General features: G+C 48.2%; 3 protein-coding genes across 3 annotated transcripts in view; all 3 read left to right on the top strand.

Moving 5' to 3' along the window:
* Window positions 1-14637: 14637 nt before the first annotated feature.
* On the top strand, window positions 14638-18656 carry LOC309889490 (adenosine 5'-monophosphoramidase HINT1-like; the record flags this gene model as incomplete). The annotated part of the gene is made up of 4 exons (XM_082782342.1): window positions 14638-14783; window positions 16621-16726; window positions 17431-17565; window positions 18630-18656. The coding sequence occupies 4 exons, from the start codon at window positions 14638-14640 to the stop codon at window positions 18654-18656; spliced, it is 414 nt and encodes a 137-aa protein (XP_082638468.1).
* Window positions 18657-41630: 22974 nt separating this feature from the next.
* Window positions 41631-46020, top strand: LOC309889489 (adenosine 5'-monophosphoramidase HINT1-like; the record flags this gene model as incomplete). The annotated part of the gene is made up of 4 exons (XM_082782341.1): window positions 41631-41776; window positions 43987-44092; window positions 44797-44931; window positions 45994-46020. The coding sequence occupies 4 exons, from the start codon at window positions 41631-41633 to the stop codon at window positions 46018-46020; spliced, it is 414 nt and encodes a 137-aa protein (XP_082638467.1).
* A 22798-nt stretch (window positions 46021-68818) lies between these two features.
* LOC309889488 (adenosine 5'-monophosphoramidase HINT1-like) overlaps window positions 68819-71151 on the top strand; it is a gene marked incomplete at both ends in the record, with an annotated part of 4387 nt that continues 2054 nt past the window's right edge. The window contains one exon of the mRNA XM_082782340.1: window positions 68819-68964. Within this exon, the coding sequence (XP_082638466.1) occupies window positions 68819-68964 (146 nt within the window). The remainder of the gene's footprint in view (window positions 68965-71151) is intronic.

The following is a 71151-nucleotide window of genomic DNA, read 5'->3' as shown; positions in this document are numbered from 1 at the left end:
GTGGTAGCCCTTGCACGGGGAAGTGCTTGGCAGTACACCCCCATTTTCCAGAATCGGAACGTTAGTGTGAGGTACCCTGCAGGAGGGAAATTTCTGTAGCAGCACACTGACAAGGGCTAGGAAAAATGGGAAATATCCCTGGGGGAGTGCCTACCAACAGTTCTTCCTGAAGAATGATAAGAAATTGGAAACGTAATCCCAAAATTAGAGGAGATTGTAGAAGGGGAGAAAAAAAAATTAAATATTGTGTATCAGTCTGGACAAAAGAACCAATTAAGGAAACAGCAGTATTTTGGCCAAAATATGGGGCTGATGAAAATTCAGGCTTTACGTTTGTGTAAACAATAAGCTTCCTTTTTCGGAGAAGGAGCCAAGTTATGCTCCCTATAATCCTAATACTGTACCCGTGGCAGCAGCAGTCACTCCAGGAAGGGAGACAGGGACTGTAGTTAACACTGTCCCTAAAGAAGGATCGTACTCTAGGCTCTGTCAAGAATTAGAACAAGGTAGAAGATATATTGAGAATTTTGCCTTCCCTGGCAGTAACAGTACTAACACTAACGGTGTATCCTCTTAGGTGAACTACCCCCCCTCCTTAGCAGCAGAGAGGTTAGGACTTTTAAGAAGGAGAGGAAGTCTTTATTCGAGGACCCCAACAGCCTAGCTGAACAATTAGACCAGTTCCTAGGACCTGACTTATACTCTTGGGGGAGGGAATTATGCCTATAAGTATGTTGTTTACAGGGAAAGAGATGGGAATGATCAGGAGGAGAGCTGCTATACAAGAATGGGAAAGAGCTCATCCTCCGGGACCAGGGGTACTACCGGCAGAGCAGAAATACCCACTTGCCAATCCTGGCTGGAGTAAGGATAGTGTGCAACACAGAAATCATATGAGAGACTTGGGGTCAGAATGAGAAAGTACTCGGGGATGAGTCCCGAGGACCCGGTATCCCAAGGGCTCTTGAAAGTTCATTGTGTGATTAAAGCCTGGCAAGATATGCAGAAAATGCTCCAGAAGGTGGGGGGATGTAGTGAACAGTCACTGGGGGGCCCTCCTGCGGGAGGCCCTGGAGGTGTGTGTCCGGAGGGGAGATGAGAAGGAAAAGCAGAGAGCGAAACTAATGGTATTGACAGTGCAGCGGGTAGTGAGGCAGAGGGTTGGAGAAAGAGGAAGAAAATCTTCAGGGGGAGTCAGGGCCAGGATGGAAAGGAGAGGAAGAGAGATGAAGGAATGGCAGGCAAAGAAGGCTGCCTGTGTTGTGGCCTGAATCCTAGCAGGGGCAGGCTTTGATAAGATGTTTTAAGTGTGACCAAGGATTCCCAGGGGATGCAATGTATGATTACATTGTACCAAGAAAAGACTGCCTGGGGAAATGAGGCCTGTAAGTCTCTCTTTGCTGTTCCTTGTGTGATAGCAACATCGCGGTTCCCCCTGCATTCTCTACAGCTATAGGTAACCATACAGCTTGCCTCTCACGGCAGGGTGTGAGTGCTACCCAGCATCTGGGAGAATTTGCCTTGTGCTACCAAGGACTTGATGGGAAACTGCTCAAGACTTGAGATCCCCACCCAGGGCAGATCTCTGGTGGTACGGTGGAGGGAAGATCTTACGGTCCACCCTACCATATAACTGGGGAGGCACTTGTGCGCTTGTTCGTTTAGCTATACCCTTCACCCTGGCATTTGAAAGAGAAACATCACAAATACCCAGAAGAAGTTAAAGAAGCTTAGGAGTATCATTCGATGACAGAGTATACGTAGATTCTATTGGGGTGCCTAGAGGAGTTTCCGATGAACAGAAAGCCAGGAATCAAATTGCTGCAGGGTTTGAGTCACTGTTCTGGTGGGTAACGATCGATAAGAATGTGGATTGGATTAATTATATTTATTCTAATCAGCGGAGAGTCATAAATTATACAAGGGATGCGATGAGAGGAATTGCCGAACAACTAGATGGCACCAGCAAACTGGCTTGGGAAAACAGAACATCATTAGGTATGATGCTCGCGGAGGAAGGAGGTGGGGGGTGTGTGTGTGATACTGAGCAACCATTGTTGCACTCTTACACCCAGCAATACTGCCCCAGATGGCTCAGTAACTAGAGCATTGCAAGGGCTTACCACCCTTGCCAGTGAATTGGCAGAAAAAGTAGGCATATTTACATCCTTGATCGTAGTTGTAGGAGTTTTGACAGCCATTGGTTGCTGCATTATCCCCCGTGTAAGAGGACTAGTACAGTGGTTAACTGAAACCGCACTATTGAAACAAATGACCATGGAGCCACCACCTTACTCAGATAAGGTGATAATGAGGAGATGGAAAGCAAAGAAAGCGAAGGAGAAGACGAAATCTACCAAATTATACCTTAGAGAAAGGTCTTTCAAAAATCAACGGTTTATAAAAAAGAAAAGGGGGGAATTGTCATTTATAACAGTTGGGGGCTCGTCCGGGATGGCTTTGGTTCCTGGATTTTAATCTAGGAGAGGCGCCCCACCATTTGGTGGCTCCTGTCCGGAACCAATGCCATTTGAACCTGAATAAAGGTAAGCAAAGAATTTGATTTTGTTACGAGCTCCCTTGCCGGCTGCAGCACTGTATTTTGCCCGTAATTCTGCGCGCGAAGATCTGGACGAAGACGACAGAGTCGTAAGTGTTTAAGGCGTATACCGTTCGGTTGGGTGGGATTCGGTTGCCTGCGTGTGTGTAAGAGTGTGACTGAGACGGAACGTAGTTCCGAAGCGAGCGCGGAGGTCTTCTAACCGATAAGCAAATATTGGGACGTTTGCATGCACAAACACATTGGGGTACACAGGTGTTAAGTGACCATTTACTAAAACAATTTGGTTGCATTGTTGTTTTTTGTTTTTTGTTTTTTTGAAATAGCAAAGCCAATTACACCACGTTGCTTAACTTGTCAGAAGATAAATAAGAAAGTGTTTCGATAAGCAGCCACGGGAGGGAGAAAAACAGCTTATGGGCCTTCCGAGAGAGTACAAGTTGATTTCACTGAATTGCCCAAGGTAGGGAGGATAAAGTATGTATTGGTAATAGTAGATCATTTAATGCAATGGGTAGAAGCTTATCCCGTAGCACGAGCTACGGCACAAATGGTGGCAAAAATTTTATTAGAACACCTGATACCTAGATATGGGATAATACAGTACATTGGTTCTGATCAGGGCACACACTTTACTTCTAAAATAATAAGATTATTATGTCAATCATTAGGTATTCAGTGGGAATATTCTAAGTGGTATTGGAATATTCTAAGTGGTATTCTTTATCTGCTAGATTATTTCCTCTGGTGTGGTAATCTAATTAGGTATTCAGTGGGAAAATTCTAAGGAGAATCTCCATCCTTTACTGGATGCGGGGGGGGAAACCTTGTTACAAAAGATGAGGAAAAGGTGGAGGTGCTTATGCCTTCTTTGCCTCAGTCTTTAGCGGCAATACCGGTTGTTCTCTGGATACCCAGTACCCTGAGCTGGCAGAAGGGGATGGGGGGCTGAATGTGGCCCTCACTATCCACGAAGAAATGGTTGGTGACCTGGTACGGCACTTGGATGCGCGCAAGTCGATGTGGCCGGATGGGATCCACCCGAGGGTACTGAGAGAACTGGCAGAGGAGCTGGCCAAGGCGCTTACCATCATTTATCAACAGTCCTGGCTATCGGGGGAGGTCCTAGTTGACTGGCGGCTAGGAAATGTGACGCCCATCTACAAGAAGGGCCGTAGGGCAGACCCGGGCAACTATAGGCCTGTCAGTTTGACCTCAGTGCCAGGGAAGCTCATGGAGCAGATTATCTTGAGAGTCATCACGCGGCACTTGCAGGGCAAGCAGGCGATCAGGCCCAGTCAGCATGGGTTTCTGAAAGGCAGGTCCTGCTTGACGAGCCTGATCTCCTTCTATGACAAAGTGACGCGCTTGGTGGATGAGGGAAAGGCTGTGCATGTGGTCTACCTTGACTTCAGCAAGGCTTTTGACACCGTTTCCCACAGCATTCTCCTCGAGAAACTGGCTGCTCTTGGCTTGGACTGGCGCACGCTTCGTTGGGTTAGAAACTGGCTGGATAGCCGGGCCCAAAGAGTCGTGGTAAATGGAGTCAAATCCAGTTGGAGGCCGGTTACTAGTGGTGTTCCCCAGGGCTCGGTGCTGGGGCCAGTCCTCTTTAATATCTTCATCGATGATCTGGATGAGGGCATTGAGTGTACCCTCAGTAAGTTCGCAGATGACACCAAGCTAGGCGCGTGTGTCGATCTGCTCGAGGGTAGGAAGGCTCTGCAGGAGGATCTGGATAGGCTGGACCGATGGGCTGAGGTCAACTGCATGAAGTTCAACAAGGCCAAGTGCCGGGTCCTGCACCTGGGGCGCAATAACCCCAAGCAGAGCTACGGGCTGGGAGAGGAATGGTTGGAAAGCTGCCAGGCGGAGAAGGACCTGGGAGTATTGGTTGATAGTTGGCTGAATATGAGCCAGCAGTGTGCTCAGGTGGCCAAGAAGGCCAACGGCATCCTGGCTTGTATAAGAAGCAGTGTGGCCAGCAGGGCTAGGGAAGTGATCGTCCCCCTGTACTCGGCTCTGGTGAGGCCGCACCTCGAGTACTGTATTCAGTTTTGGGCCCCTCGCTACAAGAAGGACATCGAGGTGCTTGAGCAAGTCCAGAGAAGGGCGACGAAGCTGGTGAGGGGTCTGGAGAACAAGTCCTACGAGGAGCGGCTGAGGGAGCTGGGCTTGTTCAGCCTGGAGAAGAGGAGGCTCAGGGGCGACCTTATCGCTCTCTATAGGTACCTCAAGGGAGGCTGTAGCGAGGTGGGGGTTGGTCTGTTCTCCCATGTGCCTGGTGACAGGTCGAGGGGGAACGGGCTAAAGTTGCGCCAGGGGAGTTTTAGGTTGGATGTTAGGAAGAACTTCTTTACCGAAAGGGTTGTTAGACATTGGAACAGGCTGCCCAGGGAAGTGGTGGAGTCACCATCCCTGGAAGTCTTTAAAAGACGTTTAGATGTAGAGCTTAGGGATATGGTTTAGAGGGGACTGTTAGTGTTAGGTCAGAGGTTGGACGCGATGATCTTGAGGTCTCTTCCAACCTAGAAATTCTGTGATTCTGTGAATATCATACTCCGTGGCACCCACAAAGCTCAGGGAAAGTAGAAAGATTGAATCAAACAATAAAACAACAATTGGCTAAATCAATGATCGAGACACAAATGCCCTGGATGAAATGCTTACCATTGGCACTTCTAAACATAAGAACTAAACCACACAGTGAGACTGGATTATCGCCATATGAAATGTTATATGGTATGCCTTATTCTCAAGGGATGCCTCTAGGCAACAATGTAGTTGAGGGTCGTAGCATCCAGAAATGTATAATTACTATTGGAAGGAGATTACAAGAGCTAAGAGAAATTGGAGTGATGGCTCAAACACCACCTTTAGGATTTGCTATTCATAAGATAGAACCAGGAGACAAGGTCTTAATAAAAACCTGGAGGGAAGAATCATTGAACCCCCGATGGGAGGGACCGTACCTTGTTTTACTTACTACTGAAACAGCTGTGAGAACAGCAGAAAGGGGTTGGACCCGCACATCCAGAATAAAAGGACCAGTAACTACCGAAACTTGGAGGGTTGAGTCCGCTCCTGGGGAACTGAAATTAAAGCTAAAGAAGAACTAATGTTCTGGCAATAAGGCTCTGCATAAATTAAGGATGCCAGAAGAAGGGGACAAGCCTGAAGGGAAGAAAGGGAGAAGGCAAGACCAGGGCAGGACTCTCCACTGCGGTGTGTATGGTCTACCGAGGGAGGCAACCCCTACGGGTATTGACTGCCGAGTGAGAGGGCCTCGACCGGACTTCTCCCGCACTAAAGCCAGGTTGTCCCAGGAAAAAGAAAGAAACAAGCAAGCAAAGATATGTGTATATAATAAATAAGATTTTTTTTTTAACCTATTGTAATTAGTTTCCCAGGAGCTGGATCACCCTCAAAGGCTGAACAGTAACCCAAGCTCAAATAGATCCTGGAAGTGGGCCCAACCCCTTGATTGAAGGCGTTTCTCACACCCCCACGATACCCCCTGGACGACGCAGAAAGATGTTATACTTCCTGGTACTATTTTTACAAGGGCAATTAAGCCATGGGAATAACTTTTTCATTCTGGGGGAGGAAGTGGCCAAGGCTTTTATCCTTAGCAATTGCTGGGTTTGTGGGGGACTAGGGGGAGCTGAAAGTTGGCCCTGGGTAGCTGGCCCGGTTGAACCTAAGCGGTGGGTTAGTAATTTGAGTGAAGTTCATAATGGTACACAATTCTGGAAAGAGGAAGAAGGCCCGTGGCAATTGCACTCGTCAGAGAAAGGTATATACTGTTTAAACAGAACAGGAACAGTAAAGGTGGGAAAAAGCGTTTGTAAATGGGCTCATCCTGAATGTGGACCTATAAACTGTACAGCAAGTAAAGGAAATGGAATGCTAGGCATGTCCAGCTGAAAAACGGGACTTGGCTGAAATGCTCATATAAGAAAGTTTTTGGACCTGGATGTGAAGCCATGGCAAGAGCACAATCAAAGGGACAATTCGACGTTCAAATCCTGAGTTGTCAGCGTGATAACACCACTAGGGAGCAGCATGTGGTAAGAGTCTACCGCTGGAGGTGGCAAAATGAGCATGGGACACAAGTGTTCTTTAAACATTTCTGGTCAGCTCGTAATATGACAAGTCGTGAAGGAGAACTTAGTCGTCATTGTGAGTGGGAATCTAGTGCGGGAGCTTGGAGGTGTGTATATATATATGAGTACTAATGGGGCAAACATTGTAACAGGACCGCTTGGTAACGGAAACACTTTGTATTTTCACGCCCCAAGGAATAAAAGAGAATGGGACGGTCCTTTTCCAAATGGGACGTGGGCTCTAAAGGGACATTATTGGGTGTGTGGCAAACAGGCCTATAAAAGGCTACCAAAGGACTGGTCAGGAATATGCTATGTGGGGTACATAAGGCCCTTGTTCTTTTTATTGTCACAAATACAAGGAAATCACTTAGGAATAAAATTATATGATGATCTGAATAGAGAAAAACGATCTATTGATGCTTCCTTAGCCGGAGGTAGTGCTCAAAAATGGAGAGAAAACGAATGGCCCCCTGAAAGAATCATACAGTATTATGGACCAGCTACCTGGAACCCGAATGAGGTAATATCTGGAGCCCGAGAACCTATTTATAATTTGAATCGAATAATTAGGTTGCAAGCTGTCCTCGAAATAATAACCAATCAAACAGCGACAGCTTTGGATCTTTTAGCTGACCAGTCCACCCAGATGAGGAATGCTATTTTTCAACATAGAATGTTGTTCTGCTATTTGCTAGCAGAAGGGGGGGGTGGGGTGTGGAAAACTAAATGATTCTAATTGTTGCTTACAAATTGACGATAATGGGAAAGTGGTTAAACAGATAACAAAAGAAATTAGAAAATTGGCCCACGTCCCAGCACAAACTTGGAAGGGTATGGATTGGGATTTATTTTCATGGCTGCCTGGTGGACCATGGGTTAAAAGGATGTTATTTTTATTTTTATGTGCTGTAATGATGTTATTATTCATACCTTGTATGATACCTTGCTTTACATTATTGATGCGCCGGATGATAAATAGTACATTTGTAATGACTTCATTAAAAAAGGAAGGGGATATGTCAATTATGCTGCTTAAGAATTGGACCTTCCGAGAACGGACTGATGAAATCCAGTTATTAATGACAAAAGTTGAAAAAGAGACACGAATTGAGGATATTAAAAAGAAGATAAGGGATTGTGAGGAATGTTTTAACAATGCGTGTCAATAGAGAGCTTGAAGGAAAATGTATTCGTATGTTCTTTCCTTGAAGTCTCTGATACCTGGGGGTTTCAGAACAACTGCTAACTGTTCTGGCTTCTGAACGGGACACTATGCAAGCCCCTGATATCTGGCCAGGAGATTAAGGAGAAGGGAAAAGCTGAAGGACGGCTAAAAGACAAAGCTCACAGGGAACGCTGTGCAAGCTTTTGACATGCAGCCAAGGAGTACAAAGAAGAAGGACAAGAAAAAAAAAAGCCGGAGAGGAAGACTATGAGCCTTCATCATGGAAGACCCCCAGAGGGACCACCAGAGACTGATACGCATGCTCCAGTAGGAGGGTTCAGATTCCGGAACTAATTATAATAACTCCGTTGTGGTTTGGTTTTTTTTTAGAAATAGTAATGAATATGTATTGGTCTAGGAGCATAAAAAATCAGCATCTTGATGTAACGGGTGTGCGACTAGGTGGAGCGGAGACTCCCGGCGCACCCAGCGCTGTTTGCTTACCTCTATTCTTTTAATAAATTGTAAACTTTGATTATAGTCCTCTTTTGGGACTGAGCTACTTATAACATGATCCAGCTACGTGGGCAGAAGACGGATCCTGGGGCTATAGGACCCCAATATATATGCTTAATAGAATAATTAGGTTACAAGCTGTAATAGAAATAGTTGTAAATAAAACCGGAGATGCACTCGGATTAATTGCAAAGCAAAATACTAAGATGAGGGCTGCTTTGTATCAAAATCGCTTAGCTTTGCATTATTTGCACAAGAAGAAGTCTGTGGAAAATTTAACCTTAGTAATTGCTGTTTTATAGATTGGTGATGAAGGTGTTTCTTCCTAGTAGCTGGTAGAATGCTATGTTTTGGCTTAGGATGAGAAGAGTGCTGATAACATGCTGATGTTTTAATTGTTGCAGAGCAGTGCTTACACCAAGCCAAGGACGTTTCAGCTTCTCACTCTGTCCCCCCAGCGAGCAGGCTGGGGGTGCAACAAGAGCTGGGAGGAGGGCCAGACTGCCGGTAAGCAAGCTTTAATGGCAACTGGCATAGTGTTTGCAGCTGCTGAGGAATAATTCTAACTGGAATAATAACTGTACATTGTATATTGTATATATAAAAGCCCGGGCATTTTTGTTAAAGTATTCTTTTATTCATATGTTAATATGTAAATATAAGAACTGCCATTGAGGTGTATGTCTAAGGGAACAAAATTTGCCCAGGCATATCATCGGCTCATCAGGTTTAAATGTCCTCAGTGTAATTGTCAACAGGCAGTTAATTTACAGTGGTTTGATTTTATTTGTGTATCTATATATTGTGAATTTTGGAGGGATTGGGATTGACTAGTAAAGAGCTTCTAGGAAAACAGTGGAATATTAACCACTGTAGATTACAATAGGAAATGTTCAAAGCAAAGAAACCCCGAGGAAAAGCCCCCTAGGGTGTATACTAACACATTGGAGGGATATAGTGGGGTGAGAGGGTACAGAAAGTAAAAGAACTCTTATCAAATATTGTAATCAATGGTGGCCACTTTATAAACTAGAGGATGGAGCGGAGTGGCCCCTAAATGGAACTATTAATTATAACACCATATTACAGTTAATGTTGTTTTTGTGGAAAGAAGGAAAATGGGATGAAATATGGTATATTGATTGATATGTTGTTTCAGTATCTTGGAGGGAAAAGGTATGGAATTAAGTTGGACTCAGAATGAGCCTTTGGTGCTGGTATTAGAAAAGTACGGGCTGGAGAAAGATAAAGGAAGTGTTAAAAGGGTTGCTGAAGGTGTTAAAGGTGTGGCATGTAATATTTAACAGAGCTGTTTGAAATTGAATGAGCAGGGAAAGGTGATGTAGGCATTATCTAAGTAACGGTCTAGAAGTTTTGGTATATTTGCATATTTGCTGTGGTGTTTGTTCAGTTTCCCAAGCATCGGGGAGGGGGGAGCAGCCTGCTCCACCAGGGGCCTCTCCAGCGGCCGCAGGGGGGCTTCGGCTCCAGCGCCTGGAGCGCCTCCTCCCCCTCCTTCTGCACTGACTTTGGTGTCTGCGGGGGGGTTTCTCGCTCTCCCAACTGCTGTTAAGCAGCAGGTTTTTGTTTGTTTCTTTGTTTGTTTGTTTTCGTGGATGTGCTCTCACAGAGGCACGGACTGTGTTGCTCATGGCTTGGCTCTGGGCAGCAGTGGGCCCCTTTGGGGCCAGATGAAATCGTCCCTTATCTACCACGGGGAGGTTTCTGGGTTTTTCTCACGGGGGCTGCCACTGCAGTTTCCCACTCCCACACCCCTCACACCCCCCCCCCGAACCTTGCCATCAAACCCAATACACTGGGGAACAGCTAAGTCATTACTGACTTGTAAAGCATCAGGGATTAAATTAACTAATGAAACCCTAAATGTGATGGGGGTAGAAGGTACTGGGATAACAGTGCCATTTTTGGGGAATACTAAGCTGAGACCAGGGGATAAAATGATCACTGGGCAATTATTGTATGTATCCAAGGCAGAAACTAACTTGTTGGGAAGGGATTTGATGATTAAATTGGGCATTCAAATAGTAAATTGTTAGACTGGAATAACAGTGTTATTAATGGAGTGCTCTCAGGCCCTGAGAGCAAACGTATATTCACCTCTGACTGGAAAGACTCTGAAATGGGGGTGGAAGCAACAATATAGGTGGACAATTTTACCTCAGGGGTTTACAGGGCCACCTATCTATTTGGGTAAATTCTAAAAAAGGTTTTGGAGCAATTACAACCTCCCAAGGAGGTATTAACGTTACAAATATGTGGATCATTTTAAGGAAAATCAATACTCCCTGATGGGAGAGAAATGCTGAATAAAGTGATAATGAGGCAAATATTAACTGTTTTACATCAGAAGAGTCACTGGGAGGTGCAAGCAATGTGTGATGTTGTTCTAAGAAAGCATGTCTGCGTAGGAATATATACTTTAGGGAAGCACGCATGCAGAGGATGTACTATGTGTCAAAAGGTAAATAAAAAGGTCTTCTGTAACCTATCTTGAGGGGGACGGGAGCCAGGGCTTTGACCTTTCCAAAATATACAGGTAGACTTTACTGAGTTACTTGTTTGTCCTAATTGACCACGTGACTGAATGGGTGTAAAGCTTTACTGCAAGGATTAAAGCAGGCCTTAGAGATTGAGTGGGATTTTCACAGCCCCTGGCACCCCTCCTCTTCTGGAAAGGTAGAGCGAATGAATGGTGAAATTAAGAAACAACTAACAAAACTTATGCTGGAAACTAAGGCTTCTTGGGTAAAATGCTTACCCCTTGCACTGTTAAACATATGGACGCAGTCCAGAACTGATGTAGGAATTTCTCCTTTTGAAATGCTATATGGTATGCCCTATGACTTGGAATTGCCACTTGATCACCCTCAATTCTAATTAAGACTTGGAAAGAGACTTTTTTTAACACCACGATGGGGAAGGCCCCTATGTTGTTTTGCTTACTACAGAAACAGCCGTCCGGACTGCGGAGAAAGGATGGACGCATGCCAGCCGTGTTAAAGGACCCATCTGTGACAAGAAGTGGGAGATCGCTCCAGGAAACAAAGACCTGAAGCTCACATTGCGACGAACTCGATAGGTACCGTGGGTTAAGGTAGAGGCTCTCCCCTGAAGAACACTACTGCTGCCGAGAAGAACTAAAACCTCGTAGTTGGCTGCAACCCAACTGACGAGTGAGGCAGAGGAGTGAATAAGTGGGGAAAGACATGGGCCTCAGCCATTCCTATCGGTATTTGGGGGTTCTCGCAGTGATTTCATCCTGCGTAGCGACTCAACACCACCCCCACCAACCTTTTAAATGGACTTTAAGTCGATTCGAAGATCAACAGGTTATTGCAACCCAGATAACATTGGGGGGGGGGGCCAAGCTTTACTTCTACACTGTGTCAGCTGATCTTGAGGCCCCGATGCTGGGAATATATGGGATTTTATTTCTGCCCAAGTTCTAACCTGGGAAGGGGGTACTGTAAATGCCTGAACGTGTATTATTGTGCATACCGGGGGTGTGAAACCATTGCTACAGACTGGACACTCGGGGCTGGTCGGGATAAATTCTTACAAGTGGGATATGGGCTGCAAGCTTGTAACCGACAATTGGATCCCCGTTGCAGGTGGTGAGGGCATGGTATAGGGTATACAGGAACCTTCCACGGAAATAAAGAAATTTGCAAGGTTCTATATATAAATCTAACAAACTCGGACGATACTAGCTGGGTACTAGGAAAAATGTCAGATTTTACGAACACGGAACAGATAGGGGAGGACTCATACTAATAAAGAAGGGAAAACCCGAGACTTCCAAGGTAGTCGGGCCTAATAAAGAGTTACTAGGGGAAGGTTTGGTTGTCCAGACTGTAAATATACCTGGGACTGCCCAACCTACTACAGTGTTTTCTAGTAAGTCGACAGAGTTATCCTTTCCCACACTGCTTCCAAACATTGTGGAAAAAAAAAAAAAGAAAGGGGCCGTACCCGAGAGTAGTATGTGGAAAGTTATAAATGCTAGTTTCCAGGTACTAAATCAAACTAATCCTGAGATAACTGAAGGGTGCTGGCTATGTGTAAGTGTTAAGCCCCCATATTATGAAGCTATAGGAGATATGGGGAGGTCTGAATATTCAAATGAGTTAAATCCTTCCAAATGCAGTTGGGGTCAGGAAATCGGGATAACTTTGACTCAAGTTACGGGAAAAGGTAGATGTATCGGCACAGTTCCAAGAGATAAAAATGATCTGTGCCATGTCACTGAAAAAATGGACCAAACACACAAATGGTTAATTCCTGCAAATAACACTAGGTGGGTATGTTCATCGTTAGGAGTCACTCCTTGCATATCTTTAAAATTGTTTAGCACATCTCATGATTTTTGTGTACAGGTGGTCATTATACCAAGGATTCTATACCACACTGAAGAGTATATGTATACCCATCACACAGTGGCTGAATACCATCTGGTAAAGAGGGAGCCTATTACGGCCGTCACCTTAGCCACTTTAATGGCTCTCGGGGCTGCAGGTGCAGGAACTGGAATTGCTTCCCTGATAAAACAAAGCCAGGAATTTACTTCTCTACGCATTGCCGTAGATGAGGATCTGGCCCGTATAGAGCAGTCAATAACAGCTCTGGAAAAATCGGTTAGGTCATTATCCGAAGTGGTACTCCAAAACCGTAGAGGGTTGGATTTGATTTTCTTACAACAAGGAGGACTGTGTGCAGCCCTACGTGAAGAATGCTGTGTATATGCAGATCATACTGGGGTGGTAAGAGATACAATGACTAAATTGCGGGAAGGATTAGAAAAACGCAAAAGGGAAAATGAGGCTCGTCAGAATTGGTATGAATCCTGGTTTAATTACTCACCTTGGCTTACTACCCTGCTATCAACCATAGCGGGGCTCTTGTTGTTACTTACATTAGCACTGACTTTTGGACCATGTATATTCAATCGAGCAATCACAGTTGTGAAAAGCCGATTAGAGGCAGCTTATCTTATGCTCGTGCGTGCTAAGTATGAATCTTTTGAGCAGGAGAAGGACGACGCAGAAACTTTGATGCTCAGCAAGCAAATATTGCAAAAATTCAATGAACAAAATATGTTAGAAAAAGAAACTTTGTGCATCACTTGTTTCATACACGTTATTATTAGTAATACTATTATCATAATGATTGTCTTTATTGTTATTGTTATTATTATTATTTATCTGTCTTTATCTCAACTCACGGGCTTCGCTTTCCCGTTTCCCCGTTTCTCTCCCCATCCCAGAGAGGGAGGGGAGAGGGTGAGCGAACGGCTGTGTGGTGTACTGGGGGGATATGTGGAGGATTTTAATAATTCCATGTTTTACCAGCCCAATACACTCGGTTATACAAGGAATGCAAATACCTGCGGTACCTGTTGTGGGAATAGAAACGTTGTTTTTGCAGAGTTCCGCTGTTTAGAGGGAAGGAACGTGGTACTGAGATATGCTTGCAGTGATAAGAAAGCTTAGCAGGCGACCTCGTAAAATGCAGACAACCAGACTCCTTAGGACAATTAGGTGAAAATGGCGGTGTCAAGTCAGATAAGTGAAGAAACATTACCACATCAGATAGATTGTGAACCTGGATTACCCCCTCAGTGGGGAAACGGGGGAGGGTCCTGTCATCAAAAAGCACATAAACTGTGTTTTGGAACTAGTAGGCGCGCTCTCCTGCTTGTGGGGCGCCCGCCATTGCAATCAATCGCGAGTAAATTACTACTTCACTGAGATCCTCGCCTGAGCCTAAGCTATCGGCTACGGAGTGTTTCTCGCCCTCCCTTCCAACCCAAGCCACGCTATGATTCTATGAGTGGAGCGCTTGTTCTGTGGAGCTCGTTTCCCAGCCACGCTATGATTCTATGAGCGGAGCGCCTGTTCTGTGGAGCTCGTTTCCCAGCCACGCTATGATTCTATGAGCGGAGCGCCTGTTCTGTGGAGCTCGTTTCCCAGCCGTGCAGGGCCCAGATTCCCTCCGCGGAGCCGCCCAGCCCGTTTTCGGGCGCCCACTTCCTCCCTCCCGGTCGGCTCCCTCCGCGCCCCGAGGGCACGCGACCTCCCTGAGCGCCGATAAGCACCGGGTCGACGGGAGCGGAGCCGCCGAGAGGGCGGGGACAAGGGAAGAGGGCAGGCGAGGCAGCCAATCGAGGCGCGGGGGCGGTCGGCGGCGATCTGTCGGCCCAATGAGCGCCGCGGAGGGCCGGGCCGAGTGCGGGAAGCGAGGGGGCGTTGTACCGAGCGGGCGCCGTCATGGCCGACGGGATTGTTAGGGCGCAGGCCGCCTGGCCCGGTGGCGGCGCTGCCGCTGCTTTCGGAGCTTTCGGAGAGGTCGCCTGCAAGGGCAAGGAGGTCCCCGCCAACGTTCTCCGTGAGGATGAGCGGTCGTGGACGAGGAGGTAGCCGCGGCGTTGTTGTGCGAGTCTTTCCTTCCTTTCCTTTCCCTCGGCCGCTCGCAGGCCCTCTGAAACGAGGGCCCGTCGCGGGTCCCGGGAGTGCGGCAGGGCGGGTGGTGGCCTTGCTGCGGGAGGGAGGGAGGGAGGGAGGGACGGACGGACGGACGGTCGGTCGGGGTCTCTCCGGCTCGTGGCGCTCTCTACTGCAGCGCCTCTAAAACGCCGCGCTTCTTCGGTGCCTGCCCCCGGGGTGCCACGGCGCGTACTGGGTCGCCGGCGCAGTCGGTCTCCTTGGGGGTTCGGACTGTATGCATATAGGCAGTGAGCATCGCAGTAGTGACCGTAATCAGTCGTTTCTGCGTAGCAGAAATGCAGGTCTTGATGCGCCTCGTGATAGCGTTCTAGAGACGCCCCGGCTCGGCTGTGCTAGGCTTTGGTTATGGCACCACCCCCACCGCGCACACGAGCGCGCGCTCTCTCCAAAGTGGCTTGTGAAAGGGAAGAATTGCAGCTTTTCCTAGCTTTCTTAAACACCTAGAAACCAGTCAATCCCGCAGGCTGCGAGAGCTTCCCAGCTCTCATTTCCGTGCTGGAGGTGGACCGTGATAAGAGCACGCTGGCAAGGTTCACTGATGCTGGTGCGCCGCAACGTGCTAGGAACTAAGTGAGCAGCTGCTGAGAGTTATGAAAAAATTGCAGATGTTATCTGCAAGGTGTTAACTCTAAGTTAGTGTCCAGCATAACCGTTGTTGCTGTTTTTAAGTTTGAAATGCTAAAGATAGGACAGTTAGGGATTTCCTCTGCTTCTGACGGCAGGGTTTATCTGCAGCGTGGAAAACAGGCCCTTAGTGAAAGGAGCTGCGTTGCCCGCTCTGCGTGCTGACTCGTAGAATGGTTTGGCTTGGAAGGCACCCTTAAAGATCATCTAGCCCAACCCGCCTGCCGCGGTCAGGGACGTGTTTCACTAGATCGGGTTGCTCAAAGCGTTGACGCGTTGCTTGGAACAGTGCTTTCTTAATAGGTCTCGGTAATGTTGCAGCTGCCGCCCGTTTGGAGTATTGGAAGCGTTCAACTGCTCTCCGGAAACCGTGCTTGCGGTAGCGCCCTACCTTTACGAAAGGGCGCGTTTCCTGTCTCCTTCGTGGTGAAGGCTGCGCGAGGAGTGTGCGTGTGTGTGTGTGTGTGTGTGTGTGCGCACGCGCGTCTGTTTTGACTCGGCCGTACTGGCTGCAGCAACGTATGTAACCTGAACGCTGTGCTTGATTGGAGAACCAGGCCGTTAACTTGAGTCTGATGAGTGACTTGAGAGCAGACAACCTACTCTGACCGCTCTTAGTGCGACGCGTTTCCTGGAGGACGAATTAGTTGCAGTTTCTCGCTTGGTCTTAATGGTTTCCTACAGGTCGGTGGTATTCGTGTTTCGAAGGTGATGCCTTGGCCTCGGTCTGGAGGTGTCTGACGTCAGTCCGGCCGTAACGGGCTAATTTGGAACGTTCCTTCCCCTGAGTACGTGGCGTTCTCGAGGACGGAGAGTTAATACGGCCTCAGCCGGATTACTCCAGGTTCTTTGAAGATGCCTTCCTGCCTCTGGCCGAGGCAATATTTGGGCATAACCGAAGGACAGTTAGCCATTGTTTGCCGCTTGTGTGTCTTGTGCGTAGAAGGTAGAGAACTTTGCCTATTCAAAGCTCGCTTAAGAAGAATCGCTGTTTTGTCGTGCACGTTTGGGGCGCCTGATAATCTGCTTCGGTAGGACGAGTTCAGTGGGGCATAGTGATTTGCTTAAGCTGTTGCCTTTCTCTGAAGCCGACTAGGTTTTAACTGTTTACTCTTCCTCCAGTGCCTTGCGTTCCGTGATAGTTCGCCTCAGGCTCCAGTGTTTTTTCCTAGTCCTTCCTGAGAAGGCAGTTGTCCGGTTATGTGAAGCAGACGATTCTGGCGGACCCGTGAGTACTGTGGGAGCTTTCTGTTTGCTAGGCTGGCTGTACCTGTAACAGGTTTGTAACTTCCTAGACTCTTTCCCGTCCCCTCTTTTCCTCTGGCTGTTGCAGATGGGCGCACAGTAGGCTATTTGGGGTTGTCCGATGCTGTAGTCTTTCGCCTCTAGCTTGTAATGGAGTTGAGCTTTTTGACTGAGAGCAGTGATATAAAGCGATGCTCGTCTCCAGCTACGCGCTTGCAGTGCAAAAAGCAGCGTTGTTCCGGCGTGCGGTCTGATGCCCGTTTTCACGGTTTCCGGACAGCGGGGGTGGTGCCTTGACTATGCAGAAGAGGGCTTGGGGTTTGGGCAGGTCAGAGGCGAGGAAAGGGAAAGCTGGTTGAGCGGCGCTTGGGTGTTTGTTTCGCTGTTAGCTATGCAAGTCAAGTTCCAAGGCTCTGTGAGCCCACGCAAGAGAAAAGGCACCGTGAAGCTTTTATTTTCCGCCAGAGTGGCTTACGTTGCCCGAAGCTATGACGGGGGCTTTAAGCCCCAAGACAAATTCAGCTTCTGTGACTGTTTTGTAGTCTGTTACTGTCTAGAGGGTAGTTCAAAGAGCGGCGGTTGAATTGTGAAGGATTAGCTAACCGTGTTCTGTGGGTGGTTCTCCGCTCGCGTTCATTCTGTGCGTCGTGGCACAGCACGTTAGGTGACGTTATTTCCTTTTTCCAGCTTCTTGGGCGTTTCGTGGTTGTTGGCAAGAAGTGTGCTGTTAACCTGGACCTGACCAATGGATTCCGGATGGCTGTGAATGCCCACCCTCGGGCCCTTCAGACTATCGTGTACATCTATGTATTCTGGGTGGCGGTCAGTTGGGCCGGCCTCGCGGCTAAGGTTTTTGCACCGCAGGTGTCACTGCACGCGTACGGGTCGCCGCCGAATAGGTTTCATATGTTGCCCATCAGTCTAGCCCCTGTTGAGGTTTGATTTATTATTTTTTTTGGACGGCTGTCTGTGGAGGGTAATAAAGAGCTTTTGAGCAGCATTTGCACAATAAAGATGGAGCATGGGGATATCACCTCTGTCTTGCGTGTCTTACCGATGGAAATAGTTCCGCAAGTTAAAACGGCGTCTCCCTGGAGCGCACGTGCGTAGAATGTTTTGGTCCGTTGACAGTGTCGTGTAGGTGGTGGTTTGCCCATTCATTTGGAACGCGAAGCTAGAAGCGCTCGGCGGTCCTGTGGGTCTCCGTCTTCCTAAGACGATCTAGGATGTGCTGTGTGTTTGAGGCCTTGCTATCTTCCCCCTGCTCCCGAATAAAAGCGTGCCCTTTTATTGCGAAATAGCCGCGTTGAGGACTGGCAGATGTAGAACCAGAGAAGAATAAGGTTGGAAGAAAGCTTCCAGGCATTGTCTGTTGTCTGCCCCTGTCCCGAGGAGGAGGCAGAATAAACTCTACCGGGTGTAATTTCTGACAGGTGCTTGTCAGCCTGTTCTTGACTACCCTAGGAGTTTTGCTACCGCTTTCTTTTCGGTCCTCCTCGTGGGTTTCGCAACTTTGAGAAGGAATTCCTCCCACAGGATGTAGAAGGCTCTGGGATGCTTGAGTCGGCTTCTGATAAGTTCGAGACTCGGCTGCCGTTCTCTTTATTTTTTTTTTTTTGTGTTTATTTTTAGTGTCTTTTTTTTTTTCCCTAAACGAAGTCCGTTGTTCAGTAACTAGAAGAAGGATTAGCTAAAGGCACCATAAGGCTTTTAAATGCGATCACCTCTCGTGCTTTGTTAGACCTCTGGCTTCGCTCTGCTCCTTGTTTAATCGCGATTACATTCAAGGCTTACTGGAGCGTGGGAACGTTAAAATGCTATTAAATACTCTTAGTGTTTGAAACTTGCTAAATGAAATGATTTTTGTGACTCCGTTCCTCATAAAGAAACTTGATTCGTTAGCCAACCACTAGAACAGGCTGCCCAGAGCTGCATCCAGCCTGGCCTTGAACGCCCCCAGGGATGGGGCATCCACGACCTCCCTGGGCAACCCGTTCCAGTGCCTCACCACCCTCTGAGTGAAAAACTTTCTCCTAATATCTAACCTAAATCTCCCCTGTCTTAGTTTAAAACCATTCCCCCTTGTCCTATATGATCCTTCCTTGATAATAATGATTATTATTATTAATTAAACAATTTAACTAAAGGGGAAAAGAAAGGGGGAAAGGGAAAAAAGGAAAAAAACAAAACAAATAAAGACTACGTGGAAGTGCAGAGGAAAGAAATTACTCTCTACTTCCCACAAATGAGCGATGCTTGACCACGTCCTCGAAGCAGGGCCTCAACGTGCGTAGCCGGTGTTTGGGAGGAAGACCGACGTTTTCACAACGAGAGCCCAGCCTTCCCCTCTTCTTCCTGTTTCCACCTTTTATTGCTGAGTGTGACATCATACGGTATGGAATATCCCTTTGGTTGGTTGAAGTCAGCTGCCCTGGTGATGTTTGTCTTCTTGCTTTTTTGCCCACCCCCTAGGAGGGTTAGAGAGAGTCCTGATGCTGTGCCAGCGCTGCTCGGCAGTAGACGCAACACTGGTGTGATACCACTGCTGTTCTAGCTACAAGTGCAGAGCACAGCACTGTATGGGCTGCTGCAGGGAAAGTTAACGTCCCAGCCAGACCCAGTACAGGCCGTTGCCCCTTGTCCTATCCCCACTAACCACTGCACAGAGGGTGGCGAAATCCCACTGTCTCCCACGCAGAAGATATTTGTAAACATTGATAAGATCCCCTCTCAGTCTTCTCTTCTCCAGGCTGAACAGACCCAGGTCTCTCAGTCTTTGCTCATAGGGAAGATGCTCCAGGCCCCGTATCATCTTTGTTGCTCTCCGCTGGACTCTTTCCAGGAGATCCTTGTCTTTTTTTGTACCGGGGAGCCCAGAAGTGGACACAGTACTCCAGGTGAGGCCTGCCCAGGGCAGAGTAGAGGGGGGGGATCACCTCCCTTGACCTGCTGGCCACGCTTCTTTTAATGCACGCCAGGATCCCATTGGCCTTCTTGGCCACCAGGGCGCACTGCTGGCTCGTGGTCAACCTGTCGTCCACCAGGACCCGCAGGTCCTTCTCCGCAGAGCTCCTCTCCAGCAGGTCATCCCCCAGCCTGTACTGATACATGCGGTTGTTCCTTCCCAGGTGCAGGACTCTACACTTGCTCTTGTTAAACTTCATTTGGTTTCTTCCCGCCCAGGTCTCGCTGAATGGCAGCACAGCCTTCTGGCGTGTCGGCCACTCCTCCCAGCTTTGTATCATCGGCGTACTTGCGGAGGGTGGACACTATTCCCTCATCAAGGTCGTCGATGAAGATGTTGAACAAGACCGGACCCAGCACCGACCCCTGGGGAACACCGCTAGTCACAGATCTCCAGCCGGACTCTGCGCCACCGATCGCCACCCTCTGAGCTCGGCCAGTCAGCCAGTTCTCAACCCACCTTACCGTCCACTTGTCTATCCCACGCCTTCTCAGCTTTGCTAGCAGGATGTCGTGGGAGACAGTGTCAAAAGCCTTGCTAAAGTCAAGGTAGATGGTGTCCACTGCTCTCCCTCCATCAACCCAGCTGGTGATGCCATCATAGAAGGCTACAAGGTTGGTCGAGCACGATTTCCCCTTGGTGAATCCATGCTGACTACTCCTCATAACTTTCTTCTCTTCCAGTGGCTTGGAGATGGCATCCGGAACAAGCTGTTCCAACAGCTTTCCAGGGACAGAGGTGAGACTGACCTTTCCAAGAGCTCCACATCCTTCTTGTGCTGGGGGCCCCAGGCCTGCACGCAGTATTCCGGGTGGGGTCTCCCAAGAGCAGGGTAGAGGGGGAGAATCTCCTCCCTCTCCCTGCTGGTCACCCCTTTTTTAATGCAGCCCAGGACTTAGTTGGCCTTCCGGGCTGCAAGCGTGCGCTGCTGGCTCACGTCCAGCTTCTCGTCCATCAGGACCCCCAAGTCCTTCTCCGCGGGGCTGCTCTGAAGTTCTTCTTCTCCCAGCCTATAGAGATACCTAGGATTGCCCCAGCCCAAGGTCAACGCCTTGCACTTATGGCATCCCTTCCCTCTATTGTATCGACTGCACCGCTCAGCTTGGTGTCATCTGCAAACTTGCGCGATTCCGTCGTCTATGCCATTGCTAAGGGTGTTGAAGAGCACCGGTCCCGAGCCCGACCCCTGAGGGACGCCACTTGTGACCGGCCTCCGGCCAGAAATAGAGCCGTTGGCCACAACCCTTTGGCCGCGACCAGCCAACCAATTCTTTATCCACCCAACAGTCCATCCTTCAAAGCCCTACCTCTGCAATTTAGAGAGAAGAATGTGGTGAGGGACCACATCAAAGGCTTTGCTCGGTCCAGGTAGCATATCCTGTCCCAGGACTGGTTTCAGCCGTAAACCACAAACAGTTATGAAGAGAGATGTAGCTTTGTAAATATTTTTGTTGCCTTGGGTGAATTGGTGTCTGGTCACATTGATTGGCCCACGTGGTAGCTGGGAGATGGCCGACGGGGAGGACTGAGATGTTAAAGCTGCCTGTGGTTGCCTGCCCCCAGCCCCGTCCCCGTGGGCCATCCCGATGGCAGTAGCGCCCGCCTGGAAGCTCAAACTGAAGCGAGCGTATTCTGATGTCATTACCCTCCAAGCCTGTCAGAGAGGCAGAAGCGCTGTGGCCTCCTCAGGCAGGAACTGCACGTGTGGGGACGGCCGCGTCCCTGCCGCCGTGTCGGGCCAGTTTGAGCTCCGCTCTCCGTGCGGCTGCAGGGCACCGCGGACCACACTTGGGCAGCCTCGGGGGGCGCTGCCTAGTTTTCCAGAAGCTTCCTCCCCAGCTGAGCAGAAACCCAGTTGTGATGCGTCAGGGCTGAGCGCAGGCTTTGTATTCCTTCCCGCCACCCCCTGCACGGGAGGTGCAGCTTTCCCCCTCGGAAACACCAGCAGTTGAAGTGGGGCTCTCAGGGAAGGTTGTGGAGCAAGTTCTGAAAAGGTAAGGCCTGCCCTGGCAAAAGCGGGGATTTGCCTGCAGGGAGCAGCACCCAAAAGCCACCAGCGCGTTTGGGGTGGAGCTGATAGGGTCATAAATAACGCTTGGGGCTACGAGCGTGAGGTCCCACATCTGGTCCGGGGCAATCCTAAGCACAAATCCAGGCTGGGCGGAGAATGGATTGAGAGCAGCTCTGAGGAGAAGGGCCTGGGGGCGTTGGTTGATGAGAAGCTCGTCAACCGGAGCCGGCAATGCAACGTGCGCTTGCAGCCCGGAAAGCCAACCGTATCCTGGGCCGCATCAAAAGGAGGGTGGCCGGCAGGTGGAGGGAGGTGATTCTCCCTCTCTGCTGCTGTGCTCTTGTGAGGCCCCACCTAGAGTAAGTACTGTGTTCAGCTCTGGGGTCCCCAGCACAAGAAGGACGTGGACGTACTAGAAGGCGTCCAGAGGAGGGCCACGAAGATGACCGGGGGCTGGGGCACCTCTCCTAGGAAGGCAGGCTGAGGGAGTTGGGGTGGTTCGGCCTGGAGAAGAGAAGGCGCCGGGGAGACCTTGGAGGGGCCTTCCAGTACCTAAAGGGGGGGGGGGGGCCCTACAGGAAAGCTGGGGAGGGACTCTTTGCCAGGGAGAGGAGCGATAGGGCCAGGAGTAATGGTTTTGAAGTCAGAGAGGGTAGACTTAGGTTGGATAGTTGGAAGCGATTCTTTCCTGAGAGGGGGGTGAGGCACTGGAACGGGTTGCCCAGAGAAGTGGTGGATGCCCTGTCCCTGGACGTGTTTAAGGCCAGGTTGGATGGGGCTTTGAGCAACCTGGTCTAGTGGAAGGTGTCCCTGCCCAGGGCGTGGGGAGGGGGGGTTGGAATTAGGTGATCTTTAAGTAAGGTCCGTGGATTACCCCCTCAGTGGGGAAACAGGGGAGGGTCCTGTCATCAAAAAGCATATAAACTGTGTTTTGGAACTAGTAGGTGCGCTCTCCTGCTTGTGGGGCGCCCGCCATTGCAATCAATCGCGAGTAAATTACTACTTCACTGAGATCCTCGCCTGAGCCTAAGTTATTGGCTACGGAGTGTTTCTCGCAATTTGGGGGCTCGTCCGGGATCCAGTCACCTACCGGGGAGCCCCACCGCCGCAGCAGGAGGAAAGCATGCCCCGCTGATTTCAACGGTCCTGTGCATCGACGGTGGCGGTTCTGCGGAGAGCTGACAGGGCCCGAGACTGATTAAAGAGGCGGGATCCGTGAAGTACTGGGAAAGAGAAGAAGGTAGGCACTCCGGGTTTGCTAATTGATCCGGTAACTCTGTGCACAGACCAAGGTAAGAAATGTTAAGTATTGCCTTGGGGGTTGGGTGAGACTCTGCGTGATGTGTGATTGAGACGTACTTTTGTACGAAGCGAGTGTGGAGTCCTGATCCGCGGTTCCGTGGCTCCGTGAGGGGCGCGGCTGGAGACGGACGAAGCGTGAGATAAGGGAGAGAAAGGAAGAGTCTCGGGAAATTTGGTGTACGGTAAGCCCTTGCGCAGGGAAGTGCTTGGAAGTACACCAGGGAAATTTGGTGTACGGTAATCCTTGCACGGGGGAAGTGCTTGGAAGTACACCAGGGAATCTGGTAAATTCATAGGTGTGTGGTAGCCCTTGCACGGGGAAGTGCTTGGCAGTACATCCCCATTTTCCAGAATCGGAACGTTAGTGTGAGGTACCCTGCAGGAGGGAAACTTCTGTAGCAGCACACTGACAAGGGCTAGGAAAAATGGGAAATATCCCTGGGGGAGTGCCTACCAACAGTTCTTTCTGAAGAATGATAAGAAATTGGAAACGTAATCCCAAAATTAGAGGAGATTGTAGAAGGGGAGAAAAAAAAATTAAATATTGTGTATCAGTCTGGACAAAAGAACCAATTAAGGAAACAGCAGTATTTTGGCCAAAATACGGGTCTGATGAAAATTCAGGCTTTACGTTTATGTGTAAACAATAAGCTTCCTTTTTCGGAGAAGGAGCCAAGTTATGCTCCCTATAATCCTAATATTGTACCCGTGGCAGCAGCAGTCACTCCAGGAAGGGAGACAGGGACTGTAGTTAACACTGTCCCTAAAGAAGGATCGTACTCTAGGCTCTGTCAAGAATTAGAACAAGGTAGAAGATATATTGAGAATTTTGCCTTCCCTGGCAGTAACAGTACTAACACTAACGGTGTATCCTCTTAGGTGAACTACCCCCCCTCCTTAGCAGCAGAGAGGTTAGGACTTTTAAGAAGGAGAGGAAGTCTTTATTCGAGGACCCCAACAGCCTAGCTGAACAATTAGACCAGTTCCTAGGACCTGACTTATACTCTTGGGGGAGGGAATTATGCCTATAAGTATGTTGTTTACAGGGAAAGAGATGGGAATGATCAGGAGGAGAGCTGCTATACAAGAATGGGAAAGAGCTCATCCTCCGGGACCAGGGGTACTACCGGCAGAGCAGAAATACCCACTTGCCAATCCTGGCTGGAGTAAGGATAGTGTGCAACACAGAAATCATATGAGAGACTTGGGGTCAGAATGAGAAAGTACTCGGGGATGAGTCCCGAGGACCCGGTATCCCAAGGGCTCTTGAAAGTTCATTGTGTGATTAAAGCCTGGCAAGATATGCAGAAAATGCTCCAGAAGGTGGGGGGATGTAGTGAACAGTCACTGGGGGGCCCTCCTGCGGGAGGCCCTGGAGGTGTGTGTCCGGAGGGGAGATGAGAAGGAAAAGCAGAGAGCGAAACTAATGGTATTGACAGTGCAGCGGGTAGTGAGGCAGAGGGTTGGAGAAAGAGGAAGAAAATCTTCAGGGGGAGTCAGGGCCAGGATGGAAAGGAGAGGAAGAGAGATGAAGGAATGGCAGGCAAAGAAGGCTGCCTGTGTTGTGGCCTGAATCCTAGCAGGGACAGGCTTTGATAAGATGTTTTAAGTGTGACCAAGGATTCCCAGGGGATGCAATGTATGATTACATTGTACCAAGAAAAGACTGCCTGGGGAAATGAGGCCTGTAAGTCTCTCTTTGCTGTTCCTTGTGTGATAGCAACATCGCGGTTCCCCCTGCATTCTCTACAGCTATAGGTAACCATACAGCTTGCCTCTCACGGCAGGGTGTGAGTGCTACCCAGCATCTGGGAGAATTTGCCTTGTGCTACCAAGGACTTGATGGGAAACTGCTCAAGACTTGAGATCCCCACCCAGGGCAGATCTCTGGTGGTACGGTGGAGGGAAGATCTTACGGTCCACCCTACCATATAACTGGGGAGGCACTTGTGCGCTTGTTCGTTTAGCTATACCCTTCACCCTGGCATTTGAAAGAGAAACATCACAAATACCCAGAAGAAGTTAAAGAAGCTTAGGAGTATCATTCGATGACAGAGTATACGTAGATTCTATTGGGGTGCCTAGAGGAGTTTCCGATGAACAGAAAGCCAGGAATCAAATTGCTGCAGGGTTTGAGTCACTGTTCTGGTGGGTAACGATCGATAAGAATGTGGATTGGATTAATTATATTTATTCTAATCAGCGGAGAGTCATAAATTATACAAGGGATGCGATGAGAGGAATTGCCGAACAACTAGATGGCACCAGCAAACTGGCTTGGGAAAACAGAACATCATTAGGTATGATGCTCGCGGAGGAAGGAGGTGGGGGGTGTGTGTGTGATACTGAGCAACCATTGTTGCACTCTTACACCCAGCAATACTGCCCCAGATGGCTCAGTAACTAGAGCATTGCAAGGGCTTACCACCCTTGCCAGTGAATTGGCAGAAAAAGTAGGCATATTTACATCCTTGATCGTAGTTGTAGGAGTTTTGACAGCCATTGGTTGCTGCATTATCCCCCGTGTAAGAGGACTAGTACAGCGGTTAACTGAAACCGCACTATTGAAACAAATGACCATGGAGCCACCACCTTACTCAGATAAGGTGATAATGAGGAGATGGAAAGCAAAGAAAGCGAAGGAGAAGACGAAATCTACCAAATTATACCTTAGAGAAAGGTCTTTCAAAAATCAACGGTTTATAAAAAAGAAAAGGGGGGAATTGTCATTTATAACAGTTGGGGGCTCGTCCGGGATGGCTTTGGTTCCTGAATTCTGATTTGATCTAGGAGAGGCGCCTCACCATTTGGTGGCTCCTGTTCGAGTCAGGTCGGGACTAATGGCATCTTGAACCTGAATAAAGGTAAGCAAAGAATTTGATTTTGTTACGAGCTCCCTTGCCGGCTGCAGCACTGTATTTTGCCCGTAATTCTGCGCGCGAAGATCCGAACGAAGACGACGGAGTCGTAAGCATTTAAGGCGTATACCGTTTGGTTGGGTGGGATTCGGTTGCCTGCGTGTGTAAGAGTGTGACTGAGACGGAACTTAGTTCCGAAGCGAGTGTGGAGGTCTTCTAACCGCGGCTCCAGTCTCCCGCGAGGGACTTGGCCGGTGAAGGACCGAAGCGATTCCTATAGGATTCGTGGGTGGGTGATAGGTCCTGAACCCCCTGCAAGACACTCTTACTAAGGTAACCAAGGGCTGTGGGAATTGCCATAGTAAAATTCCTAGATGGGTCAGACAGAACTGAAGACCAAGGACCAGAAGAAAGGGAGCAAATTAGCAGACATACCACCAGAAAGTCCATTAGGAATAATGATTAGCGGACGCCCCTAGGTGCAGCCTGAGTGTTTTGCTCGGAGGGGACTCCGCTCTCGGCCACTCACCGCAGGAGCAGACAAAGGCCTCCTGAAGCTGCGGACAAGCGGTATGTTTTCAGCTGCTGGAGGGATACTAACTGGAGTGTTAATAATTGTATGTCTTATTCTTAAACGTGCAGGTATTTTGTGTTGAAAGCGTTTGTGTAAGGGTTTGAAACCAAGTGGAATGAGTCACTCCACGAAGAACACAGTCAGAGGCAATACTTGTTTGGTTGGTTATCATTCTAAATTATATTCTTGTGGTATGAATGAGATGTGCTAGAGGCCTCTCTGTGTGATTGCATGATTGTGCTGTGGGAGTGAGACGCAGCGTCGCTGCGAAGCGAGTGCGGAGTTCCGATCCGCGGTTCCGTGTTCTCCGTGAGGGGAGCGGCCGGAGACGAACGAAGTGCGTGACAGACTGAAAAGAAGTGCTGTTTTATCCAAGTGTTGATTGGTGGTGCCCAATATGTGGGCCTGGCAGTGTATCTTGTGATCCTATTTTTGCTCTTAAATGCTTTGAGTGTGACAAGAAAAAAGGCGGGAGCATTATCTAAGTAACTAACAGTTTAGAAGCCTTGGTGTATTTGCTGTGGTGTTTGGTCAGTTTCCCAAGTACTGGAGAGGGGGAGGGGGCTGACTGATTATCGAAGTGGTAGAACGGAGAGAGTCATTTCTTTGGTGGTTCGGGTTTGAGCCCTGGGAATCCGGTAAGAAGGGGGAGAGCGAATTTATTTAGGCCTCAATACCTTTTTAAAGCCCCCATATTGACGGATACACAGGAGTGATCCCTTGTTTTGTATGGGCTTACTAAGAAAGTGCATGAGAAAAATCGGCATTCGGCTTGAAATTCGGTCCTGTTGAAATGTAAATTTTGTGGAAAAGGTGGTCATGTTCGTCTAGAAGACGGAAGGCTGAGTGCTTCAGCTCTTTTCCTGAAGTTCCGTGGATTTATGATTGGAACGGGGCTCCTTAATAATCTGAAATAGTAAAGTTTGTATGCGGGAAGAAGCATTTAATCCCAGAGAACTGGGACATTTGGGAAGAAGATTAGGAAAAGATAGTAAAAAGGTTTGCGTGGAAATTGAAACAAAGGGCGGCAACTAATAAGGAACAGTAATAAATAAATAAAAGGGAATGGAAAATCAAAGAAATGAGTAATATCCAAAACAAAGACGTTTTAAAGAAAGCCTCCTTGGGTGCATATTGGCACATTCGAAGGATATTGTTAGAACTTGGAGCGCAGAAAGGAAGAGGACTTCCACTAAGTATTGCAATCAGTGGTGGCCACTACATAAGCTAAATGGCCACTTTATGGATCAGTCGACTGTAACACTATCTTGCAACTAATGTTTTTGAGGAGAGAAGGAAAATAGGATGAAGTGTAGTATACTGATACGTTGTTTCAGCATCTTAGAGAGAAAAGGAGTGGAATTAATTGGCCCTTGACTGAGCCTTTGGTGTTGGCATGAGAAAAGTACAGGCTGGAGAAAGATAAAAGGAAGTGTTAAAAGAGTTGTGGACGGTGTTAAAGGTGTGGCATGTAGTATTTAACAGAGCTGTTTGAAGTTGAATGAGCAGGGAAAGAGGATGTAGGAATGTTAATAGTTCTGCCTCAACAGGAGGCTGTGATCTCAAAATCACCGGTGTGAGCCCTTTGGGGCAGAGGGACCATGATGGGTCCGAGAGAGTTGTCATGGAAACAGAAGGGCAGCTAACTCTTAAAACAACCTGAGTTTATGAGTGAGCTCAGATTGCCGATGGGACCGCTCAGGGAACTGTTGACAATTGCATTCCCCTGACCGACCCCCCACTGAGACTATAGCCACCCCAGAAATAATGAACGGTAAATACCAAAATCTGGTTAAATTGGGAATGGAGAATCAGTTCCAACAAGGTCCAAAAGAAACCCCTATGGAACTTTTGGACCAACTTTGAAATGCAATGGAAAACAAAACAAAACAAACAAACAAACAAACAAAACTGGAGAAAATAGGGGCTAAGTTAGAACAAGGAAAATGGACGGTGCCAGACAGGCGAGAGATACTGCCAAAAGCTTACGCGAAGCAAATATTGGGATGTTTGCATGCACAAACACATTGGGGTACACAGGTGTTAACTGATCATTTGCTAAAACAGTTTGGTTACGTGTTTTTTTTTTTTTTTGAAATAGCAAAGCAAATTACACCACGTTGCTTACCTTGTCAGAAGATAAATAAGAAAGTGTTTCGACAAGCAGCCACGGGAGGGAGAAAAACAGCTTATGGGCCTTCCGAGAGAGTACAAGTTGATTTCACTGAATTGCCCAAGGTAGGGAGGATAAAATATCTATTGGTAATAGTAGATCATTTAACGCAATGGGTAGAAGCTTATCCCGTAGCATGAGCTACGGCACAAATGGTGGTAAAAATTCTATTAGAACACCTGATACCTAAATATGGGATAATCCAGTACATTGACTCTGCTCAGGACACACACCTTACTTCTAAAATAATAAAAGTATTCTGTCAATCATTGGGTATTCAGTGGGAATACCATACTCCGTGGCACCCACAAAGCTCGGGGAAAGTAGAAATCATTGAATTGAATTGAATCAAACAATAAAACAACAATTGGCTAAATCAATGATCGAGACACAAATGCCCTGGATGAAATGCTTACCATTGGCACTTCTAAACATAAGAACTAAACCACACAGTGAGACTGGATTATCGCCATATGAAATGTTATATGGTATGCCTTATTCTCAAGGGATGCCTCTAGGCAACAATGTAGTTGAGGGTCGTAGCATCCAGAAATATATAATTACTATTGGAAGGAGATTACAAGAGCTAAGAGAAATTGGAGTGATGGCTCAAACACCACCTTTAGGATTTGCTATTCATAAGATAGAACCAGGAGACAAGGTCTTAATAAAAACCTGGAGGGAAGAATCATTGAACCCCCGATGGGAGGGACCGTACCTTGTTTTACTTACTACTGAAACAGCTGTGAGAACAGCAGAAAGGGATTGGACCCATGCATCCAGGGTAAAAGGACCAATAAATACCAAAACTTGGAGGGTTGAGTCCGCTCCTGGGGAACTGAAATTAAAGCTAAAGAAGAACTAATGTTCTGGCAATAAGGCTCTGCATAAATTAAGGATGCCAGAAGAAGGGGACGAGCCTGAAGGGAAGAAAGGGAGAAGGCAAGACCGGGGCAGGACTCTCCACTGCGGTGTGTATGGTCTACCGAGGGAGGCAACCCCTATGGGTATTGACTGCCGAGTGAGAGGGCCTCGACCGGACTTCTCCCGCACTAAGGTTAGGTTGTCCCGAGAAAATAACATAAGAACCTTTTTTTTAAACCCATATAAAATTGTGATTTGTTTTCCAGGAGCTGGATCACGCCGACAGGCTGAACTGAATGGTAACACAAGCCCCAATCGACCCTGAAAGCGGGCCCAACCCCTTGATTGAAGGCGTCTTGCCTATTATGATCTGTGAGGAATGTTTTAACCATTCATGTCAATGGAGAGCTTGAAGGAAAATGTATTCGTATGTTCTTTCCTTGAAGTCTCTGATACCTGGGGGTTTCAGAACAACTGCTAACTGTTCTGGCTTCTGAACGGGACACTATGCAAGCCCCTGATATCTGGCCAGGAGATTAAGGAGAAGGGAAAAGCTGAAGGACGGCTAAAAGACAAAGCTCGCAGGGAACGCTGTGCAAGCTTTTGACATGCAGCCAAGGAGTACAAAGAAGAAGGACAAAAAAAAAAAAGCCGGAGGGGAAGGCTATGAGCCTTCATCATGGAAGACCCCCAGAGGGACCACCAGAGACTGATACGCATGCTCCAGTAGGAGGGTTCAGATTCCGGAACTAATTATAATAATTCCGTTGTGTTGTGTTTTTTTTTTTTTTTTTTTTTAGAAATAGTAATGAATATGTATTAGTCTAGGAGCATAAAAAATCAGCATCTTGATGTAACGGGTGTGCGACTAGGTGGAGCGGAGACTCCCGGCGCACCCAGCGCTGTTTGCTTACCTCTATTCTTTTAATAAATTGTAAACTTTGATTATAGTCCTCTTTTGGGACTGAGCTATTTATAACAACTTGGGGGCTCGTCCGGGATGGTTTTGGTTCCTGGATTTTAATCTAGGAGAGGCGCCCCACCATTTGGTGGCTCCTGTCCGGAACCAATGCCATTTGAACCTGAATAAAGGTAAGCAAAGATTTTGTTTTTGTTATGAGCTCCCTTGCCGGCTGCAGCATTGTTTTTGCCCGTAATTCTGCGCGTGAAGATCTGGACGAAGACGACAGAGTCGTAAGTGTTTAAGGCGTATACCGTTTGGTTGGGTGGGATTCGGTTGCCTGCGTGTGTGTAAGAGTGTGACTGAGACGGAACGTAGTTCCGAAGCGAGTGCGGAGGTCTTCTAACCGATAAGCAAATATTGGGACGTTTGCATGCACAAACACATTGGGGTACACAGGTGTTAAGTGATCATTTACTAAAAGAATTTGGTTGCATTGTTGTTTTTTTTTTGTTTTTGTTTTTTTTTTTTTTTTTTAAATAGCAAAGCCAATTACACCACGTTGCTTAACTTGTCAGAAGATAAATAAGAAAGTGTTTCGACAAGCAGCCACGGGAGGGAGAAAAACAGCTTATGGGCCTTCTGAGAGAGTACAAGTTGATTTCACTGAATTGCCCAAGGTAGGGAGGATAAAGTATGTATTGGTAATAGTAGATCATTTAATGCAATGGGTAGAAGCTTATCCCGTAGCATGAGCTACGGCACAAATGGTGGCAAAAATTTTATTAGAACACCTGATACCTAGATATGGGATAATACAGTACATTGGTTCTGATCAGGGCACACACTTTACTTCTAAAATAATAAGATTATTATGTCAATCATTGGGTATTCAGTGGGAATATTCTAAGTGGTATTGGAATATTCTAAGTGGTATTCTTTATCTGCTAGATTATTTCCTCTGGTGTGGTAATCTAATTAGGTATTCAGTGGGAAAATTCTAAGGAGAATCTCCATCCTTTACTGGATGCGGGGGGGAAACCTTGTTACAAAAGATGAGGAAAAGGTGGAGGTGCTTATGCCTTCTTTGCCTCAGTCTTTAGCGGCAATACCGGTTGTTCTCTGGATACCCAGTACCCTGAGCTGGCAGAAGGGGATGGGGGGCTGAATGTGGCCCTCACTATCCACGAAGAAATGGTTGGTGACCTGGTACGGCACTTGGATGCGCGCAAGTCGATGTGGCCGGATGGGATCCACCCGAGGGTACTGAGAGAACTGGCAGAGGAGCTGGCCAAGGCGCTTACCATCATTTATCAACAGTCCTGGCTATCGGGGGAGGTCCCAGTTGACTGGCGGCTAGCAAATGTGACGCCCATCTACAAGAAGGGCCGTAGGGCAGACCCGGGCAACTATAGGCCTGTCAGTTTGACCTCAGTGCCAGGGAAGCTCATGGAGCAGATTATCTTGAGAGTCATCACGCGGCACTTGCAGGGCAAGCAGGCGATCAGGCCCAGTCAGCATGGGTTTCTGAAAGGTAGGTCCTGCTTGACGAGCCTGATCTCCTTCTATGACAAAGTGACGCGCTTGGTGGATGAGGGAAAGGCTGTGCATGTGGTCTACCTTGACTTCAGCAAGGCTTTTGACACCGTTTCCCACAGCATTCTCCTCAAGAAACTGGCTGCTCTTGGCTTGGACTGGCGCACGCTTCGTTGGGTTAGAAACTGGCTGGATAGGCGGGCCCAAAGAGTCGTGGTAAATGGAGTCAAATCCAGTTGGAGGCCGGTTACTAGTGGTGTTCCCCAGGGCTCGGTGCTGGGGCCAGTCCTCTTTAATATCTTCATCGATGATCTGGATGAGGGCATTGAGTGTACCCTCAGTAAGTTCGCAGATGACACCAAGCTAGGCGCGTGTGTCGATCTGCTCGAGGGTAGGAAGGCTCTGCAGGAGGATCTGGATAGGCTGGACCGATGGGCTGAGGGCCTTGTTGAACTTCATGCAGTTGACAAGTGCCGGGTCCTGCACCTGGGGCGCAATAACCCCAAGCAGAGCTACAGGCTGGGAGAGGAATGGTTGGAAAGCTGCCAGGCGGAGAAGGACCTGGGAGTATTGGTTGATAGTTGGCTGAATATGAGCCAGCAGTGTGCTCAGGTGGCCAAGAAGGCCAACGGCATCCTGGCTTGTATAAGAAGCAGTGTGGCCAGCAGGGCTAGGGAAGTGATCGTCCCCCTGTACTCGGCTCTGGTGAGGCCGCACCTCGAGTAGTGTTCAGTTTTGGGCCCCTCGCTACAAGAAGGACATCGAGGCGCTTGAGCGAGTCCAGAGAAGGGCGACGAAGCTGGTGAGGGGTCTGGAGAACAAGTCCTACGAGGAGCGGCTGAGGGAGCTGGGCTTGTTCAGCCTGGAGAAGAGGAGGCTCAGGGGCGACCTTATCGCTCTCTATAGGTACCTCAAGGGAGGCTGTAGCGAGGTGGGGGTTGGTCTGTTCTCCCATGTGCCTGGTGACAGGTCGAGGGGGAACGGGCTAAAGTTGCGCCAGGGGAGTTTTAGGTTGGATGTTAGGAAGAACTTCTTTACCGAAAGGGTTGTTAGACATTGGAACAGGCTGCCCAGGGAAGTGGTGGAGTCACCATCCCTGGAAGTCTTTAAAAGACGTTTAGATGTAGAGCTTAGGGATATGGTTTAGAGGGGACTGTTAGTGTTAGGTCAGAGGTTGGACGCGATGATCTTGAGGTCTCTTCCAACCTAGAAATTCTGTGATTCTGTGAATATCATACTCCGTGGCACCCACAAAGCTCAGGGAAAGTAGAAAGATTGAATCAAACAATAAAACAACAATTGGCTAAATCAATGATCGAGACACAAATGCCCTGGATGAAATGCTTACCATTGGCACTTCTAAACATAAGAACTAAACCACACAGTGAGACTGGATTATCGCCATATGAAATGTTATATGGTATGCCTTATTCTCAAGGGATGCCTCTAGGCAACAATGTAGTTGAGGGTCGTAGCATCCAGAAATATATAATTACTATTGGAAGGAGATTACAAGAGCTAAGAGAAATTGGAGTGATGGCTCAAACACCACCTTTAGGATTTGCTATTCATAAGATAGAACCAGGAGACAAGGTCTTAATAAAAACCTGGAGGGAAGAATCATTGAACCCCCCGATGGGAGGGACCGTACCTTGTTTTACTTACTACTGAAACAGCTGTGAGAACAGCAGAAAGGGGTTGGACCCGCACATCCAGAATAAAAGGACCAGTAACTACCGAAACTTGGAGGGTTGAGTCCGCTCCTGGGGAACTGAAATTAAAGCTAAAAAAGAACTAATGTTCTGGCAATAAGGCTCTGCATAAATTAAGGATGCCAGAAGAAGGGGACGAGCCTGAAGGGAAGAAAGGGAGAAGGCAAGACCGGGGCAGGACTCTCCACTGCGGTGTGTATGGTCTACCGAGGGAGGCAACCCCTACGGGTATTGACTGCCGAGTGAGAGGGCCTCGACCGGACTTCTCCCGCACTAAAGCCAGGTTGTCCCAGGAAAAAGAAACAAACAAGCAAGCAAAGATATGTGTATATAATAAATAAGATTTTTTTTTAACCTATTGTAATTAGTTTCCCAGGAGCTGGATCACCCTCAAAGGCTGAACAGTAACCCAAGCTCAAATAGATCCTGGAAGTGGGCCCAACCCCTTGATTGAAGGCGTTTCTCACACCCCCACGATACCCCCTGGACGACGCAGAAAGATGTTATACTTCCTGGTACTATTTTTACAAGGGCAATTAAGCCATGGGAATAACTTTTTCATTCTGGGGGAGGAAGTGGCCAAGGCTTTTAACCTTAGCAATTGCTGGGTTTGTGGGGGACCAGGGGGAGCTGAAAGTTGGCCCTGGGTAGCTGGCCCGGTTGAACCTAAGCGGTGGGTTAGTAATTTGAGTGAAGTTCATAATGGTACACAATTCTGGAAAGAGGAAGAAGGCCCGTGGCAATTGCACTCGTCAGAGAAAGGTATATACTGTTTAAACAGAACAGGAACAGTAAAGGTGGGAAAAAGCATTTGTAAATGGGCTCTATCTCCTGGGTATGAATGTACTGATCCTGAATGTGGACCTATAAACTGTACAGCAAGTAAAGGAAATGGAATGCTAGGCATGTCCAGCTGAAAAACGGGACTTGGCTGAAATGCTCATATAAGATATTTTTGGACCTGGATGTGAAGCCATGGCAAGAGCACAATCAAAGGGACAATTCGACGTTCAAATCCTGAGTTGTCAGCGTGATAACACCACTAGGGAGCAGCATGTGGTAAGAGTCTACCGCTGGAGGTGGCAAAATGAGCATGGGACACAAGTGTTCTTTAAACATTTCTGGTCAGCTCGTAATATGACAAGTCGTGAAGGAGAACTTAGTCGTCATTGTGAGTGGGAATCTAGTGCGGGAGCTTGGAGGTGTATATATATGTGAGTACTAATGGGGCAAACATTGTAACAGGACCGCTTGGTAACGGAAACACTTTTGTATTTTCACGCCCCAAGGAATAAAAGAGAATGGGACGGTCCTTTTCCAAATGGGACGTGGGCTCTAAAGGGACATTATTGGGTGTGTGGCAAACAGGCCTATAAAAGGCTACCAAAGGACTGGTCAGGAATATGCTATGTGGGGTACATAAGGCCCTTGTCCTTTTTATTGTCACAAATACAAGGAAATCACTTAGGAATAAAATTATATGATGATCTGAATAGAGAAAAACGATCTATTGATGCTTCCTTAGCCGGAGGTAGTGCTCAAAAATGGAGAGAAAATGAATGGCCCCCTGAAAGAATCATACAGTATTATGGACCAGCTACCTGGAACCCGAATGAGGTAATATCTGGAGCCCGAGAACCTATTTATAATTTGAATCGAATAATTAGGTTGCAAGCTGTCCTCGAAATAATAACCAATCAAACAGCGACAGCTTTGGATCTTTTAGCTGACCAGTCCACCCAGATGAGGAATGCTATTTTTCAACATAGAATGTTGTTCTGCTATTTACTAGCAGAAGGGGGGGGTGGGGTGTGGAAAACTAAATGATTCTAATTGTTGCTTACAAATTGACGATAATGGGAAAGTGGTTAAACAGATAACAAAAGAAATTAGAAAATTGGCCCACGTCCCAGCACAAACTTGGAAGGGTATGGATTGGGATTTATTTTCATGGCTGCCTGGTGGACCATGGGTTAAAAGGATGTTATTTTTATTTTTATGTGCTGTAATGATGTTATTATTCATACCTTGTATGATACCTTGCTTTACATTATTGATGCGCCGGATGATAAATAGTACATTTGTAATGACTTCATTAAAAAAGGAAGGGGATATGTCAATTATGCTGCTTAAGAATTGGACCTTCCGAGAACGGACTGATGAAATCCAGTTATTAATGACAAAAGTTGAAAAAGAGACACGAATTGAGGATATTAAAAAGAAGATAAGGGATTGTGAGGAATGTTTTAACAATTCATGTCAATAGAGAGCTTGAAGGAAAATGTATTCGTATGTTCTTTCCTTGAAGTCTCTGGTACCTGGGGGTTCCAGAACAACTGCTAACTGTTCTGGCTTCTGAACGGGACACTATGCAAGCCCCTGATATCTGGCCAGGAGATTAAGGAGAAGGGAAAAGCTGAAGGACGGCTAAAAGACAAAGCTCGCAGGGAACGCTGTGCAAGCTTTTGACGTGCAGCCAAGGAGTACAAAGAAGAAGGACGAGAAAAAAAAAAAGCCGGAGGGGAAGGCTATGAGCCTTCATCATGGAAGACCCCCAGAGGGACCACCAGAGACTGATACGCATGCTCCAGTAGGAGGGTTCAGATTCCGGAACTAATTATAATAACTCCGTTGTGGTTTGGTTTTTTTTTAGAAATAGTAATGAATATGTATTGGTCTAGGAGCATAAAAAATCAGCATCTTGATGTAACGGGTGTGCGACTAGGTGGAGCGGAGACTCCCGGCGCACCCAGCGCCGTTTGCTTACCTCTATTCTTTTAATAAATTGTAAACTTTGATTATAGTCCTCTTTTGGGACTGAGCTACTTATGACATGATCCAGCTATGTGGGCAGAAGACGGATCCTGGGGCTATAGGACCCCAATATATATGCTTAATAGAATAATTAGGTTACAAGCTGTAATAGAAATAGTTGTAAATAAAACCGGAGATGCACTCGGATTAATTGCAAAGCAAAATACTAAGATGAGGGCTGCTTTGTATCAAAATCGCTTAGCTTTGGATTATTTGCACAAGAAGGAGAAGTCTGTGGAAAATTTAACCTTAGTAATTGCTGTTTTATAGATTGGTGATGAAGGTGTTTCTTCCTAGTAGCTGGTAGAATGCTATGTTTTGGGCTTAGGATGAGAAGAGTGCTGATAACATGCTGATGTTTTAATTGTTGCAGAGCAGTGCTTACACCAAGCCAAGGACGTTTCAGCTTCTCACTCTGTCCTGCCAGCGAGCAGGCTGGGGGTGCAGCAAGATCTGGGAGGAGGGCCGGACTGCTCTGGGTTAGGGTGGGCATTGGACAGCGGGTGGTGAGCAATTGCATTGTGCATCACTTTCTCACGGGGTTTTTCTCACGGGGGCTGCCACTGCAGTTTCCCACTCCCACACCCCTCACACCCCCCCCCCCGAACCTTGCCATCAAACCCAATACACTGGGGAACAGCTAAGTCATTACTGACTTGTAAAGCATCAGGGATTAAATTAACTAATGAAACCCTAAATGTGATGGGGGTAGAAGGTACTGGGATAACAGTGCCATTTTTGGGGAATACTAAGCTGAGACCAGGGGATAAAATGATCACTGGGCAATTATTGTATGTATCCAAGGCAGAAACTAACTTGTTGGGAAGGGATTTGATGATTAAATTGGGCATTCAAATAGTAAATTGTTAGACTGGAATAACAGTGTTATTAATGGAGTGCTCTCAGGCCCTGAGAGCAAACGTATATTCACCTCTGACTGGAAAGACTCTGAAATGGGGGTGGAAGCAACAATATAGGTGGACAATTTTACCTCAGGGGTTTACAGGGCCACCTATCTATTTGGGTAAATTGTAAAAAAGGTTTTGGAGCAATTACAACCTCCCAAGGAGGTATTAACGTTACAAATATGTGGATCATTTTAAGGAAAATCGATACTCCCTGATGGGAGAGAAATGCTGAATAAAGTGATAATGAGGCAAATATTAACTGTTTTACATCAGAAGAGTCACTGGGAGGTGCAAGCAATGTGTGATGTTGTTCTAAGAAAGCATGTCTGCGTAGGAATATATACTTTAGGGAAGCACACATGCAGAGGATGTACTATGTGTCAAAAGGTAAATAAAAAGGTCTTCTGTAACCTATCTTGAGGGGGACGGGAGCCAGGGCTTTGACCTTTCCAAAATATACAGGTAGACTTTACTGAGTTACTTGTTTGTCCTAATTGACCACGTGACTGAATGGGTGTAAAGCTTTACTGCAAGGATTAAAGCAGGCCTTAGAGATTGAGTGGGATTTTCACAGCCCCTGGCACCCCTCCTCTTCTGGAAAGGTAGAGCGAATGAATGGTGAAATTAAGAAACAACTAACAAAACTTATGCTGGAAACTAAGGCTTCTTGGGTAAAATGCTTACCCCTTGCACTGTTAAACATATGGACGCAGTCCAGAACTGATGTAGGAATTTCTCCTTTTGAAATGCTATATGGTATGCCCTATGACTTGGAATTGCCACTTGATCACCCTCAATTCTAATTAAGACTTGGAAAGAGACTTTTTTTAACACCACGATGGGGAAGGCCCCTATGTTGTTTTGCTTACTACAGAAACAGCCGTCCGGACTGCGGAGAAAGGATGGACACATGCCAGCCGTGTTAAAGGACCCATCTGTGACAAGAAGTGGGAGATCGCTCCAGGAAACAAAGACCTGAAGCTCACATTGCGACGAACTCGATAGGTACCGTGGGTTAAGGTAGAGGCTCTCCCCTGAAGAACACTACTGCTGCCGAGAAGAACTAAAACCTCGTAGTTGGCTGCAACCCAACTGACGAGTGAGGCAGAGGAGTGAATAAGTGGGGAAAGACATGGGCCTCAGCCATTCCTATCAGTATTTGGGGGTTCTCGCAGTGATTTCATCCTGCGTAGCGACTCAACACCACCCCCACCAACCTTTTAAATGGACTTTAAGTCGATTCGAAGATCAACAGGTTATTGCAACCCAGATAACATCGGGGGGGGGGGCAAGCTTTACTTCTACACTATGTCAGCTGATCTCGAGGCCCCGATGCTGGGAATATATGGGATTTTATTTCTGCCCAAGTTCTAACCTGGGAAGGGGGTACTGTAAATGCCTGAACGTGTATTATTGTGCATACCGGGGGTGTGAAACCACTGCTACAGACTGGACACTCGGGGCTGGTCGTGATAAATTCTTACAAGTGGGATATGGGCTGCAAGCTTGTAACCGACAATTGGATCCCCGTTGCAGGTGGTGAGGGCATGGTATAGGGTATACAGGAACCTTCCACGGAAATAAAGAAATTTGCAAGGTTCTATATATAAATCTAACAAACTCGGACGATACTAGCTGGGTACTAGGAAAAATGTCAGATTTTACGAACACGGAACAGATAGGGGAGGACTCATACTAATAAAGAAGGGAAAACCCGAGACTTCCAAGGTAGTCGGGCCTAATAAAGAGTTACTAGGGGAAGGTTTGGTTGTCCAGACTGTAAATATACCTGGGACTGCCCAACCTACTACAGTGTTTTCTAGTAAGTCGACAGAGTTATCCTTTCCCACACTGCTTCCAAACATTGTGAAAAAAAAAAAAAAGAAAGGGGCCGTACCCGAGAGTAGTATGTGGAAAGTTATAAATGCTAGTTTCCAGGTACTAAATCAAACTAATCCTGAGATAACTGAAGGGTGCTGGCTATGTGTAAGTGTTAAGCCCCCATATTATGAAGCTATAGGAGATATGGGGAGGTCTGAATATTCAAATGAGTTAAATCCTTCCAAATGCAGTTGGGGTCAGGAAATCGGGATAACTTTGACTCAAGTTACGGGAAAAGGTAGATGTATCGGCACAGTTCCAAGAGATAAAAATGATCTGTGCCATGTCACTGAAAAAATGGACCAAACACACAAATGGTTAATTCCTGCAAATAACATTAGGTGGGTATGTTCATCGTTAGGAGTCACTCCTTGCATATCTTTAAAATTGTTTAGCACATCTCATGATTTTTGTGTACAGGTGGTCATTATACCAAGGATTCTATACCACACTGAAGAGTATATGTATACCCATCACACAGTGGCTGAATACCATCTGGTAAAGAGGGAGCCTATTACGGCCGTCACCTTAGCCACTTTAATGGCTCTCGGGGCTGCAGGTGCAGGAACTGGAATTGCTTCCCTGATAAAACAAAGCCAGGAATTTACTTCTCTACGCATTGCCGTAGATGAGGATCTGGCCCGTATAGAGCAGTCAATAACAGCTCTGGAAAAATCGGTTAGGTCATTATCCGAAGTGGTACTCCAAAACCGTAGAGGGTTGGATTTGATTTTCTTACAACAAGGAGGACTGTGTGCAGCCCTACGTGAAGAATGCTGTGTATATGCAGATCATACTGGGGTGGTAAGAGATACAATGACTAAATTGCGGGAAGGATTAGAAAAACGCAAAAGGGAAAATGAGGCTCGTCAGAATTGGTATGAATCCTGGTTTAATTACTCACCTTGGCTTACTACCCTGCTATCAACCATAGCGGGGCTCTTGTTGTTACTTACATTAGCACTGACTTTTGGACCATGTATATTCAATCGAGCAATCACAGTTGTGAAAAGCCGATTAGAGGCAGCTCATCTTATGCTCGTGCGTGCTAAGTATGAATCTCTTGAGCAGGAGAAGGACGACGCAGAAACTTTGATGCTCAGCAAGCAAATATTGCAAAAATTCAATGAACAAAATATGTTAGAAAAAGAAACTTTGTGCATCACTTGTTTCATACACGTTATTATTAGTAATACTATTATCATAATGATTGTCTTTATTGTTATTGTTATTATTATTATTTATCTGTCTTTATCTCAACTCACGGGCTTCGCTTTCCCGTTTCCCCGTTTCTCTCCCCATCCCAGAGAGGGAGGGGAGAGGGTGAGCGAACGGCTGTGTGGTGTTTAGCTGCCGGCCGGCTTAAACCACAACAGAAGGAAAAGCTGTAAATGAACTTGTAAAAGAAACGAAGAAAATTGCACATGCCCCAGTTCAAACTCGCTATGGAATCGATCTAGGAGGATTATCGGGGGGGCGGGGGGCGCGCTTTACGGGTGTTGATTGGCTTACTAAAATTGGGATGGTTGTACTGGGGGGATATGTGGAGGATTTTAATAATTCCATGTTTTACCAGCCCAATACACTCGGTTATACAAGGAATGCAAATACCTGCGGTACCTGTTGTGGGAATAGAAACGTTGTTTTTGCAGAGTTCCGCTGTTTAGAGGGAAGGAACGTGGTACTGAGATATGCTTGCAGTGATAAGAAAGCTTAGCAGGCGACCTCGTAAAATGCAGACAACCAGACTCCTTAGGACAATTAGGTGAAAATGGCGGTGTCAAGTCAGATAAGTGAAGAAACATTACCACATCAGATAGATTGTGAACCTGGATTACCCCCTCAGTGGGGAAACGGGGGAGGGTCCTGTCATCAAAAAGCACATAAACTGTGTTTTGGAACTAGTAGGCGCGCTCTCCTGCTTGTGGGGCGCCCGCCATTGCAATCAATCGCGAGTAAATTACTACTTCACTGAGATCCTCGCCTGAGCCTAAGCTATCGGCTACGGAGTGTTTCTCGCCCTCCCTTCCAACCCAAGCCACGCTATGATTCTATGAGCGGAGCGCCTGTTCTGTGGAGCTCGTTTCCCAGCCGTGCAGGGCCCAGATTCCCTCCGCGGAGCCGCCCAGCCCGTTTTCGGGCGCCCACTTCCTCCCTCCCGGTCGGCTCCCTCCGCGCCCCGAGGGCACGCGACCTCCCTGAGCGCCGATAAGCACCGGGTCGACGGGAGCGGAGCCGCCGAGAGGGCGGGGACAAGGGAAGAGGGCAGGCGAGGCAGCCAATCGAGGCGCGGGGGCGGTCGGCGGCGATCTGTCGGCCCAATGAGCGCCGCGGAGGGCCGGGCCGAGTGCGGGAAGCGAGGGGGCGTTGTACCGAGCGGGCGCCGTCATGGCCGACGGGATTGTTAGGGCGCAGGCCGCCTGGCCCGGTGGCGGCGCTGCCGCTGCTTTCGGAGCTTTCGGAGAGGTCGCCTGCAAGGGCAAGGAGGTCCCCGCCAACGTTCTCCGTGAGGATGAGCGGTCGTGGACGAGGAGGTAGCCGCGGCGTTGTTGTGCGAGTCTTTCCTTCCTTTCCTTTCCCTCGGCCGCTCGCAGGCCCTCTGAAACGAGGGCCCGTCGCGGGTCCCGGGAGTGCGGCAGGGCGGGTGGTGGCCTTGCTGCGGGAGGGAGGGACGGACGGACGGACGGACGGTCGGTCGGGGTCTCTCCGGCTCGTGGCGCTCTCTACTGCAGCGCCTCTAAAACGCCGCGCTTCTTCGGTGCCTGCCCCCGGGGTGCCACGGCGCGTACTGGGTCGCCGGCGCAGTCGGTCTCCTTGGGGGTTCGGACTGTATGCATATAGGCAGTGAGCATCGCAGTAGTGACCGCAATCAGTCGTTTCTGCGTAGCAGAAATGCAGGTCTTGATGCGCCTCGTGATAGCGTTCTAGAGACGCCCCGGCTCGGCTGTGCTAGGCTTTGGTTATGGCACCACCCCCACCGCGCACACGAGCGCGCGCTCTCTCCAAAGTGGCTTGTGAAAGGGAAGAATTGCAGCTTTTCCTAGCTTTCTTAAACACCTAGAAACCAGTCAATCCCGCAGGCTGCGAGAGCTTCCCAGCTCTCATTTCCGTGCTGGAGGTGGACCGTGATAAGAGCACGCTGGCAAGGTTCACTGATGCTGGTGCGCCGCAACGTGCTAGGAACTAAGTGAGCAGCTGCTGAGAGTTATGAAAAAATTGCAGATGTTATCTGCAAGGTGTTAACTCTAAGTTAGTGTCCAGCATAACCGTTGTTGCTGTTTTTAAGTTTGAAATGCTAAAGATAGGACAGTTAGGGATTTCCTCTGCTTCTGACGGCAGGGTTTATCTGCAGCGTGGAAAACAGGCCCTTAGTGAAAGGGGCTGCGTTGCCCGCTCTGCGTGCTGACTCGTAGAATGGTTTGGCTTGGAAGGCACCCTTAAAGATCATCTAGCCCAACCCGCCTGCCGCGGTCAGGGACGTGTTTCACTAGATCGGGTTGCTCAAAGCGTTGACGCGTTGCTTGGAACAGTGCTTTCTTAATAGGTCTCGGTAATGTTGCAGCTGCCGCCCGTTTGGAGTATTGGAAGCGTTCAACTGCTCTCCGGAAACCGTGCTTGCGGTAGCGCCCTGCCTTTACGAAAGGGCGCGTTTCCTGTCTCCTTCGTGGTGAAGGCTGCGCGAGGAGTGTGTGTGTGTGCGCACGCGCGTCTGTTTTGACTCGGCCGTACTGGCTGCAGCAACGTATGTAACCTGAACGCTGTGCTTGATTGGAGAACCAGGCCGTTAACTTGAGTCTGATGAGTGACTTGAGAGCAGACAACCTACTCTGACCGCTCTTAGTGCGACGCGTTTCCTGGAGGACGAATTAGTTGCAGTTTCTCGCTTGGTCTCAACTTGAGGTGGGGGGAGGGGGCGGGGGCTTAGAACCGCTTTTGGAGCGTAGTTGGCTCTAGCGAATGGTCTTGAATTTGCTTAGCTCGCTGTACCGAAGGCCTGTTTTACGGTTGAGCGATGTTATAGGGAGGAGCGTGAGGAAGGCTTATAATTCTCGATTGTCGTGCAGTGAAAGGCGATGGTGAGTAAGAAGTACAAAGCATCTGTGGAATCGAGTCTTATCGGCAGTGTTTCAGTCGCATCTAAAACAAATAAAAATAGCGGAAGTCGCTAACCTGAAGTACTCGGCTGTCTCGCTGCCCCCGTCACCTTGCGCGCTGGATCCTGCTTCTGGCGCCGTATGCAGTTTCTGTCTGCTGGTGATTTGGGGAGTTCCCTCGCAAGTAGTTGCGAGTTGATGGTTTCCTACAGGTCGGTGGTATTCGTGTTTCGAAGGTGATGCCTTGGCCTCGGTCTGGAGGTGTCTGACGTCGGTCCGGCCGTAACGGGCTAATTTGGAACGTTCCTTCCCCTGAGTACGTGGCGTTCTCGAGGACGGAGAGTTAATACGGCCTCAGCCGGATTACTCCAGGTTCTTTGAAGATGCCTTCCTGCCTCTGGCCGAGGCAATATTTGGACATAACCGAAGGACAGTTAGCCATTGTTTGCCGCTTGTGTGTCTTGTGCGTAGAAGGTAGAGAACTTTGCCTATTCAAAGCTCGCTTAAGAAGAATCGCTGTTTTGTCGTGCGCGTTTGGGGCGCCTGATAATCTGCTTCGGTAGGACGAGTTCAGTGGGGCATAGTGATTTGCTTAAGCTGTTGCCTTTCTCTGAAGCCGACTAGGTTTTAACTGTTTACTCTTCCTCCAGTGCCTTGCGTTCCGTGATAGTTCGCCTCAGGCTCCAGTGTTTTTTCCTAGTCCTTCCTGAGAAGGCAGTTGTCCGGTTATGTGAAGCAGACGATTCTGGCGGACCCGTGAGTACTGTGGGAGCTTTCTGTTTGCTAGGCTGGCTGTACCTGTAACAGGTTTGTAACTTCCTAGACTCTTTCCCGTCCCCTCTTTTCCTCTGGCTGTTGCAGAGGGGCGCACAGTAGGCTATTTGGGGTTGTCCGATGCTGTAGTCTTTCGCCTCTAGCTTGTAATGGAGTTGAGCTTTTTGACTGAGAGCAGTGATATAAAGCGATGCTCGTCTCCAGCTACGCGCTTGCAGTGCAAAAAGCAGCGTTGTTCCGGCGTGCGGTCTGATGCCCGTTTTCACGGTTTCCGGACAGCGGGGGTGGTGCCTTGACTATGCAGAAGAGGGCTTGGGGTTTGGGCAGGTCAGAGGCGAGGAAAGGGAAAGCTGGTTGAGCGGCGCTTGGGTGTTTGTTTCGCTGTTAGCTATGCAAGTCAAGTTCCAAGGCTCTGTGAGCCCACGCAAGAGAAAAGGCACCGTGAAGCTTTTATTTTCCGCCAGAGTGGCTTACGTTGCCCGAAGCTATGACGGGGGCTTTAAGCCCCAAGACAAATTCAGCTTCTGTGACTGTTTTGTAGTCTGTTACTGTCTAGAGGGTAGTTCAAAGAGCGGCGGTTGAATTGTGAAGGATTAGCTAACCGTGTTCTGTGGGTGGTTCTCCGCTCGCGTTCATTCTGTGCGTCGTGGCACAGCACGTTAGGTGACGTTATTTCCTTTTTCCAGCTTCTTGGGCGTTTCGTGGTTGTTGGCAAGAAGTGTGCTGTTAACCTGGACCTGACCAATGGATTCTGGATGGCTGTGAATGCCCACCCTCGGGCCCTTCAGACTATCGTGTACATCTATGTATTCTGTGTGGCGGTCAGTTGGGCCGGCCTCCCGGCTAAGGTTTTTGCACCGCAGGCATCACTGCACGCGTACGGGTCGCCGCCGAATAGGTTTCATATGTTGCCCATCAGTCTAGCCCCTGTTGAGGTTTGATTTATTATTTTTTTTGGACGGCTGTCTGTGGAGGGTAATAAAGAGCTTTTGAGCAGCATTTGCACAATAAAGATGGAGCATGGGGATATCACCTCTGTCTTGCGTGTCTTACCGATGGAAATAGTTCCGCAAGTTAAAACGGCGTCTCCCTGGAGCGCACGTGTGTAGAATGTTTTGGTCCGTTGACAGTGTCGTGTAGGTGGTGGTTTGCCCATTCATTTGGAACGCGAAGCTAGAAGCGCTCGGCGGTCCTGTGGGTCTCCGTCTTCCTAAGACGATCTAGGATGTGCTGTGTGTTTGAGGCCTTGCTATCTTCCCCCTGCTCCCGAATAAAAGCGTGCCCTTTTATTGCGAAATAGCCGCGTTGAGGACTGGCAGATGTAGAACCAGAGAAGAATAAGGTTGGAAGAAAGCTTCCAGGCATTGTCTGTTGTCTGCCCCTGTCCCGAGGAGGAGGCAGAATAAACTCTACCGGGTGTAATTTCTGACAGGTGCTTGTCAGCCTGTTCTTGACTACCCTAGGAGTTTTGCTACCGCTTTCTTTTCGGTCCTCCTCGTGGGTTTCGCAACTTTGAGAAGGAATTCCTCCCACAGGATGTAGAAGGCTCTGGGATGCTTGAGTCGGCTTCTGATAAGTTCGAGACTCGGCTGCCGTTCTCTTTATTTTTTTTGTGTTTATTTTTAGTGTCTTTTTTTTTTTTTTCCCTAAACGAAGTCCGTTGTTCAGTAACTAGAAGAAGGATTAGCTAAAGGCACCATAAGGCTTTTAAATGCGATCACCTCTCGTGCTTTGTTAAACAAGGAGCAGAGCGAAGCCAGAGGTCTAATCGCGATTACATTCAAGGCTTACTGGAGCGTGGGAACGTTAAAATGCTATTAAATACTCTTAGTGTTTGAAACTTGCTAAATGAAATGATTTTTGTGACTCCGTTCCTCATAAAGAAACTTGATTCGTTAGCCAACCACTAGAACAGGCTGCCCAGAGTTGCATCCAGCCTGGCCTTGAACGCCCCCAGGGATGAGGCATCCACGACCTCCCTGGGCAACCCGTTCCAGTGCCTCACCACCCTCTGAGTGAAAAACTTTCTCCTAATATCTAACCTAAATCTCCCCTGTCTTAGTTTAAAACCATTCCCCCTTGTCCTATATGATCCTTCCTTGATAATAATGATTATTATTATTAATTAAACAATTTAACTAAAGGGGAAAAGAAAGGGGGAAAGGGAAAAAAGGAAAAAACCAAAACAAATAAAGGCTACGTGGAAGTGCAGAGGAAAGAAATTACTCTCTACTTCCCACAAATGAGCGATGCTTGACCACGTCCTCGAAGCAGGGCCTCAACGTGCGTAGCCGGTGTTTGGGAGGAAGACCGACGTTTTCACAACGAGAGCCCAGCCTTCCCCTCTTCTTCCTGTTTCCACCTTTTATTGCTGAGTGTGACATCATACGGTATGGAATATCCCTTTGGTTGGTTGAAGTCAGCTGCCCTGGTGATGTTTGTCTTCTTGCTTTTTTGCCCACCCCCTAGGAGGGTTAGAGAGAGTCCTGATGCTGTGCCAGCGCTGCTCGGTAGTAGACGCAACACTGGTGTGATACCACTGCTGTTCTAGCTACAAGTGCAGAGCACAGCACTGTATGGGCTGCTGCAGGGAAAGTTAACGTCCCAGCCAGACCCAGTACAGGCCGTTGCCCCTTGTCCTATCCCCACTAACCACTGCACAGAGGGTGGCGAAATCCCACTGTCTCCCACGCAGAAGATATTTGTAAACATTGATAAGATCCCCTCTCAGTCTTCTCTTCTCCAGGCTGAACAGACCCAGGTCTCTCAGTCTTTGCTCATAGGGAAGATGCTCCAGGCCCCGTATCATCTTTGTTGCCCTCCGCTGGACTCTTTCCAGGAGATCCTTGTCTTTTTTTGTACCGGGGAGCCCAGAAGTGGACACAGTACTCCAGGTGAGGCCTGCCCAGGGCAGAGTAGAGGGGGGGGGATCACCTCCCTTGACCTGCTGGCCACGCTTCTTTTAATGCACGCCAGGATCCCATTGGCCTTCTTGGCCACCAGGGCGCACTGCTGGCTCGTGGTCAACCTGTCGTCCACCAGGACCCGCAGGTCCTTCTCCGCAGAGGAGATGCCTCTCCAGCAGGTCATCCCCCAGCCTGTACTGATACATGCGGTTGTTCCTTCCCAGGTGCAGGACTCTACACTTGCTCTTGTTAAACTTCATTTGGTTTCTTCCCACCCAGGTCTCGCTGAATGGCAGCACAGCCTTCTGGCGTGTCGGCCACTCCTCCCAGCTTTGTATCATCGGCGTACTTGCGGAGGGTGGACACTATTCCCTCATCAAGGTCGTCGATGAAGATGTTGAACAAGACCGGACCCAGCACCGACCCCTGGGGAACACCGCTAGTCACAGATCTCCAGCCGGACTCTGCGCCACCGATCGCCACCCTCTGAGCTCGGCCAGTCAGCCAGTTCTCAACCCACCTTACCGTCCACTTGTCTATCCCACGCCTTCTCAGCTTTGCTAGCAGGATGTCGTGGGAGACAGTGTCAAAAGCCTTGCTAAAGTCAAGGTAGATGGCGTCCACTGCTCTCCCTCCATCAACCCAGCTGGTGATGCCATCATAGAAGGCTACAAGGTTGGTCGAGCACGATTTCCCCTTGGTGAATCCATGCTGACTACTCCTCATAACTTTCTTCTCTTCCAGTGGCTTGGAGATGGCATCCGGAACAAGCTGTTCCAACAGCTTTCCAGGGACAGAGGTGAGACTGACCTTTCCAAGAGCTCCACATCCTTCTTGTGCTGGGGGCCCCAGGCCTGCACGCAGTATTCCGGGTGGGGTCTCCCAAGAGCAGGGTAGAGGGGGAGAATCTCCTCCCTCTCCCTGCTGGTCACCCCTTTTTTAATGCAGCCCAGGACTTAGTTGGCCTTCCGGGCTGCAAGCGTGCGCTGCTGGCTCACGTCCAGCTTCTCGTCCATCAGGACCCCCAAGTCCTTCTCCGCGGGGCTGCTCTGAAGTTCTTCTTCTCCCAGCCTATAGAGATACCTAGGATTGCCCCAGCCCAAGGTCAACGCCTTGCACTTATGGCATCCCTTCCCTCTATTGTATCGACTGCACCGCTCAGCTTGGTGTCATCTGCAAACTTGCGCGATTCTGTCGTCTATGCCATTGCTAAGGGTGTTGAAGAGCACCGGTCCCGAGCCCGACCCCTGAGGGATGCCACTTGTGACCGGCCTCCGGCCAGAAATAGAGCCGTTGGCCACAACCCTTTGGCCGCGACCAGCCAACCAATTCTTTATCCACCCAACAGTCCATCCTTCAAAGCCCTACCTCTGCAATTTAGAGAGAAGAATGTGGTGAGGGACCACATCAAAGGCTTTGCTCGGTCCAGGTAGCATATCCTGTCCCAGGACTGGTTTCAGCCGTAAACCACAAACAGTTATGAAGAGAGATGTAGCTTTGTAAATATTTTTGTTGCCTTGGGTGAATTGGTGTCTGGTCACATTGATTGGCCCACGTGGTAGCTGGGAGATGGCCGACGGGGAGGACTGAGATGTTAAAGCTGCCTGTGGTTGCCTGCCCCCAGCCCCGTCCCCGTGGGCCATCCCGATGGCAGTAGCGCCCGCCTGGAAGCTCAAACTGAAGCGAGCGTATTCTGATGTCATTACCCTCCAAGCCTGTCAGAGAGGCAGAAGCGCTGTGGCCTCCTCAGGCAGGAACTGCACGTGTGGGGACGGCCGCGTCCCTGCCGCCGTGTCGGGCCAGTTTGAGCTCCGCTCTCCGTGCGGCTGCAGGGCACCACGGACCACGCTTGGGCAGCCTCGGGGGGCGCTGCCTAGTTTTCCAGAAGCTTCCTCCCCAGCTGAGCAGAAACCCAGTTGTGATGCGTCAGGGCTGAGCGCAGGCTTTGTATTCCTTCCCGCCACCCCCTGCACGGGAGGTGCAGCTTTCCCCCTCGGAAACACCAGCAGTTGAAGTGGGGCTCTCAGGGAAGGTTGTGGAGCAAGTTCTGAAAAGGTAAGGCCTGCCCTGGCAAAAGCGGGGATTTGCCTGCAGGGAGCAGCGCCCAAAAGCCACCAGCGCGTTTGGGGTGGAGCTGATAGGGTCATAAATAACGCTTGGGGCTACGAGCGTGAGGTCCCACATCTGGTCCGGGGCAATCCTAAGCACAAATCCAGGCTGGGCGGAGAATGGATTGAGAGCAGCTCTGAGGAGAAGGGCCTGGGGGCGTTGGTTGATGAGAAGCTCGTCAACCGGAGCCGGCAATGCAACGTGCGCTTGCAGCCCGGAAAGCCAACCGTATCCTGGGCCGCATCAAAAGGAGGGTGGCCGGCAGGTGGAGGGAGGTGATTCTCCCTCTCTGCTGCTGTGCTCTTGTGAGGCCCCACCTAGAGTAAGTACTGTGTTCAGCTCTGGGGTCCCCAGCACAAGAAGGACATGGACGTACTAGAAGGCGTCCAGAGGAGGGCCACGAAGATGACCGGGGGCTGGGGCACCTCTCCTAGGAAGGCAAGCTGAGGGAGTTGGGGTGGTTCGGCCTGGAGAAGAGAAGGCGCCGGGGAGACCTTGGAGGGGCCTTCCAGTACCTAAAGGGGGGGGGGCCCTACAGGAAAGCTGGGGAGGGACTCTTTGCCAGGGAGAGGAGCGATAGGGCCAGGAGTAATGGTTTTGAAGTCAGAGAGGGTAGACTTAGGTTGGATAGTTGGAAGCGATTCTTTCCTGAGAGGGGGGTGAGGCACTGGAACGGGTTGCCCAGAGAAGTGGTGGATGCCCTGTCCCTGGACGTGTTTAAGGCCAGGTTGGATGGGGCTTTGAGCAACCTGGTCTAGTGGAAGGTGTCCCTGCCCAGGGCGTGGGGAGGGGGGGTTGGAATTAGGTGATCTTTAAGTAAGGTCCGTGGATTACCCCCTCAGTGGGGAAACAGGGGAGGGTCCTGTCATCAAAAAGCATGTAAACTGTGTTTTGGAACTAGTAGGTGTGCTCTCCTGCTTGTGGGGCGCCCGCCATTGCAATCAATCGCGAGTAAATTACTACTTCACTGAGATCCTCGCCTGAGCCTAAGTTATTGGCTACGGAGTGTTTCTCGCAATTTGGGGGCTCGTCCGGGATCCAGTCACCTACCGGGGAGCCCCACCGCCGCAGCAGGAGGAAAGCATGCCCCGCTGATTTCAACGGTCCTGTGCATCGACGGTGGCGGTTCTGCGGAGAGCTGACAGGGCCCGAGACTGATTAAAGAGGCGGGATCCGTGAAGTACTGGGAAAGAGAAGAAGGTAGGCACTCCGGGTTTGCTAATTGATCCGGTAACTCTGTGCACAGACCAAGGTAAGAAATGTTAAGTATTGCCTTGGGGGTTGGGTGAGACTGCGTGATGTGTGATTGAGACGTACTTTTGTACGAAGCGAGTGTGGAGTCCTGATCCGCGGTTCCGTGGCTCCGTGAGGGGTGTGGCCGGAGACAGACAAAGCGTGAGATAAGGGAGAGAAAGGAAGAGTCTCGGGAAATTTGGTGTACGGTAAGCCCTTGCGCAGGGAAGTGCTTGGAAGTACACCAGGGAAACTTGGTGTACGGTAATCCTTGCACGGGGGAAGTGCTTGGAAGTACACCAGGGAATCTGGTAAATTCATAGGTGTGTGGTAGCCCTTGCACGGGGAAGTGCTTGGCAGTACACCCCCATTTTCCAGAATCAGAACGTTAGTGTGAGGTACCCTGCAGGAGGGAAATTTCTGTAGCAGCACGCTGACAAGGGCTAGGAAAAATGGGAAATATCCCTGGGGGAGTGCCTACCAACAGTTCTTCCTGAAGATTGATAAGAAATTGGAAACGTAATCCCAAAATTAGAGGAGATTGTAGAAGGGGAGAAAAAAAAATTAAATATTGTGTATCAGTCTGGACAAAAGAACCAATTAAGGAAACAGCAGTATTTTGGCCAAAATACGGGTCTGATGAAAATTCAGGCTTTACGTTTATGTGTAAACAATAAGCTTCCTTTTTCGGAGAAGGAGCCAAGTTATGCTCCCTATAATCCTAATATTGTACCCGTGGCAGCAGCAGTCACTCCAGGAAGGGAGACAGGGACTGTAGTTAACACTGTCCCTAAAGAAGGATCGTACTCTAGGCTCTGTCAAGAATTAGAACAAGGTAGAAGATATATTGAGAATTTTGCCTTCCCTGGCACTAACAGTACTAACACTAACAGTGTATCCTCTTAGGTGAACTACCCCCCCTCCTTAGCAGCAGAGAGGTTAGGACTTTTAAGAAGGAGAGGAAGTCTTTATTCGAGGACCCCAACAGCCTAGCTGAACAAATAGACCAGTTCCTAGGACCTGACTTATACTCTTGGGGGAGGGAATTATGCCTATAAGTATGTTGTTTACAGGGAAAGAGATGGGAATGATCAGGAGGAGAGCTGCTATACAAGAATGGGAAAGAGCTCATCCTCCGGGACCAGGGGTACTACCGGCAGAGCAGAAATACCCACTTGCCAATCCTGGCTGGAGTAAGGATAGTGTGCAACACAGAAATCATATGAGAGACTTGGGGTCAGAATGAGAAAGTACTTGGGGATGAGTCCCGAGGACCCGGTATCCCAAGGGCTCTTGAAAGTTCATTGTGTGATTAAAGCCTGGCAAGATATGCAGAAAATGCTCCAGAAGGTGGGGGGATGTAGTGAACAGTCACTGGGGGGCCCTCCTGCGGGAGGCCCTGGAGGTGTGTGTCCGGAGGGGAGATGAGAAGGAAAAGCAGAGAGCGAAACTAATGGTATTGACAGTGCAGCGGGTAGTGAGGCAGAGGGTTGGAGAAAGAGGAAGAAAATCTTCAGGGGGAGTCAGAGCCAGGATGGAAAGGAGAGGAAGAGAGATGAAGGAATGGCAGGCAAAGAAGGCTGCCTGTGTTGTGGCCTGAATCCTAGCAGGGACAGGCTTTGATAAGATGTTTTAAGTGTGACCAAGGATTCCCAGGGGATGCAATGTATGATTACATTGTACCAAGAAAAGACTGCCTGGGGAAATGAGGCCTGTAAGTCTCTCTTTGCTGTTCCTTGTGTGATAGCAACATCGCGGTTCCCCCTGCATTCTCTACAGCTATAGGTAACCATACAGCTTGCCTCTCACGGCAGGGTGTGAGTGCTACCCAGCATCTGGGAGAATTTGCCTTGTGCTACCAAGGACTTGATGGGAAACTGCTCAAGACTTGAGATCCCCACCCAGGGCAGATCTCTGGTGGTACGGTGGAGGGAAGATCTTACGGTCCACCCTACCATATAACTGGGGAGGCACTTGTGCGCTTGTTCGTTTAGCTATACCCTTCACCCTGGCATTTGAAAGAGAAACATCACAAATACCCAGAAGAAGTTAAAGAAGCTTAGGAGTATCATTCGATGACAGAGTATACGTAGATTCTATTGGGGTGCCTAGAGGAGTTTCCGATGAACAGAAAGCCAGGAATCAAATTGCTGTAGGGTTTGAGTCACTGTTCTGGTGGGTAACGATCGATAAGAATGTGGATTGGATTAATTATATTTATTCTAATCAGCAGAGAGTCATAAATTATACAAGGGATGCGATGAGAGGAATTGCCGAACAACTAGATGGCACCAGCAAACTGGCTTGGGAAAACAGAACATCATTAGGTATGATGCTCGCGGAGGAAGGAGGTGGGGGGTGTGTGTGTGATACTGAGCAACCATTGTTGCACTCTTACACCCAGCAATACTGCCCCAGATGGCTCAGTAACTAGAGCATTGCAAGGGCTTACCACCCTTGCCAGTGAATTGGCAGAAAAAGTAGGCATATTTACATCCTTGATCGTAGTTGTAGGAGTTTTGACAGCCATTGGTTGCTGCATTATCCCCCGTGTAAGAGGACTAGTACAGTGGTTAACTGAAACCGCACTATTGAAACAAATGACCATGGAGCCACCACCTTACTCAGATAAGGTGATAATGAGGAGATGGAAAGCAAAGAAAGCGAAGGAGAAGACGAAATCTACCAAATTACACCTTAGAGAAAGGTCTTTCAAAAATCAACGGTTTATAAAAAAGAAAAGGGGGGAATTGTCATTTATAACAGTTGGGGGCTCGTCTGGGATGGCTTTGGTTCCTGAATTCTGATTTGATCTAGGAGAGGCGCCTCACCATTTGGTGGCTCCTGTTCGAGTCAGGTCGGGACTAATGGCATCTTGAACCTGAATAAAGGTAAGCAAAGAATTTGATTTTGTTACGAGCTCCCTTGCCGGCTGCAGCACTGTATTTTGCCCGTAATTCTGCGCGCGAAGATCCGAACGAAGACGACGGAGTCGTAAGCATTTAAGGCGTATACCGTTTGGTTGGGTGGGATTCGGTTGCCTGCGTGTGTAAGAGTGTGACTGAGACGGAACTTAGTTCCGAAGCGAGTGTGGAGGTCTTCTAACCGCGGCTCCAGTCTCCCGCGAGGGACTTGGCCGGTGAAGGACCGAAGCGATTCCTATAGGATTCGTGGGTGGGTGATAGGTCCTGAACCCCCTGCAAGACACTCTTACTAAGGTAACCAAGGGCTGTGGGAATTGCCATAGTAAAATTCCTAGATGGGTCAGACAGAACTGAAGACCAAGGACCAGAAGAAAGGGAGCAAATTACCAGACATACCACCAGAAAGTCCATTAGGAATAATGATTAGCGGACGCCCCTAGGTGCAGCCTGAGTGTTTTGCTCGGAGGGGACTCCGCTCTCGGCCGCTCACCGCAGGAGCAGACAAAGGCCTCCTGAAGCTGCGGACAAGCGGTATGTTTTCAGCTGCTGGAGGGATACTAACTGGAGTGTTAATAATTGTATGTCTTATTCTTAAACGTGCAGGTATTTTGTGTTGAAAGCGTTTGTGTAAGGGTTTGAAACCAAGTGGAATGAGTCACTCCACGAAGAACACAGTCAGAGGCAATACTTGTTTGGTTGGTTATCATTCTAAATTATATTCTTGTGGTATGAATGAGATGTGCTAGAGGCCTCTCTGTGTGATTGCATGATTGTGCTGTGGGAGTGAGACGCAGCGTCGCTGCGAAGCGAGTGCGGAGTTCCGATCCGCGGTTCCGTGTTCTCCGTGAGGGGAGCGGCCGGAGACGAGCGAAGTGCGTGACAGACTGAAAAGAAGTGCTGTTTTATCCAAGTGTTGATTGGTGGTGCCCAATATGTGGGCCTGGCAGTGTATCTTGTGATCCTATTTTTGCTCTTAAATGCTTTGAGTGTGACAAGAAAAAAGGCGGGAGCATTATCTAAGTAACTAACAGTTTAGAAGCCTTGGTGTATTTGCTGTGGTGTTTGGTCAGTTTCCCAAGTACTGGAGAGGGGGAGGGGGCTGACTGATTATCGAAGTGGTAGAACGGAGAGAGTCATTTCTTTGGTGGTTCGGGTTTGAGCCCTGGGAATCCGGTAAGAAGGGGGAGAGTGAATTTATTTAGGCCTCAATACCTTTTTAAAGCCCCCATATTGACGGATACACAGGAGTGATCCCTTGTTTTGTATGGGCTTACTAAGAAAGTGCATGAGAAAAATCGGCATTCGGCTTGAAATTCGGTCCTGTTGAAATGTAAATTTTGTGGAAAAGGTGGTCATGTTCGTCTAGAAGACGGAAGGCTGAGTGCTTCAGCTCTTTTCCTGAAGTTCCGTGGATTTATGATTGGAACGGGGCTCCTTAATAATCTGAAATAGTAAAGTTTGTATGCGGGAAGAAGCATTTAATCCCAGAGAACTGGGACATTTGGGAAGAAGATTAGGAAAAGATAGTAAAAAGGTTTGCGTGGAAATTGAAACAAAGGGCGGCAACTAATAAGGAACAGTAATAAATAAATAAAAGGGAATGGAAAATCAAAGAAATGAGTAATATCCAAAACAAAGACGTTTTAAAGAAAGCCTCCTTGGGCGCATATTGGCACATTCGAAGGATATTGTTAGAACTTGGAGCGCAGAAAGGAAGAGGACTTCCACTAAGTATTGCAATCAGTGGTGGCCACTACATAAGCTAAATGGCCACTTTATGGATCAGTCGACTGTAACACTATCTTGCAACTAATGTTTTTGAGGAGAGAAGGAAAATAGGATGAAGTGTAGTATACTGATACGTTGTTTCAGCATCTTAGAGAGAAAAGGAGTGGAATTAATTGGCCCTTGACTGAGCCTTTGGTGTTGGCATGAGAAAAGTACAGGCTGGAGAAAGATAAAAGGAAGTGTTAAAAGAGTTGTGGACGGTGTTAAAGGTGTGGCATGTAGTATTTAACAGAGCTGTTTGAAGTTGAATGAGCAGGGAAAGAGGATGTAGGAATGTTAATAGTTCTGCCTCAACAGGAGGCTGTGATCTCAAAATCACCGGTGTGAGCCCTTTGGGGCAGAGGGACCATGATGGGTCCGAGAGAGTTGTCATGGAAACAGAAGGGCAGCTAACTCTTAAAACAACCTGAGTTTATGAGTGAGCTCAGATTGCCGATGGGACCGCTCAGGGAACTGTTGACAATTGCATTCCCCTGACCGACCCCCCACTGAGACTATAGCCACCCCAGAAATAATGAACGGTAAATACCAAAATCTGGTTAAATTGGGAATGGAGAATCAGTTCCAACAAGGTCCAAAAGAAACCCCTATGGAACTTTTGGACCAACTTTGAAATGCAATGGAAAACAAAACAAAACAAACAAACAAACAAACAAAACTGGAGAAAATAGGGGCTAAGTTAGAACAAGGAAAATGGACGGTGCCAGACAGGCGAGAGATACTGCCAAAAGCTTACGCGAAGCAAATATTGGGATGTTTGCATGCACAAACACATTGGGGTACACAGGTGTTAACTGATCATTTGCTAAAACAGTTTGGTTACGTGTTTTTTTTTTTTTTTGAAATAGCAAAGCAAATTACACCACGTTGCTTACCTTGTCAGAAGATAAATAAGAAAGTGTTTCGACAAGCAGCCACGGGAGGGAGAAAAACAGCTTATGGGCCTTCCGAGAGAGTACAAGTTGATTTCACTGAATTGCCCAAGGTAGGGAGGATAAAATATCTATTGGTAATAGTAGATCATTTAACGCAATGGGTAGAAGCTTATCCCGTAGCATGAGCTACAGCACAAATGGTGGTAAAAATTCTATTAGAACACCTGATACCTAAATATGGGATAATCCAGTACATTGACTCTGCTCAGGACACACACCTTACTTCTAAAATAATAAAAGTATTCTGTCAATCATTGGGTATTCAGTGGGAATACCATACTCCGTGGCACCCACAAAGCTCGGGGAAAGTAGAAATCATTGAATTGAATTGAATCAAACAATAAAACAACAATTGGCTAAATCAATGATCGAGACACAAATGCCCTGGATGAAATGCTTACCATTGGCACTTCTAAACATAAGAACTAAACCACACAGTGAGACTGGATTATCGCCATATGAAATGTTATATGGTATGCCTTATTCTCAAGGGATGCCTCTAGGCAACAATGTAGTTGAGGGTCGTAGCATCCAGAAATATATAATTACTATTGGAAGGAGATTACAAGAGCTAAGAGAAATTGGAGTGATGGCTCAAACACCACCTTTAGGATTTGCTATTCATAAGATAGAACCAGGAGACAAGGTCTTAATAAAAACCTGGAGGGAAGAATCATTGAACCCCCGATGGGAGGGACCGTACCTTGTTTTACTTACTACTGAAACAGCTGTGAGAACAGCAGAAAGGGGTTGGACCCATGCATCCAGGGTAAAAGGACCAATAAATACCAAAACTTGGAGGGTTGAGTCCGCTCCTGGGGAACTGAAATTAAAGCTAAAGAAGAACTAATGTTCTGGCAATAAGGCTCTGCATAAATTAAGGATGCCAGAAGAAGGGGACGAGCCTGAAGGGAAGAAAGGGAGAAGGCAAGACCGGGGCAGGACTCTCCACTGCGGTGTGTATGGTCTACCGAGGGAGGCAACCCCTATGGGTATTGACTGCCGAGTGAGAGGGCCTCGACCGGACTTCTCCCGCACTAAGGTTAGGTTGTCCCGAGAAAATAACATAAGAACCTTTTTTTTAAACCCATATAAAATTGTGATTTGTTTTCCAGGAGCTGGATCACGCCGACAGGCTGAACTGAATGGTAACACAAGCCCCAATCGACCCTGAAAGCGGGCCCAACCCCTTGATTGAAGGCGTCTTGCCTATTATGATCTGTGAGGAATGTTTTAACCATTCGTGTCAATGGAGAGCTTGAAGGAAAATGTATTCGTATGTTCTTTCCTTGAAGTCTCTGATACCTGGGGGTTTCAGAACAACTGCTAACTGTTCTGGCTTCTGAACGGGACACTATGCAAGCCCCTGATATCTGGCCAGGAGATTAAGGAGAAGGGAAAAGCTGAAGGACGGCTAAAAGACAAAGCTCGCAGGGAACGCTGTGCAAGCTTTTGACATGCAGCCAAGGAGTACAAAGAAGAAGGACAAAAAAAAAAAAGCCGGAGGGGAAGGCTATGAGCCTTCATCATGGAAGACCCCCAGAGGGACCACCAGAGACTGATACGCATGCTCCAGTAGGAGGGTTCAGATTCCGGAACTAATTATAATAATTCCCTTGTGTTGTGTTTTTTTTTTTTTTTTTTTTTTTTTAGAAATAGTAATGAATATGTATTAGTCTAGGAGCATAAAAAATCAGCATCTTGATGTAACGGGTGTGCGACTAGGTGGAGCGGAGACTCCCGGCGCACCCAGCGCTGTTTGCTTACCTCTATTCTTTTAATAAATTGTAAACTTTGATTATAGTCCTCTTTTGGGACTGAGCTATTTATAACAACTTGGGGGCTCGTCCGGGATGGTTTTGGTTCCTGGATTTTAATCTAGGAGAGGCGCCCCACCATTTGGTGGCTCCTGTCCGGAACCAATGCCATTTGAACCTGAATAAAGGTAAGCAAAGATTTTGTTTTTGTTATGAGCTCCCTTGCCGGCTGCAGCATTGTTTTTGCCCGTAATTCTGCGCGTGAAGATCTGGACGAAGACGACAGAGTCGTAAGTGTTTAAGGCGTATACCGTTTGGTTGGGTGGGATTCGGTTGCCTGCGTGTGTGTAAGAGTGTGACTGAGACGGAACGTAGTTCCGAAGCGAGTGCGGAGGTCTTCTAACCGATAAGCAAATATTGGGACGTTTGCATGCGCAAACACATTGGGGTACACAGGTGTTAAGTGATCATTTACTAAAAGAATTTGGTTGCATTGTTGTTTTTTTTTTTGTTTTTGTTTTTGTTTTTTTTTTTTTTAAATAGCAAAGCCAATTACACCACGTTGCTTAACTTGTCAGAAGATAAATAAGAAAGTGTTTCGACAAGCAGCCACGGGAGGGAGAAAAACAGCTTATGGGCCTTCTGAGAGAGTACAAGTTGATTTCACTGAATTGCCCAAGGTAGGGAGGATAAAGTATGTATTGGTAATAGTAGATCATTTAATGCAATGGGTAGAAGCTTATCCCGTAGCACGAGCTACGGCACAAATGGTGGCAAAAATTTTATTAGAACACCTGATACCTAGATATGGGATAATACAGTACATTGGTTCTGATCAGGGCACACACTTTACTTCTAAAATAATAAGATTATTATGTCAATCATTGGGTATTCAGTGGGAATATTCTAAGTGGTATTGGAATATTCTAAGTGGTATTCTTTATCTGCTAGATTATTTCCTCTGGTGTGGTAATCTAATTAGGTATTCAGTGGGAAAATTCTAAGGAGAATCTCCATCCTTTACTGGATGCGGGGGGGAAACCTTGTTACAAAAGATGAGGAAAAGGTGGAGGTGCTTATGCCTTCTTTGCCTCAGTCTTTAGCGGCAATACCGGTTGTTCTCTGGATACCCAGTACCCTGAGCTGGCAGAAGGGGATGGGGGGCTGAATGTGGCCCTCACTATCCACGAAGAAATGGTTGGTGACCTGGTACGGCACTTGGATGCGCGCAAGTCGATGTGGCCGGATGGGATCCACCCGAGGGTACTGAGAGAACTGGCAGAGGAGCTGGCCAAGGCGCTTACCATCATTTATCAACAGTCCTGGCTATCGGGGGAGGTCCCAGTTGACTGGCGGCTAGCAAATGTGACGCCCATCTACAAGAAGGGCCGTAGGGCAGACCCGGGCAACTATAGGCCTGTCAGTTTGACCTCAGTGCCAGGGAAGCTCATGGAGCAGATTATCTTGAGAGTCATCACGCGGCACTTGCAGGGCAAGCAGGCGATCAGGCCCAGTCAGCATGGGTTTCTGAAAGGCAGGTCCTGCTTGACGAGCCTGATCTCCTTCTATGACAAAGTGACGCGCTTGGTGGATGAGGGAAAGGCTGTGCATGTGGTCTACCTTGACTTCAGCAAGGCTTTTGACACCGTTTCCCACAGCATTCTCCTCAAGAAACTGGCTGCTCTTGGCTTGGACTGGCGCACGCTTCGTTGGGTTAGAAACTGGCTGGATAGCCGGGCCCAAAGAGTCGTGGTAAATGGAGTCAAATCCAGTTGGAGGCCGGTTACTAGTGGTGTTCCCCAGGGCTCGGTGCTGGGGCCAGTCCTCTTTAATATCTTCATCGATGATCTGGATGAGGGCATTGAGTGTACCCTCAGTAAGTTCGCAGATGACACCAAGCTAGGCGCGTGTGTCGATCTGCTCGAGGGTAGGAAGGCTCTGCAGGAGGATCTGGATAGGCTGGACCGATGGGCTGAGGGCCTTGTTGAACTTCATGCAGTTGACAAGTGCCGGGTCCTGCACCTGGGGCGCAATAACCCCAAGCAGAGCTACAGGCTGGGAGAGGAATGGTTGGAAAGCTGCCAGGCGGAGAAGGACCTGGGAGTATTGGTTGATAGTTGGCTGAATATGAGCCAGCAGTGTGCTCAGGTGGCCAAGAAGGCCAACGGCATCCTGGCTTGTATAAGAAGCAGTGTGGCCAGCAGGGCTAGGGAAGTGATCGTCCCCCTGTACTCGGCTCTGGTGAGGCCGCACCTCGAGTAGTGTTCAGTTTTGGGCCCCTCGCTACAAGAAGGACATCGAGGCGCTTGAGCGAGTCCAGAGAAGGGCGACGAAGCTGGTGAGGGGTCTGGAGAACAAGTCCTACGAGGAGCGGCTGAGGGAGCTGGGCTTGTTCAGCCTGGAGAAGAGGAGGCTCAGGGGCGACCTTATCGCTCTCTATAGGTACCTCAAGGGAGGCTGTAGCGAGGTGGGGGTTGGTCTGTTCTCCCATGTGCCTGGTGACAGGTCGAGGGGGAACGGGCTAAAGTTGCGCCAGGGGAGTTTTAGGTTGGATGTTAGGAAGAACTTCTTTACCGAAAGGGTTGTTAGACATTGGAACAGGCTGCCCAGGGAAGTGGTGGAGTCACCATCCCTGGAAGTCTTTAAAAGACGTTTAGATGTAGAGCTTAGGGATATGGTTTAGAGGGGACTGTTAGTGTTAGGTCAGAGGTTGGACGCGATGATCTTGAGGTCTCTTCCAACCTAGAAATTCTGTGATTCTGTGAATATCATACTCCGTGGCACCCACAAAGCTCAGGGAAAGTAGAAAGATTGAATCAAACAATAAAACAACAATTGGCTAAATCAATGATCGAGACACAAATGCCCTGGATGAAATGCTTACCATTGGCACTTCGAAACATAAGAACTAAACCACACAGTGAGACTGGATTATCGCCATATGAAATGTTATATGGTATGCCTTATTCTCAAGGGATGCCTCTAGGCAACAATGTAGTTGAGGGTCGTAGCATCCAGAAATATATAATTACTATTGGAAGGAGATTACAAGAGCTAAGAGAAATTGGAGTGATGGCTCAAACACCACCTTTAGGATTTGCTATTCATAAGATAGAACCAGGAGACAAGGTCTTAATAAAAACCTGGAGGGAAGAATCATTGAACCCCCCGATGGGAGGGACCGTACCTTGTTTTACTTACTACTGAAACAGCTGTGAGAACAGCAGAAAGGGGTTGGACCCGCACATCCAGAATAAAAGGACCAGTAACTACCGAAACTTGGAGGGTTGAGTCCGCTCCTGGGGAACTGAAATTAAAGCTAAAAAAGAACTAATGTTCTGGCAATAAGGCTCTGCATAAATTAAGGATGCCAGAAGAAGGGGACGAGCCTGAAGGGAAGAAAGGGAGAAGGCAAGACCGGGGCAGGACTCTCCACTGCGGTGTGTATGGTCTACCGAGGGAGGCAACCCCTACGGGTATTGACTGCCGAGTGAGAGGGCCTCGACCGGACTTCTCCCGCACTAAAGCCAGGTTGTCCCAGGAAAAAGAAACAAACAAGCAAGCAAAGATATGTGTATATAATAAATAAGATTTTTTTTTAACCTATTGTAATTAGTTTCCCAGGAGCTGGATCACCCTCAAAGGCTGAACAGTAACCCAAGCTCAAATAGATCCTGGAAGTGGGCCCAACCCCTTGATTGAAGGCGTTTCTCACATCCCCACGATACCCCCTGGACGACGCAGAAAGATGTTATACTTCCTGGTACTATTTTTACAAGGGCAATTAAGCCATTGGAATAACTTTTTCATTCTGGGGGAGGAAGTGGCCAAGGCTTTTAACCTTAGCAATTGCTGGGTTTGTGGGGGACCAGGGGGAGCTGAAAGTTGGCCCTGGGTAGCTGGCCCGGTTGAACCTAAGCGGTGGGTTAGTAATTTGAGTGAAGTTCATAATGGTACACAATTCTGGAAAGAGGAAGAAGGCCCGTGGCAATTGCACTCGTCAGAGAAAGGTATATACTGTTTAAACAGAACAGGAACAGTAAAGGTGGGAAAAAGCATTTGTAAATGGGCTCTATCTCCTGGGTATGAATGTACTGATCCTGAATGTGGACCTATAAACTGTACAGCAAGTAAAGGAAATGGAATGCTAGGCATGTCCAGCTGAAAAACGGGACTTGGCTGAAATGCTCATATAAGATATTTTTGGACCTGGATGTGAAGCCATGGCAAGAGCACAATCAAAGGGACAATTCGACGTTCAAATCCTGAGTTGTCAGCGTGATAACACCACTAGGGAGCAGCATGTGGTAAGAGTCTACCGCTGGAGGTGGCAAAATGAGCATGGGACACAAGTGTTCTTTAAACATTTCTGGTCAGCTCGTAATATGACAAGTCGTGAAGGAGAACTTAGTCGTCATTGTGAGTGGGAATCTAGTGCGGGAGCTTGGAGGTGTATATATATATGAGTACTAATGGGGCAAACATTGTAACAGGACCGCTTGGTAACGGAAACACTTTGTATTTTCACGCCCCAAGGAATAAAAGAGAATGGGACGGTCCTTTTCCAAATGGGACGTGGGCTCTAAAGGGACATTATTGGGTGTGTGGCAAACAGGCCTATAAAAGGCTACCAAAGGACTGGTCAGGAATATGCTATGTGGGGTACATAAGGCCCTTGTCCTTTTTATTGTCACAAATACAAGGAAATCACTTAGGAATAAAATTATATGATGATCTGAATAGAGAAAAACGATCTATTGATGCTTCCTTAGCCGGAGGTAGTGCTCAAAAATGGAGAGAAAATGAATGGCCCCCTGAAAGAATCATACAGTATTATGGACCAGCTACCTGGAACCCGAATGAGGTAATATCTGGAGCCCGAGAACCTATTTATAATTTGAATCGAATAATTAGGTTGCAAGCTGTCCTCGAAATAATAACCAATCAAACAGCGACAGCTTTGGATCTTTTAGCTGACCAGTCCACCCAGATGAGGAATGCTATTTTTCAACATAGAATGTTGTTCTGCTATTTACTAGCAGAAGGGGGGGGTGGGGTGTGGAAAACTAAATGATTCTAATTGTTGCTTACAAATTGACGATAATGGGAAAGTGGTTAAACAGATAACAAAAGAAATTAGAAAATTGGCCCACGTCCCAGCACAAACTTGGAAGGGTATGGATTGGGATTTATTTTCATGGCTGCCTGGTGGACCATGGGTTAAAAGGATGTTATTTTTATTTTTATGTGCTGTAATGATGTTATTATTCATACCTTGTATGATACCTTGCTTTACATTATTGATGCGCCGGATGATAAATAGTACATTTGTAATGACTTCATTAAAAAAGGAAGGGGATATGTCAATTATGCTGCTTAAGAATTGGACCTTCCGAGAACGGACTGATGAAATCCAGTTATTAATGACAAAAGTTGAAAAAGAGACACGAATTGAGGATATTAAAAAGAAGATAAGGGATTGTGAGGAATGTTTTAACAATGCGTGTCAATAGAGAGCTTGAAGGAAAATGTATTCGTATGTTCTTTCCTTGAAGTCTCTGGTACCTGGGGGTTCCAGAACAACTGCTAACTGTTCTGGCTTCTGAACGGGACACTATGCAAGCCCCTGATATCTGGCCAGGAGATTAAGGAGAAGGGAAAAGCTGAAGGACGGCTAAAAGACAAAGCTCGCAGGGAACGCTGTGCAAGCTTTTGACGTGCAGCCAAGGAGTACAAAGAAGAAGGACGAGAAAAAAAAAAAGCCGGAGGGGAAGGCTATGAGCCTTCATCATGGAAGACCCCCAGAGGGACCACCAGAGACTGATACGCATGCTCCAGTAGGAGGGTTCAGATTCCGGAACTAATTATAATAACTCCGTTGTGGTTTGGTTTTTTTTTTAGAAATAGTAATGAATATGTATTGGTCTAGGAGCATAAAAAATCAGCATCTTGATGTAACGGGTGTGCGACTAGGTGGAGCGGAGACTCCCGGCGCACCCAGCGCTGTTTGCTTACCTCTATTCTTTTAATAAATTGTAAACTTTGATTATAGTCCTCTTTTGGGACTGAGCTACTTATGACATGATCCAGCTATGTGGGCAGAAGACGGATCCTGGGGCTATAGGACCCCAATATATATGCTTAATAGAATAATTAGGTTACAAGCTGTAATAGAAATAGTTGTAAATAAAACCGGAGATGCACTCGGATTAATTGCAAAGCAAAATACTAAGATGAGGGCTGCTTTGTATCAAAATCGCTTAGCTTTGGATTATTTGCACAAGAAGGAGAAGTCTGTGGAAAATTTAACCTTAGTAATTGCTGTTTTATAGATTGGTGATGAAGGTGTTTCTTCCTAGTAGCTGGTAGAATGCTATGTTTTGGGCTTAGGATGAGAAGAGTGCTGATAACATGCTGATGTTTTAATTGTTGCAGAGCAGTGCTTACACCAAGCCAAGGACGTTTCAGCTTCTCACTCTGTCCTGCCAGCGAGCAGGCTGGGGGTGCAGCAAGATCTGGGAGGAGGGCCGGACTGCTCTGGGTTAGGGTGGGCATTGGACAGCGGGTGGTGAGCAATTGCATTGTGCATCACTTTCTCACGGGGTTTTTCTCACGGGGGCTGCCACTGCAGTTTCCCACTCCCACACCCCTCACCCCCCCCCCCCCGAACTTTGCCATCAAACCCAATACACTGGGGAACAGCTAAGTCATTACTGACTTGTAAAGCATCAGGGATTAAATTAACTAATGAAACCCTAAATGTGATGGGGGTAGAAGGTACTGGGATAACAGTGCCATTTTTGGGGAATACTAAGCTGAGACCAGGGGATAAAATGATCACTGGGCAATTATTGTATGTATCCAAGGCAGAAACTAACTTGTTGGGAAGGGATTTGATGATTAAATTGGGCATTCAAATAGTAAATTGTTAGACTGGAATAACAGTGTTATTAATGGAGTGCTCTCAGGCCCTGAGAGCAAACGTATATTCACCTCTGACTGGAAAGACTCTGAAATGGGGGTGGAAGCAACAATATAGGTGGACAATTTTACCTCAGGGGTTTACAGGGCCACCTATCTATTTGGGTAAATTCTAAAAAAGGTTTTGGAGCAATTACAACCTCCCAAGGAGGTATTAACGTTACAAATATGTGGATCATTTTAAGGAAAATCGATACTCCCTGATGGGAGAGAAATGCTGAATAAAGTGATAATGAGGCAAATATTAACTGTTTTACATCAGAAGAGTCACTGGGAGGTGCAAGCAATGTGTGATGTTGTTCTAAGAAAGCATGTCTGCGTAGGAATATATACTTTAGGGAAGCACACATGCAGAGGATGTACTATGTGTCAAAAGGTAAATAAAAAGGTCTTCTGTAACCTATCTTGAGGGGGACGGGAGCCAGGGCTTTGACCTTTCCAAAATATACAGGTAGACTTTACTGAGTTACTTGTTTGTCCTAATTGACCACGTGACTGAATGGGTGTAAAGCTTTACTGCAAGGATTAAAGCAGGCCTTAGAGATTGAGTGGGATTTTCACAGCCCCTGGCACCCCTCCTCTTCTGGAAAGGTAGAGCGAATGAATGGTGAAATTAAGAAACAACTAACAAAACTTATGCTGGAAACTAAGGCTTCTTGGGTAAAATGCTTACCCCTTGCACTGTTAAACATATGGACGCAGTCCAGAACTGATGTAGGAATTTCTCCTTTTGAAATGCTATATGGTATGCCCTATGACTTGGAATTGCCACTTGATCACCCTCAATTCTAATTAAGACTTGGAAAGAGACTTTTTTTAACACCACGATGGGGAAGGCCCCTATGTTGTTTTGCTTACTACAGAAACAGCCGTCCGGACTGCGGAGAAAGGATGGACACATGCCAGCCGTGTTAAAGGACCCATCTGTGACAAGAAGTGGGAGATCGCTCCAGGAAACAAAGACCTGAAGCTCACATTGCGACGAACTCGATAGGTACCGTGGGTTAAGGTAGAGGCTCTCCCCTGAAGAACACTACTGCTGCCGAGAAGAACTAAAACCTCGTAGTTGGCTGCAACCCAACTGACGAGTGAGGCAGAGGAGTGAATAAGTGGGGAAAGACATGGGCCTCAGCCATTCCTATCAGTATTTGGGGGTTCTCGCAGTGATTTCATCCTGCGTAGCGACTCAACACCACCCCCACCAACCTTTTAAATGGACTTTAAGTCGATTCGAAGATCAACAGGTTATTGCAACCCAGATAACATCGGGGGGGGGGGCAAGCTTTACTTCTACACTATGTCAGCTGATCTCGAGGCCCCGATGCTGGGAATATATGGGATTTTATTTCTGCCCAAGTTCTAACCTGGGAAGGGGGTACTGTAAATGCCTGAACGTGTATTATTGTGCATACCGGGGGTGTGAAACCACTGCTACAGACTGGACACTCGGGGCTGGTCGGGATAAATTCTTACAAGTGGGATATGGGCTGCAAGCTTGTAACCGACAATTGGATCCCCGTTGCAGGTGGTGAGGGCATGGTATAGGGTATACAGGAACCTTCCACGGAAATAAAGAAATTTGCAAGGTTCTATATATAAATCTAACAAACTCGGACGATACTAGCTGGGTACTAGGAAAAATGTCAGATTTTACGAACACGGAACAGATAGGGGAGGACTCATACTAATAAAGAAGGGAAAACCCGAGACTTCCAAGGTAGTCGGGCCTAATAAAGAGTTACTAGGGGAAGGTTTGGTTGTCCAGACTGTAAATATACCTGGGACTGCCCAACCTACTACAGTGTTTTCTAGTAAGTCGACAGAGTTATCCTTTCCCACACTGCTTCCAAACATTGTGAAAAAAAAAAAAAAGAAAGGGGTCGTACCCGAGAGTAGTATGTGGAAAGTTATAAATGCTAGTTTCCAGGTACTAAATCAAACTAATCCTGAGATAACTGAAGGGTGCTGGCTATGTGTAAGTGTTAAGCCCCCATATTATGAAGCTATAGGAGATATGGGGAGGTCTGAATATTCAAATGAGTTAAATCCTTCCAAATGCAGTTGGGGGTCAGGAAATCGGGATAACTTTGACTCAAGTTACGGGAAAAGGTAGATGTATCGGCACAGTTCCAAGAGATAAAAATGATCTGTGCCATGTCACTGAAAAAATGGACCAAACACACAAATGGTTAATTCCTGCAAATAACATTAGGTGGGTATGTTCATCGTTAGGAGTCACTCCTTGCATATCTTTAAAATTGTTTAGCACATCTCATGATTTTTGTGTACAGGTGGTCATTATACCAAGGATTCTATACCACACTGAAGAGTATATGTATACCCATCACACAGTGGCTGAATACCATCTGGTAAAGAGGGAGCCTATTACGGCCATCACCTTAGCCACTTTAATGGCTCTGGGGGCTGCAGGTGCAGGAACTGGAATTGCTTCCCTGATAAAACAAAGCCAGGAATTTACTTCTCTACGCATTGCCGTAGATGAGGATCTGGCCCGTATAGAGCAGTCAATAACAGCTCTGGAAAAATCGGTTAGGTCATTATCCGAAGTGGTACTCCAAAACCGTAGAGGGTTGGATTTGATTTTCTTACAACAAGGAGGACTGTGTGCAGCCCTACGTGAAGAATGCTGTGTATATGCAGATCATACTGGGGTGGTAAGAGATACAATGACTAAATTGCGGGAAGGATTAGAAAAACGCAAAAGGGAAAATGAGGCTCGTCAGAATTGGTATGAATCCTGGTTTAATTACTCACCTTGGCTTACTACCCTGCTATCAACCATAGCGGGGCTCTTGTTGTTACTTACATTAGCACTGACTTTTGGACCATGTATATTCAATCGAGCAATCACAGTTGTGAAAAGCCGATTAGAGGCAGCTTATCTTATGCTCGTGCGTGCTAAGTATGAATCTTTTGAGCAGGAGAAGGACGACGCAGAAACTTTGATGCTCAGCAAGCAAATATTGCAAAAATTCAATGAACAAAATATGTTAGAAAAAGAAACTTTGTGCATCACTTGTTTCATACACGTTATTATTAGTAATACTATTATCATAATGATTGTCTTTATTGTTATTGTTATTATTATTATTTATCTGTCTTTATCTCAACTCACGGGCTTCGCTTTCCCGTTTCCCCGTTTCTCTCCCCATCCCAGAGAGGGAGGGGAGAGGGTGAGCGAACGGCTGTGTGGTGTACTGGGGGGATATGTGGAGGATTTTAATAATTCCATGTTTTACCAGCCCAATACACTCGGTTATACAAGGAATGCAAATACCTGCGGTACCTGTTGTGGGAATAGAAACGTTGTTTTTGCAGAGTTCCGCTGTTTAGAGGGAAGGAACGTGGTACTGAGATATGCTTGCAGTGATAAGAAAGCTTAGCAGGCGACCTCGTAAAATGCAGACAACCAGACTCCTTAGGACAATTAGGTGAAAATGGCGGTGTCAAGTCAGATAAGTGAAGAAACATTACCACATCAGATAGATTGTGAACCTGGATTACCCCCTCAGTGGGGAAACGGGGGAGGGTCCTGTCATCAAAAAGCACATAAACTGTGTTTTGGAACTAGTAGGCGCGCTCTCCTGCTTGTGGGGCGCCCGCCATTGCAATCAATCGCGAGTAAATTACTACTTCACTGAGATCCTCGCCTGAGCCTAAGCTATCGGCTACGGAGTGTTTCTCGCCCTCCCTTCCAACCCAAGCCACGCTATGATTCTATGAGCGGAGCGCCTGTTCTGTGGAGCTCGTTTCCCAGCCGTGCAGGGCCCAGATTCCCTCCGCGGAGCCGCCCAGCCCGTTTTCGGGCGCCCACTTCCTCCCTCCCGGTCGGCTCCCTCCGCGCCCCGAGGGCACGCGACCTCCCTGAGCGCCGATAAGCACCGGGTCGACGGGAGCGGAGCCGCCGAGAGGGCGGGGACAAGGGAAGAGGGCAGGCGAGGCAGCCAATCGAGGCGCGGGGGCGGTCGGCGGCGATCTGTCGGCCCAATGAGCGCCGCGGAGGGCCGGGCCGAGTGCGGGAAGCGAGGGGGCGTTGTACCGAGCGGGCGCCGTCATGGCCGACGGGATTGTTAGGGCGCAGGCCGCCTGGCCCGGTGGCGGCGCTGCCGCTGCTTTCGGAGCTTTCGGAGCGGTCGCCTGCAAGGGCAAGGAGGTCCCCGCCAACGTTCTCCGTGAGGATGAGCGGTCGTGGACGAGGAGGTAGCCGCGGCGTTGTTGTGCGAGTCTTTCCTTCCTTTCCTTTCCCTCGGCCGCTCGCAGGCCCTCTGAAACGAGGGCCCGTCGCGGGTCCCGGGAGTGCGGCAGGGCGGGTGGTGGCCTTGCTGCGGGAGGGAGGGACGGACGGTCGGTCGGACGGTCGGGGTCTCTCCGGCTCGTGGCGCTCTCTACTGCAGCGCCTCTAAAACGCCGCGCTTCTTCGGTGCCTGCCCCCGGGGTGCCACGGCGCGTACTGGGTCGCCGGCGCAGTCGGTCTCCTTGGGGGTTCGGACTGTATGCATATAGGCAGTGAGCATCGCAGTAGTGACCGTAATCAGTCGTTTCTGCGTAGCAGAAATGCAGGTCTTGATGCGCCTCGTGATAGCGTTCTAGAGACGCCCCGGCTCGGCTGTGCTAGGCTTTGGTTATGGCACCACCCCCACCGCGCACACGAGCGCGCGCTCTCTCCAAAGTGGCTTGTGAAAGGGAAGAATTGCAGCTTTTCCTAGCTTTCTTAAACACCTAGAAACCAGTCAATCCCGCAGGCTGCGAGAGCTTCCCAGCTCTCATTTCCGTGCTGGAGGTGGACCGTGATAAGAGCACGCTGGCAAGGTTCACTGATGCTGGTGCGCCGCAACGTGCTAGGAACTAAGTGAGCAGCTGCTGAGAGTTATGAAAAAATTGCAGATGTTATCTGCAAGGTGTTAACTCTAAGTTAGTGTCCAGCATAACCGTTGTTGCTGTTTTTAAGTTTGAAATGCTAAAGATAGGACAGTTAGGGATTTCCTCTGCTTCTGACGGCAGGGTTTATCTGCAGCGTGGAAAACAGGCCCTTAGTGAAAGGGGCTGCGTTGCCCGCTCTGCGTGCTGACTCGTAGAATGGTTTGGCTTGGAAGGCACCCTTAAAGATCATCTAGCCCAACCCGCCTGCCGCGGTCAGGGACGTGTTTCACTAGATCGGGTTGCTCAAAGCGTTGACGCGTTGCTTGGAACAGCGCTTTCTTAATAGGTCTCGGTAATGTTGCAGCTGCCGCCCGTTTGGAGTATTGGAAGCGTTCAACTGCTCTCCGGAAACCGTGCTTGCGGTAGCGCCCTGCCTTTACGAAAGGGCGCGTTTCCTGTCTCCTTTGTGGTGAAGGCTGCGCGAGGAGTGTGTGTGTGTGCGCACGCGCGTCTGTTTTGACTCGGCCGTACTGGCTGCAGCAACGTATGTAACCTGAACGCTGTGCTTGATTGGAGAACCAGGCCGTTAACTTGAGTCTGATGAGTGACTTGAGAGCAGACAACCTACTCTGACCGCTCTTAGTGCGACGCGTTTCCTGGAGGACGAATTAGTTGCAGTTTCTCGCTTGGTCTCAACTTGAGGTGGGGGGAGGGGGCGGGGGCTTAGAACCGCTTTTGGAGCGTAGTTGGCTCTAGCGAATGGTCTTGAATTTGCTTAGCTCGCTGTACCGAAGGCCTGTTTTACGGTTGAGCGATGTTATAGGGAGGAGCGTGAGGAAGGCTTATAATTCTCGATTGTCGTGCAGTGAAAGGCGATGGTGAGTAAGAAGTACAAAGCATCTGTGGAATCGAGTCTTATCGGCAGTGTTTCAGTCGCATCTAAAACAAATAAAAATAGCGGAAGTCGCTAACCTGAAGTACTCGGCTGTCTCGCTGCCCCCGTCACCTTGCGCGCTGGATCCTGCTTCTGGCGCCGTATGCAGTTTCTGTCTGCTGGTGATTTGGGGAGTTCCCTCGCAAGTAGTTGCGAGTTGATGGTTTCCTACAGGTCGGTGGTATTTGTGTTTCGAAGGTGATGCCTTGGCCTCGGTCTGGAGGTGTCTGACGTCGGTCCGGCCGTAACGGGCTAATTTGGAACGTTCCTTCCCCTGAGTACGTGGCGTTCTCGAGGACGGAGAGTTAATACGGCCTCAGCCGGATTACTCCAGGTTCTTTGAAGATGCCTTCCTGCCTCTGGCCGAGGCAATATTTGGACATAACCGAAGGACAGTTAGCCATTGTTTGCCGCTTGTGTGTCTTGTGCGTAGAAGGTAGAGAACTTTGCCTATTCAAAGCTCGCTTAAGAAGAATCGCTGTTTTGTCGTGCGCGTTTGGGGTGCCTGATAATCTGCTCCGGTAGGACGAGTTCAGTGGGGCATAGTGATTTGCTTAAGCTGTTGCCTTTCTCTGAAGCCGACTAGGTTTTAA

Source organism: Aythya marila, assembly GCF_965140915.1.
Source record: "Aythya marila genome assembly, chromosome: W".
Lineage (NCBI taxonomy): Eukaryota > Metazoa > Chordata > Aves > Anseriformes > Anatidae > Aythya > Aythya marila.
This window is presented reverse-complemented; position numbering and strand designations above follow the sequence as displayed.